This window comes from Nicotiana tomentosiformis, chromosome 6, assembly GCF_000390325.3.
Source record: "Nicotiana tomentosiformis chromosome 6, ASM39032v3, whole genome shotgun sequence".
NCBI classification, from domain to species: domain Eukaryota; kingdom Viridiplantae; phylum Streptophyta; class Magnoliopsida; order Solanales; family Solanaceae; genus Nicotiana; species Nicotiana tomentosiformis.
In genome coordinates this window covers 22,403,467-22,475,555 of record NC_090817.1, presented here as the reverse complement: position 1 = coordinate 22,475,555, position 72,089 = coordinate 22,403,467, and the positions used below count along the sequence as shown (strand labels likewise).

At 38.3% G+C, this 72,089-nt stretch overlaps 5 protein-coding genes and 2 long non-coding RNA genes across 8 annotated transcripts in view; 2 read left to right on the top strand and 5 right to left on the bottom strand.

The window, feature by feature from the left end:
* Positions 1–10,655: 10,655 nt before the first annotated feature.
* On the bottom strand, positions 10,656–11,151 carry LOC138893675 (uncharacterized mitochondrial protein AtMg00810-like). Its single transcript, XM_070178326.1, has 2 exons — positions 11,061–11,151; positions 10,656–10,909 (listed from the first exon to the last, which is right to left on the bottom strand). Exons 1-2 carry the CDS (start codon positions 11,149–11,151, stop codon positions 10,656–10,658), a joined length of 345 nt encoding a protein of 114 aa, XP_070034427.1.
* A 650-nt stretch (positions 11,152–11,801) lies between these two features.
* On the bottom strand, positions 11,802–13,795 carry LOC138893674 (uncharacterized). The gene is made up of 4 exons (XM_070178325.1): positions 13,666–13,795; positions 13,013–13,497; positions 12,643–12,899; positions 11,802–12,174 (listed from the first exon to the last, which is right to left on the bottom strand). Exons 1-4 carry the CDS (start codon positions 13,793–13,795, stop codon positions 11,802–11,804), a joined length of 1,245 nt encoding a protein of 414 aa, XP_070034426.1.
* A 9,606-nt stretch (positions 13,796–23,401) lies between these two features.
* On the bottom strand, positions 23,402–29,946 carry LOC138893673 (uncharacterized). The gene is made up of 4 exons (XM_070178324.1): positions 29,838–29,946; positions 24,608–25,002; positions 24,062–24,253; positions 23,402–23,989 (listed from the first exon to the last, which is right to left on the bottom strand). The coding sequence occupies exons 1-4, from the start codon at positions 29,944–29,946 to the stop codon at positions 23,402–23,404; spliced, it is 1,284 nt and encodes a 427-aa protein (XP_070034425.1).
* A 7,187-nt stretch (positions 29,947–37,133) lies between these two features.
* Positions 37,134–37,730, top strand: LOC104088652 (uncharacterized). Its single transcript, XR_684623.3, has 2 exons — positions 37,134–37,386; positions 37,480–37,730. It is a non-coding gene; the product is annotated as an uncharacterized lncRNA (long non-coding RNA).
* Positions 37,731–41,372: 3,642 nt separating this feature from the next.
* Positions 41,373–42,209, top strand: LOC104088651 (uncharacterized). The gene is made up of 2 exons (XR_011409082.1): positions 41,373–41,621; positions 41,738–42,209. It is a non-coding gene; the product is annotated as an uncharacterized lncRNA (long non-coding RNA).
* Positions 42,210–63,189: 20,980 nt separating this feature from the next.
* On the bottom strand, positions 63,190–69,117 carry LOC104088650 (ras-related protein RABB1c). Of its 2 annotated transcripts, XM_009593369.4 has the most exons (7): positions 69,056–69,117; positions 68,812–68,888; positions 66,374–66,513; positions 66,050–66,132; positions 65,199–65,403; positions 65,041–65,109; positions 63,190–63,484 (listed from the first exon to the last, which is right to left on the bottom strand). In XM_009593369.4, exons 2-7 carry the CDS (start codon positions 68,855–68,857, stop codon positions 63,392–63,394), a joined length of 636 nt encoding a protein of 211 aa, XP_009591664.1. In that variant the 5' UTR covers positions 68,858–68,888; positions 69,056–69,117; the 3' UTR covers positions 63,190–63,391. The 2 variants fall into 2 exon arrangements, with proteins under 2 accessions (XP_009591664.1, XP_009591663.1); XM_009593368.4 differs by lacking the exon at positions 69,056–69,117 and having other exon boundaries at positions 68,812–68,995.
* A 2,641-nt stretch (positions 69,118–71,758) lies between these two features.
* The window catches only part of LOC138893672 (uncharacterized), a 2,365-nt gene continuing 2,034 nt past the window's right edge, over positions 71,759–72,089 (bottom strand). The window contains exon 3 of the mRNA XM_070178323.1: positions 71,759–71,982. Coding sequence (XP_070034424.1) covers positions 71,759–71,982 — 224 coding nt within the window. The remainder of the gene's footprint in view (positions 71,983–72,089) is intronic.

Here is a 72,089-nt window from a genome sequence, read left to right as displayed (position 1 = left end):
TGATAACTTGTATATCGTATAACAACAATAATATATTCAGTAGAATTTCATAAGTGGGATCTGAAGAGCGTAATATGGATGCAGGCCATACCCCTACCTTAGAGAGATAGAGAGGCTATTGCAAAAGACCCTTGGTTCGAGACTAGTGAAAAGAAGCAACAAACAGATAATAGCAACAACAAAGTAATAACACATGAAAACAAAGGGCTCGGTGTGCATAAACAATAACTTGTATGCCGTCAAAATTAAAAATTAAATGATATTGTAAAAATCTTTAGGTATATATAACTTAAATTTTCTATACTAATACAAATTAGGTATAGATAACTTGCTGCCCTATGTTTGTTGGTATTTATTTAGAAGGTAATTCAAAATTTAGAAATGCATTTTGGACAAGACACAATATTTTGTGAAAGGATGTTACTCGTTCTTTAAAGGATAGACCTATTTTTTGTGAAAAGGTGCCATCCAAATTTTAACCGTGCATCCATTTTTAAAAGGCATGTTGGTTACCTTGTTGAATCTCTATAAATACCTGTTCTATTTGTAGAAATTACACAGACCACATCTACACTGTAAATTGCAAGCTGATCTATTTCATTTTTATTTTTTCGCTTTCCTTGATTTGGTTGATAGAAAATGGATAAAATTGATAATTAAAATGAAAAAAGTTCCAGCAGTTTTCTACAAGTAGCAAGTAAAGTGGATTAAGGTTTCAAATCATTTCTTATTATTTATTAAAATAGATCTAAGGGAGTACACAGTTAGGAGGGTTTCTGGGCGAGTACACCGAAGGAAAAAACCAACAAAAATATTTATTCATAAAATAAATGATATTAACTAAACAATTTAATCAACTGGACATAAAAATTACAAGCTTCAAATAATATCCATACATACTTTGGAAACAAATTTCCCGCGAGGCTTATCAAATCATCTGACCATTTGTTTCAAAAAATTGAATTTACACATTTTGAAACTAAAAAGCACGGCAGCATAGTGCATTAAGCTCCCACTATGCACGGGGTCCGGGGAAGGGCCGGATCTATTATATGCAGTCTTAGCCTGTATTTCTTCGTGAGGCTAAAACTTGTTATTTCATGATGGGTGGGGGACTGAATCCGATCTGATGCTTACGAGCATTTGGCATAGGCGAAGGATTAGGTTTGAGCAGCTGCCTGTTATTTCGACCTCGGACATGACTCATATTCTCTTTGAATTTGACAGGGGACAAGTACTCTAACTCTAAGATTCTGGATTCACTTCGCAGACACAATGCATCCATTGATAAGATAAGAAAAATTACCAGAAAGTGTAAAGCAGCAATAATCTTCATTTCTTGTCCTGTCACAATGCTTGTGTTAAGTTTAAGTTTGTTATATGCTTGTAGTTGTGAAGAAGAAACTCATACATCTCTTAAAATACACATTTTCATTACGCGTTGCTCCCACTTCCCACTTGCCACCCGTAACTTGAGTCAAATCAACTTCTTTTATATATATATTGAATGGAGATCTCCCGTCAAAGAATTGAAATGTGAACATAGAACTAAAAACGTTTCCCAAATGTGGTAGGCAGACTTAACAACTTTCGACATCCGAATCCAATGTTTAAACAATTGAAAAGAAATCCAAGTTTCACCATGTAGATTGTGGACTATGGATTTATTCTTAGGCGCAAAAGAATTTAACTTGAAAAATGTTACCCCTTCTAGTTCATTTTAATTGATTTTTTCGCATTTTGTATGTGGTTCATAGTATTTAATTTTTTCAAATATCAAGAAAGAATAATTTTTTTTTTAAAAGTTGTCCTTGGAGTAAAAGAACCTTGGAGTATTTGTTGTATTTCCAATGAATAAATTAATGTTAATATGATCAATTTCATTGCTAATTAATGTTAAAAAGGTGAATTCCTTAATATGTGTGAAAATAACCAAAAAATCAATTAAATTGTACTAGAGGGAGTAAGTTTTGTGAGTGAAAATCATTATTTCGATTGAAATACTCTTCGAATTAGCTAATTCGTAAATGAGTTTTTCTTCTTATATTTTGTAAATAAAGCCAACTTTTTTTTAGGAGAAATGAATTCATGTATGGCTATGTATTTTATAAGGTTTTTATCTCTAAGAAAATGTCAGAAAATAAATTGCACAAAAGATCAATTAAGAGTGTATAAAAGAGAAGCTACGAACAAACAATGAAAATTTTACTTCAGATGACAACATTAATATATTTGAAAGTTAAGGTTACTCTTTAAATGCCAAAAGATTAAGGTAAGCATATATATATATATATATATATATATATATATATATATATATATATATATATATATATATATATATATATATATATATATATATATATATATCTAAATCGGATGAGTAGCATTATTTTCTATTAAATAAAAGGGACTTTTTCGTATATATACGATATTTTAAACTTATTTACTCGGTTTTGTCTAAGTTTTCAAATTTACAGAAAGTAGCTAAAGTTTTTTTACAAAATATATACAAATCCAATCACAGTCTACAATTTATCTATAACTTAAATACACATTTTTTACATAGAATTCGGTTAAAAACTATAATTTACATATATTTTATATACAACTTGTATACAATTATGTAAGTTGTAGATATTTTGTATATTGTTTCTACACTCGACATACAAAATATATACAATTTGTTTATGTATTCTTTTTTCGAGGTTCAATATGAAATTCCAACCAAGATCACCTCGAATCTTCACCAAATTCTCTCAAAGTTGAGATATAAACTCCAAATAGTATTCTCAATCATTTGCAACAACACCCAATCCAAACAAATAACAATTGAATCGAACCCAGATTTCGAAGTAAAAGCTTTGAAGTTTCTTAATAGTTGTCAATGGAGTTTAAATTCAAATCTTTATGCTTAGTTTAATCAATGCATAAAAATCTTTATGCTCAGTTTAATCAATATCTGTGCCACGCCAAATGCATGTGCCAATTGTTTAATCTCTTCATTAGTCAATATAATGCAAACTTTTGGACCATTTTTATCGATGGGAGAGTAATAAAATTGTGCCATCTGTGTTCTTAGTTATTTTTTGTTACTGGTTGTAGGATTTTCATGTCTTCTCTTCATTCATGACTTTTTAAGATCGAAACTTGTTGTTGTATATATTTTGGGTGATTGGTTGTATAGGGGTGGGGGTGGGATAAAGTGTATTGCTGAGAGACGTACAGTGGGGGTGGGTAGAAACCTGAAGGCTTAGGATCAGTTGCCAATTAAAGCCTTATAACTGAGGGATATTAACTTATTAATAAAATGTATATAATTTGTAATTGTATATCATTTTCATAACCTATAGCTCTTGCGAATACTTTAATAATCTCCTTGCCATCTAGGCAACTATTTTGTAAATAAATTCAAAGGTTAGGGCATTCCCCCATTTAGGCCACTTTCTCACACCACGACTTGTGGTCGGAATTCTTTTAATCTCGTAATTATTTCTACCTTCTATCATGCAGTCTGTACGACTTTGTCCTTGTATGTGTGCCTATGCGACTCTTCTCTCATTTTTCATTTAAGTCGGTCATACTATACCATAACTCTTTCTTCGGTTTATTGTTACGAAGATCTTCTATCGAACTCCAGGTTACTCTCGTTGCTTATCCTATATGTATAAATCTAAGTCCTTTAATGCTTCCTCATTACTGCTTATCTTAAGAATGACGGCGTAATCTCATCCCATACTTTGTAACTTTTATCCATCCATTGTTTATTCACTTTAATGTTGATCTACAATCTACCACTGATAACTTGAAACCTCTTACGTAATACATTGTCACTAGGTCTCACGTCGCATCGAGGAACATTTGAAGTGATTTGCCTTATCCACCTAGGGATGATACTATACTTCAACAACTGTATTTCATAGCATTCCAATGTGATTCATCTTATGGGGGTATTTTAATCCCTTGCAATTCATGAAATCCCTTTTCTTTAGATCATTACTCAATCACATGTCTAAATGTCGTCCTCTTTTCTTTCACAATTATACCCTTATTCTACTACCAAGGCAGCATTCCATCTCTTTTAAATGCTCCTAGTCTTAGACTCCTCTGAATTCACTCATGTTATACTGAGCTTTCTATAACTTACGGAAACCATCAGCTCTCTTGTTTTGATGGGATTAATCCCGAGGACTTACCTATTCTCACTCGTCTTTTCTTATCCTTACTCCTGTCTTCCTAAAACCTTGTCTATCTACCATACTTTAGCTTGCGACCTACACATATCTATTTATACTACTCGCAACCTTACTCTAACTTGCTTGCACTATACTAGAACCTCACGCGAGACATCACATTGTCTCTAACTCTTATTTACTCTCTTAACTAGACCTCTCGGTACCTGAAAACCATAAGCTGGTAGATATGTTACTGACGACACCGCTATCATTTCTTGATACTGAATCTCAGTGCTTCTAACCCTCTATCCGAAGTACAGACTATTAACAACCTTCTGCACGTGAGTATCCCGTACCTTCTTCACCTTTACCTTACATACTTAAAATCCCATATTGTATCTTCCATCTCTTTCATAACCTCCCTTCCACATAGGTATAATTCACATCCATAACTTGAAGCTCTACTATAATACTTGTACCTCTGGTGCATACACAATTCGATGAAAGCTTCATACTGACTTCCTATGAGGCCGGTACTCTTCTAATTGGCTTTAACCGTTATAGAATATGGCTAATGTACTATCTCTCTTGTACGACTGATATTAAGAGTGATTCTGTAATGGTTTCAAACACGATTTCTATAATTATCTAGGTCCAATAATCAAACTCTTGATTTACTTAGCTAATGTAACTCTTTAGTTTTCTCTTCTCTCTTAGCCTTTATGTAGGCTTAAGCTATCTTCCGATCTGTGGCTCAGGGTATTAGTTATTACTTTAGCCTTTCATGGACGCTATGAAATATCCATGATATACTCTTCTTACAATTCAATCCTTTGTCTATGACCCCGGGCTCAATTCTTTTTTTTAACTTACATCGGAGTCTTCTACGGCTGTATGAATGCCAACATATATACTGCATTGATAATACTCCGAAATCTTAGATGCGTTTATAACATAACTAACTCTGGCTCATTTATCAAATAATTCCTTTCGTTCTTTCTCAGTTTTCTTTAAACGTAAGCAATTACTTTTTCTGGTCATTTTGCTACCTGCTGCATGAATAATTGGCTTATCTTGGTGCCCACAAATACTAGAATTTCCTGTAATTCAAATTTCACTTTTGGATTTTTTTTCACTTCCCATTCATTAGCCACGATAGGTGCCACTTTCTTATGGAGTACATAGAATGTTGTAGTGAGACTGTTTTTACATGACCATTTCTTCTTCAAGTTACTATTCTTAAGTTAAAGCCTTCTTCCTTATTTCCTCAGCTAGTCTTTCATTGTCATACTTAGAGGGGACCCTCTGACTCTTGTAAAGCTGCGAGCTTATTACATCATATACTCGATGGAATTTTTGATGTTCTTCCTCGCCTATAATTATCCTTTGTTACTTACCTCCATGCCCTTGTGCTTGTAGGGTTGCTTCTGAACTGATATTTTAACTGTCTTCCCAGTGGCACTCTCTTTTATTTCCATAACACCAATATGGTACCTTTAACTACCCCAACTCCTATCTGAATATTTCTCAAGGATTACAATGTCATAACTGCGAGACTGAATTCACCATATTGGGTTTCACTATGCTTATCTTGTACGATCTGCCGATTTATCTGTATCCTCTTGTCTAGCCATAACTAGGCTTTCCCTGAATCAACTACTAACTACTCGTTGGTCCATTCTCATATCTATATTCCGTGTAATCTCTCATGGGATATGTCCTTTGTCTTAACTTACCTCTCGCACTGGCTCCTTATGTATCAAGTATTCACTCGTACTTATTTATCAATAACATCCTGATCGGGAACCCTTACTTCCCCCTCCCCCCTGACATCGTGCTTGCGTAATGTTCTGGAGCCGTAACCTATCTGTGGGATTTGAATAAGTGCAACCTCATCCCTTTCTCATTTTTATCGCATTATTCCTTTACTATTTCATAGTTCCCTGAACCATATAACTCCTACTTAATACCATATCACACCATCTTTCCCCCTCTCTTCATCTTTGGCGTCTTTTCACATATTCACTAACTCTTACTCGCCTTGCGGAAATCCTTCTATATCACGGATAACGAAACTTCTTACTCACGAGGGTGACACCTAGTGTAAGTGGCACACTTAGTCCCTTAAGCTTAACTCTGCTCACAGTGCTTACTTTAGGAAAACATCTTCTTGAATGAACTTTAAAGGTTATTCTTTTGTTGTCCCTTCTATTATTGCCGGAACGCTATCTCTGAAGTTCTCACGATGCCAACTATTATAAAATCCTTTAGTCCCTAATTCATGTTCAGTTTATCTTATTCACTGGCCTACTGATTTCTATTACTCTGGGGGTCTAACTTGTCCTTCTGGTAATCATGTTGGAGTCACTAACTCATTTCTCGAAATGGGGATATGACTTTATGGATTATGCTCTTTTATTGCCTCAAGGTCTGTCACCTCTTATCTTTTCCTTCACTGGAATATAGACTCTGTCATCCTGTCATATTTTGATTTGTTGTTATTACTCACTTATCACATCACGCTCATGATGCTTCATTTACTCTCTTCTTATCTTCATGCTAAAATTTATGTCTATCACTTTATTCTGAAAGCTTTAACAAAATATTCTTTTGCTTTTAGCTCCCCTTGCTCCATCCACTAGCTCTTCGGGTCACCTAACATTCTCTCTTTACTGGGGACGGGAGTCATACTAAGGTAAATATTTATCCCTTCTAGGATTCAAGTACCTATCTTTGTAGTTTTTTGAACATTCTAGTATTCATATCTAGCTGTACTATTCTAGAATACACCATCTGGTGTCTCACAAAAAGAATTATTACCACGTTTGCAATATCCTTCAGAAATGTCAGCTAACACTACCAATCTATCCACAATTTTTGGTTACTCTAACCCCAGTTGGATCCTGATATCATGTCCTTCTCTTAAACTATATCTGTTGGCTCCCACGGAGCATAACTAAGATGGGTGTGGCCAATTGTACATACCTCTAATACAATTGAAGGTAACTCAAAATGCTTATATTTCTCTGCCTGAATTGTAATACTGATAATCTTCATTAATTGGGTACCTCGTACCCTTCTTTACCTTGCTTCTTTTACTTGTGAAAACTTGTATCTACCTTCTGATTCTTTCGTTGCTGCTTACCATGTGGGTGGATATATATTCACGCCTTAGGGCTCCTTATCAAGAAGCTTACATGTCTTAGTACACACATGATCTGCTGAAGACCTCATATTTACTCATGATAAGCATGATGTAAAATCGAGTTCCTCTGACCCAACTCTTCTACATCTACATCTCGTACCAACTATCTTTTTGGATATAGGTATCATTATATTATGAATGAAATAGAAGTTAGGAGTTTGAATTCTTACAACTAAGCTCTACCACATGATCTAGAGTAAGAAGAAAGAGTGACAATCCTAAATACCTTGTAGCCTCCTGCTTATAAGTATGGTGCACAATACACTCATAAACAAGACTCTACTAGACACGGCTTGTAGACTCCCTAGGACAGAACTACTCTGATACCACTTTTGTCACAACCCAAACCGAAGGGATGTGATAGGCACCTGATGCCTTACTCAATCGAATACCAGCATAACATTCGTATCATACTATCATAGTTAATGAGTCGTAAAGGCCATCATGAGATAACCAGAGTAAACATAAAAGAATGCTAGACATAGGACAACCCAACATGATATGAAAACTTATACACGTGACATACGGGCCTATAAGGCCGACATGATCATTTGTACACTCAAAATATAGGCTGATAAATCCATACAAGTATCCATATACATGACATCTATCTACAAGCCTCTAAGAGTACATAAACGTCATAAAGGTCGGGACAAGGCCCCATCATACCAAACAATACATGTCTAAATTATACTGACTGAATAGGCAATACCAGAGTAAGTGGAATGCACCAACACCTTTCGCTGAGCTGATAGCCTACTAGGAGAACTGTCAACATGTCTATCGGGACCTGCAGGCATAAAACGCAGCGTCCCCGGGAAAAGGGGATGTCAGAACAAATAAAGTACCGAGTATGTAAGGCATGAAAGAAACATGGTGTAAAGAACTCAATATGTAAGTCTGAATATCTTTGTGAATCGTAAAATATTTATAATGTCATGCATATGCATTTAAATGTCCTACCATGCATAGGTATATGAGTACATAACATAATCAAGCCTCTGAGGGCATCCCATCATATCATCTCGGCACGCATATATAACACCATCTGGTCATGGGTCAATGTACATGTATAAATGAATGCAATGCATGAGAAGTAAGTCAATAAGATCTCTCGGAATGTCATAAGATCAATATGTCTTTGGATAAACTTTATCAACTTACGTATTTTCTAAGACCCATGAATAAATGATATAATAATAGGACACATGGGGAATCAAGAACATATGCACCCTTAGTACTTCTATGAATAGAGTCATTTATGAAAGTTGCGCGTTTGCTCGTTTCGTTTTTATCATATGAATCATGCCAAAAGGAAAGAAGGAATAACCTTAACATACCTTTGTCGTTTACCTAACCACACGACGTCGGTTCAGCCCGTTAGTATTTTAATCTACAAAAAACAATAAGGAACCATTGTTAAGCTTACGGAAGCTAAAACTCAACACAAATGAGCGACTAGTTCATCTACGAAATTTTGGACAACACCTCCCCTTCTTCTTTTTATTTTTCTCAAATCCACAAACAAGACCAACATGTCAAGAATGTCAACAAGAATATATATATATATATATATATATATATATATATATATATATATATATATATATATATCTAACCTTATATTCATTACAATACATCACTACAGTCTACACCATCTCAACCAACAACCAAGTTTTAACTTGCACTTTCCAAGCCTTTTCTTCTTCCAGACACGTCAACCACAATAGCAATAGTATTCTTAAGTTATTTCTACTGATTTCCAGTAATAAAATATCAAGAATTCAAATTCAAAATAGTCCAGCAACTACAACACTTCAACATGAAGTTCAACTTACTTCACAAGTTTCCTTTATCAAATAAACTAGATATACATAGATGATCTTAAATACATATAGGAGAAGTTAAACCTTACCTTGGCAGAAAGAATACTCATCCAACTAAGCTTTACTTCAAGCTCAAATAAGCTTTTTACCCCAAACAACAAAGTAGAGAGATAACTAGGTGATCTTGATCTTCCAAGAGAGAAATCACCTTACCAACTTGTGGATTTGGTCTTGAACCCTAGGATAACTTTGAGAGAGATCTTGGGCTGATATTTTGGAGCTCCTTCACGTTGCAATAGATAGAGAAGGATTATGAATTATTTTCTAAGTGAAATTGATATATATATATATATATATATATATATATATATATATATATATATATATATATATATATATATATCAACGGGTTTGGGAATAGATAGAGAGGAATTATATTCTTTGTTTAATTAATATTAATTGATATATATATATATATATATATATATATATATATATATATATATATATATATATATATATATATATATATATATATATATATATCAACGGGTTTGGGAATAGATAGAGAGGGATTATATGGCCCTACTAATGGGTTTGGAAAGATGGGTCTTGGGATGCCCCAAGACTTGCCCATCTCTATCCTTTTACATTAGGAAATTTAATTTGATCCACAAGTTCTAAGTAGGTGATGCACCTACTTGTCACTTACTTAATTAAATAGGTGATTCATGTTAGTCCTTTTTCCATTTTGAACATGTGTCTCATCCTCATTAAATAATTTAGATATGTGTCGAGTAGCTCAAGCAAGTAGGACGGAAAGTAAGTTGGTGAAGCAGGCACATCGAGTAAGCAAGCAGCTCGTTTTTATTTGTCCAAAATATCCTTTCTCACGTTTAAGTTCATTCATCCTAAACCTAGTCATTTGTATGTTGAACAAAGATACGAGATGTAATATCATTAGATCACTTTATATACTTTCAAAGAGAATGTCATTTCCGAGCTTACATCAATTGACTTACGGCATACTTTCACGTACAAATATATGGGGTGTAACAAGTCTGTTGTTTCTTTGATTTCCAGGACAGCAAGGACCTTCCAAACTTTATCTCATAGCCATTGACTAATATCCTTGTGTTAAGACAAGTTGCCCAGTTTAAATTACACCAACATGTTAGTTCTTTTGTGTGACCAGAGGCCACTAATACTCCATGTCCTAGTGCACCTTTTAAGTACCTTACCACTCGTAGTGCAACATACCAATGAGGCCTCTTAGTCCTTTGCATGAACTGTCTTGAGGTTTGCACATCATAGTTGATGCCAGGTCTTGTAATGGTGACATACAATAATTTACCGACCAATCTTTGATATGAACTGATGTCCTGCAATAAGGGATCATTCTTGATTGTATTTGCCTGATCATATTCCATTGAGGTGAGTTGCATTTGCCTATAAAGGTGCACAAGCATGTTTAGCCCCATCTCTGAAATAAGATGGAGCATATATTTTGTTCTGATTTAGTAAGATTCTAGATTTGGATCTCAACACCTCAATTCCAAGGAAGTACTTTAGTTCCCCCAAGTCCTTGACCTTGAACTTCTGGTGCAGGATGTCTTTGGCCTGATTAATCAAACTTGTACTAGTTCTTTTGATGAGGAGATCATCCACATAGACTAGGATAATCACCACCTCATCATGTCTCCCTAAAGTAAATATATAATAATCATAAGTAAACAAAGTATAATCATAATTACTTTGAACAAAACCTGCACTTAACAGTGCCTCAGTCAGCTTAATATTCCATTGTTTTGAGGCTTGTTTAAGCCCATACAGGGATTTCATCAACTTACAAACCTTCATGGCACCTTGCTGTTTGAATCTCGCTAGCAATTATATAAATCTCCTCATACACGTCACCTTGTAAGAAGGCATTGTACACATCCATTTGAAATAAGTTCTAGCCCTTTGAGGAAGCAAGTGCTATGATGGACCTTACAGTGACTATTTTTGTCACTGGTGAAAAGGTGGCATGATAGTCCAATCCTTCTCTTTGACTATACCCTTTTAAAACTAATCTCTCCTTATACCTCTCAATGTTCCCATTTGCTTTATACTTGATCTTGTACATCCATTTTGAACCTACTGTGTTTTTACTTTCTCGTAGATCAACTATGCTCCATATTTTGTTGTCTTCGAAAGCCTTTATCTTCTGCTTCATAGCCTCAATTCACCTACTTTCCTTGACAGTTTTTTTGAAGGTTTGTGGCTCAACTAGCTGAGAAAATTTAGCCAAATACACTGGTAACCGGGAGATGTTTTTTCATAAGACAAGTAGTTAGAAATTGTATAACTGCAACTGGTAGCCTTTTTTGTAGTGATGTAGTCCTTCATACAAATTGGTTCTTTAGTCCGCCTTGAAGATTTCCTACCTATATCTTGTGGTGTATCTTCATTTACCAACTCAGGTGGCTCTTGCATTTCATTCTGCAGCGCATCCTGAGCTTCTGCATCCTAGAAGTCTGCATCAGAACATCCCCCCTAAACTTCATTTTGCATATCACTATGACCATCTTTGTGGTATGCATCTTCTATTGCTTATAATGAATTTGTATTACTAGAAATATTTCTGTATTCTAATTCTTCCATATGCAAAGGAGAGGACATAGGAAAATTAGGCTCCTTGCTCACATTACTATTTTCTTTGGGAAAAGGAAATTCAGATTCTTTAAAGACAACATCCCTACTAGTAAAAAAGTGTTTGGTATGCAGATCCAGAAGTATATATCCCTTTTGTGTCTCAGAGTATCCCATCATAACTGTTGTTGTTGCTCTCTCAGCAAACTTGTATTCTTTTGGCAAGTTTGTTATACAACACAAATATCCTAGAACCCTTAGATGGAGGAGGGATGCCTTTATGTTATGTAGTAATCTAAAAGGTACCTTTCCCATAAGAACGCTGGAAGGTAACCTGTTAATCAGATATATTACAGCTTTAGCACACATGCCCCAATATTTCATAGGAATAGATCCCTAAAATTTTAAGGCTCTGACAATATCAAGAATGTGTCTATGTTTTCTTTCTACTATACCATTATGTTGAGGACTATAGGGGTAACTACTCTGATAAATTATGATAAGATTGGTCAACAATGATGTACATTATGAATTAAAGAATTGAGACCCATTACTTGGTCTTAGCATTTTTGCCATGACTCTAAATTAATTTTGTACTACACTAAGAAATTGTTTTATTGATATTATCACTTCAGACTTTAGTTGTAAAACGTGTATCCATGTGTATCTAGAGTGATCATCTATAATTATTAGAAAATAGTACTTTCTGTCAAATATAGGAACCTTATAGGGTCCCTAAAGATCCATATGTACAAGATGAAACAGCCCATCAACTCTAGAATAGCTAAGTGGAAATTCCAACCTAGTCTTCTTTGCTAAGGGGCACACAAAACAATTGTTCTCTGCTATACTAATAACATGACTGTGTAGTTCCTTTATGTTCTTCATAGTTGACAGTGAAGGATGTCCCAGACTCATGTGCCATAGGCTGCTGGTTCCTCCACATAGCCTGCTCATTCCACTAATATTCTTTAGCTTGCTAGCCAATCTTCTATCTCTAAGCACATAAAATCTACCATTCTTTTTACCAATCTCCTTCACCATGCCATTGCAAAGGTCCTGAAATACATAGAAATCAGAGAATTATTGACATTGCAAGATAGTTCCCTAGTTATATTTGAAACTGATAATAGGTTAAACCTAAAATTAGGGACATAAAGAACATTTTTTACTATTTCTTTATCCAGAAAATTTGCACTACCAGTATGTGTAATGTTTCTTCCCCCAATAGGTAAGTGTACTCTATCTCTGTTAGACTTGTATGTGGCTCTAGTGTTAGTCAATAGCTCTAAGATAGAAGCAATGTGATGAGTGGCTCTTGAGTCAATAATCCACTCATCTTCTTTATGGTAGGAACTGGACATTAGACAAGTAATCTTATCTGCCATGTTAGCCTGATGTTCCCCAGAATCCTTATTCAGTAGACTCAAGATCTTATTGTACTGTGCATCAGTGAAGTAGTATCCCTTGTTTTCAGTTGTTGCATGTCCATCCCCAGCCACTTGAGAAGATGATCCCACGTCTGCTTGGTTCACAACTGCTAGAGGTTCTCTGTTCCAATTACCAGGTCTTCCTCCACCATGATTTGAGTTCCCAACACCAGAGTTTCTCCAACTATCAAAGTTCCATGTACCATGCTTCTTCTTTGGGACAAAGTCTGACGGATAGCCAATGATCTTATATCAATTCTCCTTAGTGTGACCTTTCATCCGGCAATGCTCATGTTGCAAAAATTATTTTTTGCCTCTAAACCCCTGTCCCCTGACTGCTTGCATGGCCGGGGGAGGTGGGGGGGTCTCTCATTTGTCAGTCACTACATTAGCACCCATGGTTTGCTGACTTTCATCTTGCACAATCATTGCATAAGTTTGATTGAGTGTAGGTGCAGTGGTCTTCATGAGAATCTGCCTTCTCGCCTGATCATAGGAATTGTTCAATCCACTAAGGAACTGCATAACTCGCTGCAGATGTAATTATTCCACATTCTCCTTTGACTTAGGGCATCCACAGTTAGAGAAGAAAACTAGCACATACATGTGCGACTGAAACAGAGCTAGTTCCTTGTGATAAGGTTGCAATTTCACGATGTAATTGAAAAATTCTTACTCGATTGACCTTATCGAATCTCTCAGTAAGTCTTCCCAAACGAGATGGGCATCCGATGCATGGGAATAATTGCTAACTGTAACTTCATGTGCACGCAGCGGATGTGGTGACAATTGCTTTTAGGGCATGGGAAATACTTCTGGAAATTTGGGACGAGATGGATCAAAATGGCATCTACAGGCTGTTTGGGTTGTGTGTTCATATGGTACTGAACTTTATGTTATTGTTATTTTAAACAAGATATTTTACGAATGTTACTTAAAATATATTGTGTTGTATAGTTAAATCTATTGCTATTTAAAATTTAAAAAAAAACTACTTTTTATGTGAGCGTCTATTTGGTGTGGTGGAATTGTTATGTTATTTTTCTTTTCCATTGTGCACTTACTATTAGTTGGTAATTTCATTCGATAGCAATTTATTCTATTTTTATTTTTAACTCCTCCCTTTACCTTAATTTGTCTTCTTCCTTTTTTATATCACTCCTTTCGTTTAAACCACTCTGTCCTCTATCTCTAATTGTTCACTATCTCATTCTTAAATAGCTCTTCCTCTTTCGTTGTTAACACTAAATAACAACAAACACTACAGTTTAATTACCCAAACGTTATTTCAACAAATCAACTCTATGTTTATGATACGGTATAAAATTACAAACGATGAGAGAGCAATCCAAACATAATATTAAAGTCTGAATTGCTTGTTTAGCCCTTTAATTACTTTTCACTCACTAAGTTGGGTTGTGTTTTTATAACGCGTCCATTGTTCTATAAGCTCGGTAGATTCCTGCTGTCCCAGTTTGTGAGCTATAAACGATATCTGAGAATGTAACAGTGTGGCATACATTGAAATTGGAATAAACAGTCAAAGCGGGAGGCAGCTAAAGCAATTTCTTTAGGCCGCCCTAATTGAAGGCCCAAATTTTCATTATTAGTTAAATAATTATTATAAAAAAGATACTAGATTTATGTTTTTTCTTTTTGGATATAGAAGTTATTTAGAAAAAATAGAGGTTATTTAGATAAATACTTGAATTTCATAATAAACATACAATATCGCAAAATAACAGTTTGATGGTGACATTGATAATAAAAAAATAAAAATAAAATCTCTTGTAATATCTTTTTAAGTAAATTATTTCTTATAAAGAGTATATCAAATCTTTTTTTTTAATTCAAATAAACTTGAACTCTTACAAATGTATAAAATTATTTTAAAATCTACTTTAGTAGTATAAAATTATGATCATTAGATGTTAGAACTTATAAAAACGTTTTCTTAACTACAGATATTTCTTATTAAAAAAATTTTAAATCTTGGTGAGTAGAGTTACTAGATATCTTCGATGGTGGAATCTAGCAGGTAACCGAGTTAAGGGGCAAAATACATACAAGACGGTCCATAAAACTATTATTAATAACAAAAAAGAAAAAAAAATCAAAAATATATACAATTTTATTAAATAAATTTTGGGTCTCTTCTTAACGTTCGGCTTTACGCTACCAATTTCGTTGAGCCACCCATTGAAACCAACAAACTATTAGTTTGAATTGCAAATCCACAATTGTAGATAAACCCAAGATGTACGGACCATAAAAGATAGTGAGGAGGAAGGGGGCAACATGAAGAGACTGTAGAAGCGGTCAGGGGCGGAGCTAGAGCTTAAAGTACGGGTTTGGCTGAACACAATAACTTTGGTCAAAATCTATATCTATCTTAAAAAATTTATTTAATATATACATATTTATTAATAATTTAGAACCAGTAATTCTAAAATAATTAGAATATTGAACTCATAAACTACAAATTGTGCCTCATCAGAGTAACCGGGAAAGAAAGTGCTAAACTAGGAGAGTTTTCATTAATGTTATTTTGGGTCTCAATACTCGTACTACTATTAAAATAGACGGGTTCATCAAAAGGCAGCCCATAACGTAAAGTCTTTTGCCCAATAATTCCATAGTCCACATGGATTGTTTTTTCAATTGTTGGAACACTGGGTTCAGACGTCGGTTGTGAGGTTTGCCTACTATATTTGATTATTTGGGAACTATCGAATTTCAGATTTAAAGTTCTCTGCTCTTCTTTTAATTCTTTGACTGGAGATTTCCATTCAAAATAAGTTGCAGAGGTTTGACTCTAGGCAAGTGGGAACAACGCGTAATGAAAATGGGTATTGTATACGGTCAAAATCGGTTTCGACCTTCGTACGATTGGTGAAGATGGACCGAAGAGCGTCTTCATAATATCGAGGTGAGATTTGAAGAAGGCACGAACGAGTTTCGAGTTTTGGGGTCAGATTAAATACCGAACTCGATGTCATTATCGAGCTCGAGCCCAAATCAAGCTATAATGAGAAGTGATGGTATCAAGCTTCAGAGCCAGAGACCAACCGACACCGAGCCCGAGTCAATACCGGACCCCGAGTTAATATCGAGCTCGAGCCCACATCGAGCTCTAAGCCTGAAAACCGACCGATAGCGAGTCCGATCAAGATCAAGCCAAGAGACAAAAGCCGTTACAGCCGCACTAAGAAAGGGAATCTCGGCGGAAATTAGGGAAAAACTAATTTATCATGGGTTCCCCACTATGTATTTTTTATTATGTCCAGTTATACCACATACCCTTAGAACTACGTGCAAATTCAACTCTATCCGTTTTTCGAGTAAACAGTTTGGCGTCCACCGTGGTGCTAAGGATAACAGTGGTTATTTGATACGAATCTGAAAAACACACAATTTTACGCTTGTTTTCGGAAGTGTCTTTGATTTCGGATTAGCAACAGCGAGCTCTCAATTAAATAGCCTTACCTATCGACAACGAAGCTGGCCTTCAAGGTGAGAACAACAACTTGACGCCCAGGGCCGAAATGCCTCTTGTCGACGCCGTTGGAGCTCGAGTCAAAGTTCCATCAGACGTTAATTCGCATGTGGCCATTGAGGCAAACCTACGTTCTGAACCTGAAAATAACATTCGTGGTGGTACTCGATCTGCAGCTCGAGATACCCATAACGTTGAGGAAAACGGAATCAGCTTGCGTATGATTTTCGAAATGTTGCAAGCTCAACAGGCAACAGTAGCTCAGTTGCAGAGTCAAACACAGATACCGAGCAGGCCGGAGCCCAGTCCACCCCAAAAAGTCACCCACAGAGCGAAACTAGCTATAGTAAGGTCAAACGAGTGAGTGTCGGGGATTAATCCCGAAATTGCTAAGATGTTCGAAGAGCTGACCAAACAAATAGAACTAGGAGAAAGAAGAATCGAGGCAAACGACAAAAAAGTTGGAAACATATAACTCCAGGGTTGATCAGATCCCGGGGACACCACCGATATTGAAGGGCTTAGATTCCAAAAAAATCGTACAAAAGCCTTTCCCCCCAAGCACGGCTCCTAAACCGATCCTAAATATAACAGAACTACCGACCCCAACGAACATGTCACCTCTTACACATGTGCCATTAAAGGGAACGATCTAGAGGACGATGAAATCGAATCCGTATTATTGAAGAAATTCGGTGAATCCCTGTCAAAGGGAGTAATGATATGGTATCATAATTTACCATCTAATTCTATCGATTATTTTGCTATGCTTGCATATTCTTTTGCTATGCTTGCAGATTCTTTCGTAAAAGCATATGCTGGGGCCATAAAAGTCGAGACCAGGAAGTCGGACCTGTTCAAGGTAAGACAAAAGGATAACGAGATGCTAAGGGAGTTCGTATCTCGTTTTCAAATGAAACGAATGGATCTACCACCAGTCACAGACAATTGGGTTATTCAGGCTTTCACTCAAGGTTTGAACGAACGAAGTTCGATGGCTTCACGACGGTTAAAGCATAACCTGATCGAATACCCACCTATTACTTAGGCCGACGTGCATAATCGGTATCAATCAAAAATTAGAGTCGAAGACGATCAGTTAGGTCCTTTAATGATGAAGATGCAGAAGGAGTCATGTAACCTTACAACGATGTACTGGTAATATCTGTACTTATGAATAAAACTAAAGTTAAGCGTGTGTTAATTAATTCAGGTAGCTCAGCCAACATTATTAGATTGAAGGTCATAGAACATCTCGGTCTACAGGACCAGGTCGTACCCGCAACACTGGTTCTAAATGAATTCAATATGGCATGTGAAACTACCAAAGGCGAGATAATTCTGCCGGGACCGTCCAAGAAACGAAGTTCCACGTAATTGAAGGCGATATAAGGTACAACGCCCTTTTTGGAAGGCCATGAATCTACAATATGAGAGTTATACCTTCGATAAGTCGGAGGGAGCCAAACAAGTGTACAGGGAAAAACCGTCCGCAAGAGAAATGTTTGCCATCGAAGAAGCAATTCCAATATCCTAGCCTTCATCAACAAAGGGGTCGGACTCGAAGGGGGAACGTGATGCCAAATAGCAATCACAGACGTCAGCTTCGACCCAACTAGAAAATCAAAAGATTGACGAAAATGATGAGCGAGGGATCCCTCGATCCTTCGTGGTCCCCGATGATTCCGACGCTACCCAATCAATGGTTGAAGAGCTGGAGCAAGTCATACTAATCGAATATCTACCCGAACGAAAGGTATACCTGAGAACGGGATTAACCCCCGAACTCAGGAAAAAGCTTATTCGATTCCTTATTGATTACATAGATTGTTTCGTTTGGTACCATTTAGACATGACAGGGATCCCACCGGAGATAACGACGCAGCGGCTAAGCCTGGACCCTAGGTTCAAACTGGTGAAGCAAAAGAGAAGATCCCAGTCCGAGGTAAAACACGCATTCATAAAAGTCGAGGTAACTAAACTTCTCAAAATAGGGTCTATTCAGGAGGTGAAATATCCCCAATGGTTAGCCAATGTAGTTGTAGTCCCTAAAAAAGGGAACAAACTTAGAATGTGTGTAGATTATAAGAATTTAAACAAGGCATGACCCAAGGATTCTTTTCCACTTCCTAACATCGATCACATGATCGATGCCACGGCCGTCCACGAGATTCTTACTTTTCTCGATGCCTATTCCGGGTACTATCAAATCCAAATGAACCCGGATGACCGAGAAAAGACTTCATTTATCACCAAGTGTGGAACATATTGTTACAATGTAATGCCCTTCGGGCTAAAGAATGCAGGAGCTACTTACTAACGTCTAGTAAACAAAATGTTCGAACAACAAATAGGTAAATCAATGGAAGTTTATATTGATGACATGTTGGTTAAGTCCCTGCGCGCAGAGACCATTTGGCTCATTTGCAGGGAACGTTCGAGATTTTAAGGAAATACAACATGAAACTCAACCCCGAGAAATGTGCTTTCGGGGTCGGTTCAGGCAAGTTCCTTGGCTTCATGGTATCGAATCGAGGTAACTGGATGGATAGCCATCAAAGACATCACCGTCATGGACAGTGTAAAAGCCATGCAGAGGCTAACTGGATGGATAGCCACCTTAGGCCGATTCATTTCGAGGTCGTCGGATCGAAGCCACAGGTTTTTCTCTCTGCTAAAAAAGAAGAACGATTTCGCCTAGACCCCGGAATGCCAACAGGCATTAGAGGAATTGAAGCGATACCTATCGATCCCACCACTACTTCACACTCCAAAATCAGATGAGAAACTTTACTTGTACGTGGCAGTATCGAAAATCGCGGTACGTGGTGTCCTAGTTCGAGAAGAGCAAGCTACGAATTTCCTATTTATTATGTAAGTCGAACCTTAGGAGAAGCAGAAACTAGACATCCACATTTGGAGAAATTGGCACTTGCATTGATAAGCGCCTCTAGAAAGTTAAGACCATACTTTCAACGTCACCCCATATGCGTATTAACCACTTACCCACTTCGTAATATTTTGCACAAGCCCTAACTATCCGGTCGATTGGCCAAGTGGGCCGTCGAACTCAGTGGATACGATATCGAATATCAACCCCGGACGGCCATCAAGTCTCAAATTTTAGCGAACTTCGTGGCCGACTTCACGCCAACCCTCGTACCTGAAGTCAAAAAGGAACTCTTGTTAAAATCAGGTACATCATCGGGGGTATGGACCCTTTTCACAGACGGTGCTTCGAATGTGAAGGGGTCCGGGCTAGGCATCGTTTTGAAGCCGCCCACGGGTAGCACTATTAGGCAATCTATCAAAGCTTCTAAGTTGACTAACAATGAGGCCGAGTACGAGGCCATGATTGCAGGTCTCGAGCTAGCTAAAAGCTTGGGAGCATAAGTCATTGAAGCCAAGTGCGACTCTTTACTGGTAGTGAACCAAGTAAACAAAACCTTCGAAGTTCGAGAGGATAGAATGCAAAGGTATTTGGACAAGTTGCAGGTAACCTTGCACTGTTTCAAGGAATGGACTTTACAGCATGTACCTCGAGAACAAAACAGTGAGGCCGATGCACTTGCAAATCTAGGGTCATTGGTTGAGGAAGATTAGATCAGCTCGGGGACTGTTGTTCAACTCTCGAGATCCGTGATCGAGGAAGGTCATGTCGAGATAAACTCTACAAGCTTAACCTGGGATTGGAGGAATAAATATATTGAATACTTGAAGAACGGAAAGCTCCCATTGGACACTAAAGAGTCGAGGGCCCTACGAACCAAAGATGCTCGATTCACATTGGCTGAAGATGGAACATTATACAGAAGGACATTCGATGGACCATTGGCAGTATGCTTAGGACCAGGAGACACCAATTATGTTTTACGAGAGGTCCATGAAGGAACTTGTGGGAACCACTCCGGCGCCGAATCACTGATTCACAAAATCATTAGAGCAGGATACTACTGGGATAGCATGGAAAAAGACAATAAGGAGTTTGTTCGAAAATGTGATAAATGTCAAAGGTTTGCACCGATGATCCATCAGCCCGGAGAACAACTTCATTCAGTCCTATCCCCATGGACATTCATGAAATAGGGGATGGATATTGTCGACCCTCTGCCATCGACCCCAGGTAAAGCTAAGTTTATTTTATTTATGACTGACTATTTCTTTAAATGGGTTGAAGTACAAGCGTTCGAGAAAGTGAGAGAGAAAGAGGTTATAGACTTCATCTGGGATCACATCGTATGTCAATTTGGGATACCCGCCGAAATAGTGTGTGACAATCGAAAATAATTTATCGGCAGCAAAGTGACGGAATTCCTCGAAAACCATAAAATTAAAAAGATATTAACAACGTCGTATCACCCTAGTGGGAACGGATATGCCGAATCGACGAACAAAACTATCATTCAAAATATAAAGAAAAGGTTGAACGGCGCTAAGGGGAAATGGTGAGAAATTCTACCCGAAGTCCTTTGGGAATATCGAACAACTTCAAAGTCCAGTACAGGGGAAACCCCGTTCTCCTTAGTATATGGCTCCGAAGCCTTGATTCCAGTCGAAGTCGGGGAACCTAGTGCTAGGTTTCGACATACAACAGAAGAGTCAAATCTCGAGGCTATGAATACTAGCCTCGAATTATTGGATTAAAAACGAGAAGCCGCTCTCGTCCGATTGACCGCCCAAAAGCAGCAGATCGAAAGATACTATAATCGAAGAACCAATCTTTGCCATTTTAAAATTGGGGACTTAGTGCTAAGGAAAGTCATGCTCGGCACCCGAAATCCAAATGAAGGAAAACTAGGTCCAAACTGGGAAGGACCGTATCAGGTACTTGAAATCGTCGGTAAAGGATCTTACAAGCTCGGTGTTATAAACGGCAAATAACTACCAAGCAATTGAAATGCGTCGTACGTAAAACGATACTACTGCTAAGGTATGACCCTCCCATGTTCGTTTATATTTCGAAACTAACCCTTGCAGGAGTTCGACCAGGAACAGGGACAAATTATTCAACACAAAGCCTTAGGCCTGAGAGCACGCGTTGCACTCCTTTTCCCTTAGACCAGTTTTATCCCAAATAGGTTTTTCGGTAAGGTTTGTAATGAGGCAACCATTGATCATGGTAACTTAGAACAATTCAACGGTATCTGAGGCCTCTTTACAATCAACCTCGAATACTGGGGGGCATTACTATCGAATAAATCAAGTTCGATACAAGAAAGTTACTTCATGTCAAATATGGTCTCGATAGGGAAAAGTGTAAGGGCCAAATGGTCAAAACGAACCATGCCCGCATAGTTTTGCTCGAACCTTGGCACAAAACAAGAACACATATATAATGACTTATGAAGAGAAACCTCTTTACCGATATCTCATATTTTGGAAAGTTCGTTGGACTTCATGATTCAAATAGGTTTAAGGGCCGATCACGACCGAAGGAGTTTGAAAAACTTACCCCATAAATCGGGGACTGGCAATTAAAATACCGAAGAAATCAAGATCCATAAAGCCTACGGGCTAATCATACTTCGAGTTCGAGCAATCACTCACTCGACCACTAAGCCTACGGGCTACTATTACTTCGAGTTCGAGCAATCACTCACTCGACCACTAAGCCTAAGGGCTACATTAACTCGAGCTCGAGCAAACACTTACTCGACTACTAAGCCTATGGGCTACATTAATTCGAGCTCGAGCAAACACTCACTCGACTACTAAGCCTACGGGATACATTACTTCGAGTTCGAGCAAACACACTCGACTACTAAGCCTACGAGCTACATTACCTCGAGTTCAAGCAAACACTCATTCGACTACTAAGCCTAAGGGCTACTCTTACCTCGAGTTTGAGCAAACACTCACTCGACTACTAAGCCTAAGGGCTACTCTTACCTCGAGTTCGAGTAAACACTCACTCGACTACTAAGTCTACGGGCTACATTACTTCGAGTTCGAGCAAAAACACTCGACTACTAAGCCTACGGGCTACATTACCTCGAGTTCGAGCAAAGACTCACTCGACTACTAAACCTAAGGGATACTCTTACCTCGAGTTCGAGCAAACACTCACTTGACTACTAAGCCTACGGGCTACATTACTTAGAGTTCGAGCAAACACACTCGACTACTAAGCCTACGGGATACATTACCTCGCATTCGAGCAAATACTCACTCGACTACTAAGCCTAAGAGCTACTCTTACCTCGAGTTCGAGTAAACACTCACTCGACTACTAAGCCTACGGGCTATATTACTTCGAGTTTGAGCAATCACTCACTCGGCCACTAAGCCTAAGGGCTACTCTTACTTTGAGTTTGAGCAATCACTCGACCATAATGCCTAAGGGTTACCTTACTTCGAGCCTGAGCAATACCTCAACCATAAAGCCTAAGGGCTACTCTTACTTCGAGTCCGAGCGAGCACTCACTCGGTTACAAAGACCACAAAGTATAAATTCGATCAAATTTCCCACAGCCTCGAACTTATGAAAACTTTCATAAGGCATGAATGAAACAAAATCCTCACAAGGCAGAAAATAAAACAGAGACAAGTCGGGGAAAGAAAAGATCTTTATATATACAAAAGTATTTACAACTCCCAAACAGGACCCTACACAAGAATCCAAAATGGAAAAAACCTTAAGTTTCCTGGTTATCTTCGGGGATGGTCTCTTCTCCATCGGGCTCCTCCCCGCTCTCGAATCCACTCTTACTCCCATCATCATCATCATCATCATCATCATCGGAAGCCAAGGCTCCAGCATCGTCTTCAAGCTCTTTAGCCCTTTTTATCTCTTCGGAAAGATCAAAAACTCGAGCATGGATATCCTCGAGGGTTTCCCTCCGAGATTGGCATCGGGCGAGTTCAGCAATCCAATGTGCTCGAGTTTGAGCGGTCTCGACTGCCTCTCTCGCTTGAATCTGAGCGGATTCAGCGTTGGCCCGATAGATGGCCATGAATGCATCCGTATCGGCCTTTGCTTTTTCTTCTTCGGCTTTGGCCTTAGCAAGTTCGGAAGCCAACCGAGCCTCGAGCTCCTTTATTTTTCTTGCTTGAACCGAGCTCCTCTCCTTTATGCCTTGAAGTTGACTTTCGGCCGATAATAATTGGGCTCGAGCAGTTTCGTTTTCTGCAGCAAGGCGGTCCATGCCATTTTTCCACCCCAAGGTCTCCGCCCATATCGTATCATCCTCCTTACGAAGTAGCCCAATCACCTCAAGCTTCTGCTACAACTGTGAGATCGAAATATTAGCCATCGTTCCAGAATCGAGCCGGTGAGTTTTAAAGATTATCATTACTTGCTCAGTCAGGTCGGTCTGGTCTTGATGAGCCTTGGCCAACTCGGCTCGGAGCTCCCTGATTTCCTCTTCCCTTTGCCCGCAGAGGAGTCTAAGGGCATTTCTCTCTTCAGTGACCCTTCGGAGGTTGGCCTCATACCGACTCAGCTCAGCTCGAGATCGGGAACATGCTTCTCGATGAACCACTAAGGCCTACGAAGAAATAAGAAAAGAAGTTATAAAAGAAAAACAAACATAAAGGTGGTACCAACAAAGGGAGTTAGAGCTTACCCGATTCAGAGCTTGTTGCACTTCATAGAAAAGGCCCGACATATCACTAGAGCCAGCAACCTCCTCGCCACCAGTAAACAAATCACGGAAGGGGTCCTTCCCTTCGTGAGACCGGCCTACCTCGAGGGTCCCCAAAGCTTGGGCTTCCCGAATCGCCCCTTCGAAAAATGCGGGGAGAGTAGGCGAGTCTCCGATTACTATTGCCCCAAATGAGTCTCTTGGGGCATTCTCTTCGGTTCAGAGATGTTCCGGGCCAGGCCATTCAGATATATCCACCGTTTGTTGACTTCGGTGGGAGGCATCCTCGATCTCTAGCAACTCGGGGACTTTTCCTGAACCCTTCTCCGATATCCCCCAAGTTTGAGGCAGAGGCTCATAAACCACCATCGATCCAGTTGCCTTTGGGGCATCGATGGTTTTCTTCACTCGGGGCACCAGTATAGACCCGTCATCTTTTTCTTCTTCCTCGTCTTCATCCCTTAGACGATGAACTGATTCTTCGGTCAAAGGGATGGTATTCTTCCTCGGCTTACGAGCCGCCCTTGTCTTAGGTTGTGGATCCTCGGAAGTAGAGGCCCTTTTTCTCTTATGGTCCTTCGCCAGTTTCGGGACCGGGGCCGGCGTCTCTTCCTCACCAGACAGGGGCCTCAAAACTGCATCTTTGCCCAGGCCTACACATAAGAAAATTGGTTTAAGTATATGGAAAACATTTCATTCGAACTATCAAAGACATGAGAAAAAAACTTACCATGAATTTTGGCCTCCCATCGACCCTTTGACAAATCACGCCACGAGCGCTCGGCGTATGTAGAGGTCGAAGACAGGTCCCGTACCCAGCTCTTAAGGTTAGGAACTACGTCGGGCATCCAAGGAACCGCTGCATCGCAAAAGGGGATATCGGTGAGAAAGAAAATGAAGGGGCAAAACAATAGGAGATAACAGCTGAATTACACTTACGCTTCATGTTCCATTCCTCGAGAAATGGATTCTTCTCGTCTGGAATTAGGTCCGAAGTCTTCACTCGAACGAACCTTCCCATCCAGCCTCAATCTTTGTCCTTGTCTATGCTGGAGAACATCACCTTGGTAGCCCAGTGTTGGAGTTTTATCAACCCACCTCGAAAGAGGCGGGGGCTGTGCAATCTAATAAGGCGGTCGAGGGTGAAAGGCATCCCCTCGATTTTGTTCACAAAAAAACGGATCAGAATAATGATCCGCTAAAAGGAAGGATGGATTTGACCTAGGGTTATTTGGTATTGACGGCAAAAATCGATGACAACAGGGTCGAGGGGGCCTAACATGAAAGGGTAGGTATACACACTTAAAAATCATTTCACGTGAGTAGTAATATCTTCCTCGGGAGCCGGGATTACCACTTCTTTGTTCTCCCAGTTGTAATCTTTCCTTATCTGTTCAAGATGCCCCTCGGTTATCGAGCACATATACCTCGATACTGGCTCGCATCGATCGGGAACCGACGAGCCTTTGTCGATCTTAAAATATGAGGTAAGAACACACGCCCCGGGAACACACTCTTCAGGTCATGGCTCCACCGGTATTTTGTCGGCAGCAGGTTGTGAAGAAGAAGCTTTTTCTTTTTGAGGAACAATTTTGGATGTTTTCGCCATTTTGGATTTAGAGATTGAAGATAGAAGGAGATGACAAGGATGTGGTGTTTTAAAGAAAGATTTTGCAGTGAAAATCACAGAAGAAAGATTTTTGCAATAAAAATCACAGACTTACAGATGAACTCAGAAGATATGAGAAAGAGCTTAGAAAAATTTGGAGGTTGAATACGTAAAAGTGATAAATGGTAAAAAAAAAGGGGGGGGGGGGTAAAGAAAGGGGCTATTTATAGATTGAGCAACGTCGGTTCAATATCAACTGTGGCCGACCACCGTCTGAAACGCATTAAATGCCTTGGTAAAATGAACCGACGGGACAGCTATCACGTACGTTATGGTCGGGCTCGATGCAAACGCTAGTGTATATCTAATCGAGTCGTTGGGAAATTATATCATTTCTCACCACATCCTTCCCGAAAAATGAGGGGACTATCTCTATACGGTCAAAATCGGTTTCGACCTTCGTATGATTGGTGAAGATGGACCGAAGAACGTCTTCATAATATTGAGGTGAGATTGAAGAAGGCACGAACGAGCTTCGAGTTTCGGGGTCAGATTAAATATCGAGCTCGATGTCATTATCGAGCTCGAGCCCAGATTGAGCTATAATGAGAAGCGATGGTGTCAATCTTCAGAGCCAGAGACCAACCGACATCGAGCCTGAGTTAATATCGGACCCCGAGTTAAAATCGAGCTCGAGCCCATATCGAGCTCTAAGCCTGAAAACTGACCGATAGCGAGTCCGATCAAGATCGAGCCAAGAGACAAGAGCCGTTACAGCCGCACTAAGAAAGGGAATCTCGGCGGAAATTAGGAAAAAATTGATTTATCATGGGGTCCCCACTATGTATTTTTTTATTATGTCCAAAGTAGGATCCCTCCACTATAAGAAGGGTGACTATTATTCCATCAAGTCATTAATAAACTGTAACTCAAATACTGTTGAGATATTCCCATATTAAGAGATTATTCTTTTTAGCTTCATACATAATTCCATTTTGTTTGTTCATAAATCATCTCCTTTCAACTCGGTTTGTATCATTTCTTTATAGTCAATATTCGATATTTTTACTTACTCTTACGATTTGTGTCAAATTATATCACATACCATTATAACTACGTATAAAATCAACTTTATCTGTTTTTCGGGTTAACATGTATTTTAAGAGATGTATGAGTTTCTTCTTCACAACTACAAGCATATAACAAACTTAACCTTAACACAAGCATTGTGACAGGACAAGAAATGAGTATTATTGCTGCTTTACACTTTCTGGTATTTTTTCTTATCTTATCAATGGATGCATTGTGTCTGCGAAGTGAATCCATAATCTTAGAGTTAGAGTACTTGTCCCCTGTCAAATTCAAAGAGAATATGAGTCATCCGTGGTCGAAATAAGAGGCAGCTGCTCAAACCTAATCCTTCGCCTATGCCAAATGCTCGTAAGCATCAGATCGGATTCAGTCCCCTACCCATCATGAAATAACAAGTTTTAGCCTCACGAAGAAATGCAGGCTAAGACTGCATATAATAGATCCGGCCATTTTCCGAACCCCGTGTATAGTGGGAGCTTAATGCACTATGCTGCCGTGCTTTTTAGTTTCAAAATGTGTAAATTCAACTTTTTGAAAAAAATTGTGAAAATTTGTACAATTGAAACAAATGGTCAGATGATTTGATAAGCCTCACGGGAAATTTGTTTCCAAAGTATGTATGGATATTATTTGAAGCTTGTAATTTTTATGGCCAGTTGATTAAATTGTTTAGTTAATAACATTTATTTTATGAATAAATATTTTTGTTGGTTTTTTCCTTCGGTGTACTCGCCCAGAAACCCTCCTAACTGTGTACTCCCTTAGATCTATTTTAATAAATAATAAGAAATGATTTGAAACCTTAATCCACTTTACTTGCTACTTGTAGAAAACTGCTGGAACTTTTTTCATTTTAATTATCAATTTTATCCATTTTCTATCAACCAAATCAAGGAAAGCGAAAAAATAATAATGAAATAGATCAGCTTGCAATTTACAGTGTAGATGTGGTCTGTGTAATTTCTACAAATAGAACAGGTATTTATAGAGATTCAACAAGGTAACCAACATGCCTTTTAAAAATGGATGCACGGTTAAAATTTGGATGGCACCTTTTCACAAAAAATAGGTCTATCCTTTAAAGAACGAGTAACATCCTTTAACAAAATATTGTGTCTTGTCCAATATTGTGTCTTGTCCATTTATGGGATATTACTAGATATGTTGTTGTTGTACGAAGGTTATCATACTTCATGATCTAGAAATTAATATTAAATTTAAAAAATTATATGTAAATATTTTATAAGCGATCTACTTGTCTAAATATTGGTATTCCATTAGTACATAGATATCACTAAAGGTGTTCATGGTTCGGTTTGGATCGATTTTTTCCTAAAAAGAAACCAAACCAAGTAAGTCGGTTTTTCAAATATTGAAACCAAACCAAACCAATTAAGTCAGTTTCTTATCGATTCGGTTTTTGTCGGTTTTGGTCAGTTTTTTGGTTTTTTCGGTTATTTATCGATTGTTTTCTTAAATATGAGACATACACTACCAAACATACATTCCTCAGACTACATTTTCAACGTAACACTATCAAATCAATTGCTCTTTGAGAAATATATCATTTGCCAAGATATATTGATGATAATTGAATCAACTAGTGATGAATAATTTAAGTACTCAATTAAAAATCGATTATTTTTAATATGAAATAAATTCTTGTACTTAGAAAAAGAAAACTACCAATCAAACTAAGATGTAAAGGCAAAGAATTAGATTATTATAATAGCAAAAAACTAGACTAAAAATATAAACGACTAATATGTACCATAAATTTTTAGAAATTATTTATATATATATATATATATATATATATATATATATATATATATATATATATATATATATATATATATATATATGTGTGTGTGTGTGTGTGTGTGTGTGTGTGTGTAATAATAAATTTAAATAGCTACTTCTATAGTCGGTTTGGTTTGATTTTTTCGGTTATTTTTTTATTAAAATCAAAACCAAACCAAATTTGATCGGTTTTTAAAATTTAAAACCAAAACCAAACCAAAGCTAAAAAGTATCAAATTTTTTGATCGATTTAATTCAATTTTCGATTTGGTTCGATTTTTTGGATTTTTATGAACACCCCTAGATATCACTCATTCCACCTCCTCATTCACTAAATTCTGAAGTCACTTTACTAATATCAAAAAAGCTAACGGGAGTGGTTGCATCAATCAGCAGAATCAAGGGCGTGGTAACTCCAATCAAAATCGCATTATTCTTGTCCCTCAACTAAATAAAATTCTGTTATCAATTCAAGGCTTAGCACCGACAATAATTGCTTTGCTCAAATCACTAACTCTTCTTCTTCCGTTAAAAAACCGTAAAACGGTACAATTAAATTTATACGTAATTTATAGACAAACAAATCGATTTAATTCTAAAATAAAAAATAAATTAAATAAGAATGTAAAACTTAACGTTGAAATCGAGATAAGACAGCAGAGAGCTTGGCTCCGGGAGCAGAGCATCAGAAGATAGTAATAACAATATTAAGAAGCAAGAAAGTAAAGTGTTATTAAACTTTGAACAGTATATAGTATAAGTTTGTCAGGAAATTCACCCCCCTACAATGGTTGTTGGAATCCTTATTTATAGTGGCACCTAGGTAATAAGGTCCTAGGATCAAACCCCTCTTAAATGATAATTATGGGGGTCATTGCGGAACGTGTAATGACAGGCTATGAATGTCATATTCTCTATAACGGATTATGTATTTAATACTGCAGAATATTTTTCATTGAATGTTATCGGGTGGTAGGCATTCACCTGTCTTCACGAGCAATGTTCCCTTCGGGGGCTTCCCAGTGCCAACCGAAACTGTTGTCTCCGGTCTTGACTTCCACCTGTCTTGCTTTTCATCTGTTTCAGGTTCCATGAGTCATTTTATTATATGAGCATTTAATATGAACCGATTTTATCCTAAACGGATAGTCCCCCTGCTTTTCGGTGGCACATCCTTGTGTCATCGGGAAGTTGGTAAAGATACCTTTCTTGGCGAAAACTTTACTGACTCCCTCTGAAAAATTTCTAACGCTTGATTAGACGCATGTCTCTCTGCATTTAATGCCCCGAACACGCGTCATCCCACGATTCAATAATACTTTTGCCGATTATCGAGGTAATCATGACCACAATTTTAGCCGCCTATTCCTTTACTTATACGCTTCAATCTTCTTCTTTTATACTTCATAATTTCTCAAACTCTCATTATTCAACTTACACTTGTTTTCAACTTCCTCTAATCTTCCTCTTCAGAGAAAAACCCTTACTTCTTTCTGATAATTATGGCCTCTTTTTCCAAAACTTTCAGTTCTTCAAAGAACAAAGAAAACACTGATGATGATGATGCTCCTACGGTAAGCCCCATTATCCACATAAGGCTTACTACAACTAAGGACTTCGAAGAGAAGTACCCTATTGTTAATCCCCGCACATGGGTTGTATGCGTATATCCCTCTTCCATCCGTCCTTCCAGCATACATGCTGTGAAGGAAGACTGTGGTTGTCAAGATTTGAACAGTATCGCTTCTGACCTAGCGGAGCGGGTAACCTTCTCCAAGAAGGATTATATGTAAGTTTACACGTATCCCTTCACTTTGGGCCCGTTCTCATTGAGCGGGAGCTTGATTTCGTTATCTTGGAGTTTTGCTTCAGTTACCAAGTCTGCTTAGCACATGTGAGTCTTTCTGTGTGGCGGACGGTCGCTTGTATTTGGCGTCTATGCCAAGAGACGGGGGAAGAGCTCTCTCTGGCTCGACAACTGAAACTTTATTCCGCGGAAGATCTTCTGTGGGAGAATGATAAACTTCAGCAAACGTGGTGATCATGCTTTGCTCAACAGCATAAACGATGACAACGATCGAAAATAGATGGAACGGTTGGTTGTAATTTCCACCAAGGACATCATCCCGACCACAACTCCATTCTTTTATGAATCATGGAACCGTACTCGTAAGTTCAAAGTATGTCTTTCCATTTGATTAAAGATTGTCCCATGCTACTACTGATCCTTCTTCTCTCATTATTTCAGCAACTCGATGGATACCACCAAGGGTTGAAGGTTTGGACCAGTGGGTCCAAAACACTTTGGACGTCACCACGCCTGAGACCCGTCGGTGGAAAGAACTAGCCCTTAAATACGGGTGGAAGGACAAAAACCATTGTAGGTTGAACTTATCTTGTTTTTACCTTATGTATAGGAAAACTAGCAAACTTTTATCTCTTGTTGAATTCAGGTCTTCCATAGGGCTCTGTTACCATCCCCGAGGAGGACGTTTTGGCCGATCCTGCTGATGCAGCAGGGTTGTTGCAGGAGGCTTTCACCCGAACGGGTATCATCAGGTCTGCGGTCTGCCTCAGGTGCAAGTGCTTTCTCTCGAAATCCCCGACCGGAGAACAAGCAACAAAAATGCGACGTTCATCCGCGATAGAGCGCAAAAATAAAAAGGCAAAGAGTGTCACGCTCGAGCTAGCCGTAGACACTGAGGTAATCGATAATTTTGGATGAGTCAGTGATGAGGGGGCTTCTCTATATAGAATACAATGACGTTCATTAGCTCAACAGAATGCTCAATCTGTTGAGCAAGTTACACTAACCGAGGATGATGTCCAAGTGCTCTGGGGATTGTGATATAGTGGAAGATGCCAACTCTCGCTTCTGATTCCCAGCCGCTGTTCCCAGTGCCGTGAGGCTGGGTATCGGGTCTCTTCCATCTTCGGCTTATGAGCAACCAACAACTAACATTATTTTTTCCACAGCTGCTTCACAACCTACAACGCTATCAGCCTCAGCTTATTCTTCGCCAATTTGCCTTTGCCACCAACAACTGCTATACCATCTCTACCGGTCGCAGTTATCCGAAAGGAGGATATCCCTCTTTCCCAGTCCCAGTTCATGGGAATTTGCGACATAACTATTCGGCCCCCTTCGATGATCCCTAAAGGAGGAGGAGTGTTTCCCTCTCAGTTTCTACCGGATTCTATCTGTTATCCTAGCCGGTGGAACTTGCTGATTATCTGAAGCCTCTAGCTTCAGAGAAGGACATGAATAAAATACAGTCTCTCTCTCTCGAGAGAGAGTGTTTGATGAACAATGCCATGCATAACGCAACAGCGGTACGATCTTTGTTTCTTCTGTTATTCCTTCTATCTTTGTTATGGCAGGATTTTTAATTTGTACTTCTGTTTTACATGCTAACTTCCTTGCTTCCGAGGGCCTTCAGAGGTTGATCCTTGACAAAGAGAAACTCATCTCCGAGCGGGATCAATTGTTGGTCGAGCAAGATCAAACTGTTGCTCGCCTCCTGAAACTGAAAGTACAAGCTGCTGAGGCCGTTGAATTGGAGGCTCCGTTGTAGAAAAGCGAGCAAGAGGTAGTGACCCTTAGCCAAGAGGCTGCCCTGTTAAGGGTATAATTTGAAGAAGCTAAGGCAAAGTGGGTTGAGGTGCAAAATGCCATTCTTGCTGCTGCCGTTCGCAAGGTTGCATCTACTGAAAGATTGAATAATTTGGAGGCAGTCTTGAACTCCAAAGCTGAAGACGTTGTTGTTGTTGTTGCAGAAAAGCATGCCCGGTTGGAAGAGAGGCATAAGAGGGTCATAGAGCATAACAAAGTTTTTAACTCCACTATCCGTGACCTTGATGTCACCCTCCAAGCAGCTAGATTAGAGCGGAATAACCTTTCGACCGAGGTTGACCATCTTAAGGAAGAACTTCAGCACCGAACGACTTCCCTCATTGTTGAAAAAATATATTTTATGTATATCATGAGGAGAAAAACCCCGGAAGAGGCCAAAGCGGGTGTCATTGACTTTGATGCCGAAATCGTCAAGTCCTGTAAGCTGGAGTCAACTGCCCGAAGAGGTCTCCCGGTCCAACCTAATAAAACTGACTCTTCTGGTTCCGGTTCCGAGTTCTCGGGAATTGAAGAAGAACCTGAAGGAGATGATGGTGAAGGCCAAGATCTTGAGTTGGCGGCATATCAGCCTACTTCTCTTGGGGGTGAAGATGCTTCTCTTCCCCCGGATTTCGGGGATGTAGTAGTTTAGCTTTTTTCTTTCTTTCTACTTTGTTTTTCCTTTCCATATTTTTGTACTTGTGCTGCTTGGCATGTTTGTTTTTATATTGAAGTGTTTTTTCGTTTAGGTATTGCACAAATTTTTCTCTTTGCATCGAATTATGCAAGGCTTCGGGTGCATTTGTCCCCGATAGCGTTTGGATTCCGGAGATAAATTCTTCCGGAATCAGCCTTTTACTGTGAGGGCTTCATAAGAGAGGGCACTCTTATGTTTACGGTGCTTTTGAAGATGACGTCTCTTGTTCATTCCGATATTATTATTTGAAATACTTGTTTAACTTTCAAATGATAAAATTAATTCATCGTTCAGACAAGAAACAAGATAAAAATAAAAGGACTTTACTTTATTCCATCCATTTTCAAAGTATATAAGCATTCGTTGTGCTAAAATATTGCCATTACTTGTGGCTAACTTGTGCCACTTATTTCTACGGGGCTGGCCATGTAGTCCCCCGGTCCCGATGATAAAACTTTATTCCCGGATGTCGTAGTCCCGGTATTCTTGTATCATTGCCTTGGAAAGATCTTATGTACAATTGACCTCCCTTGAAGTTGTATCGAGCTGATTTAGTACGCAGCGCCCGAGATGCCTTGGGATCTTTAGGTAGCTTCTCGTGCTCGAGATAGTCAATGATCTCATTTCTCCAGTCCCAGACCAAATTGGCCGCGTTTACTTAGTAGTAGCTGCCTACGTCCAATACCGAATGCATAAAGTTGCATGACCGTACAGGGGTCTGTTACCTTCATTTTCGTGGACGATCCCAGATTGGCTAGCGCGTCTGTTTCCGCATTTTCTTCCCTCGGATATGTGTAATTGACCATTCTCTAAACCGCGCGAATAGAGCTTGGACGTTCACTACATATTGTTGCATGCGTTCCTCTTTGCTTCTAGAAACTGAGATCGTGTTCATCTCCCTTGCCGTCGGTTGGTCACCCCTTATCTGTTTAACCCCCTCCGGCGTTGGGAATTTTAAGAGTTGATGGTATGTTGACAGTACAACCTTCATCTCGTGTATCCATGGTCTCCCAAGAATGATATTATAATCCATATCGCTATCTACTACTTCGAAAAGGGTTGTCTTAATTACCCCTTCAGCATTTGTGGGCAGTAGGATTTCCCCTCGAGTTGTTACACTGGCTATATTGAACCCGGCGAGGAGCTTCGTGGCTGAAATTATGCTTCTGGTTAATTTAGCTTGTTCTAGAACTCTCCATTGGGTAATGTTAGCCGAACTCCCTGGGTCCACCAAAATGCGTTTGATCTTAAAATCTAAGACATTAGGAGAGATTACCAGGGCATAGATTTGTGGAAGTAGGAGTCCATCTGCATCCTCCTCCGTGAAGGTGATGTCGTCTTCAGCGACTTCCCAAAATCTCTTGCTATGAGTCACTAATACCTTCGTCTTATTCGCTGCCGAGAAAGTTACACCATTAATTTCGTTCCCCCCCAAAATCATGTTGATCGTCAGACGGGGGGATCTTTTCCTGCTTTTGAGGATTTCGCGTTATCCCGGTTGCGACCGTAGTTGTTCTTGGCTCGGTTTCTTAAGAAATCTCTGAGATGGCCGCTTTTCAGTAACGTCGCCACCTCCTCGCGCAGATGCCAGTAGTCCCTCAGTCTGGTGGCAGTTGGTCCCATGGTACTCGCATCATAAATTAGGATCCCTTTGACTGGGGTAGGATTTCATTGGCTTCGAGAACCATGCTTCCTTAATGTTCCTCATAACCGACACTAATTCCACCACACTGACGTTGAAGTTGTATTAGGATAGCCTGGGGTAAGCGGAGTCTCGAGAGCATGATACCTCTTTGTCCTGTAATGATCTACTATTCCAGCCGCGATCAGCTCTCCCATCGGTAGAGAATCTATCCGTCGACTGAAAACCTCTACCGTGTCCTTCGGCCCTGTCATAGGGCAAAACTGACCTCTAGAAGACCGTCGATCTGTGTCGAAATCTTCCTTCGATTTCTCTTTATTCTTCTCTCGGTCCCGACCCTTGGTTGATGCCGGGAAACCGATCTGGTCGTCCTCAAATCTTATCTTTGACCCGTACCGATTGTGAATATCCGCTCATGTTGTTGCATGAAATTCGAGCAGACTTTTCTTCAATTTTCGGGAAGCGTCGGAGCTTCTTGGATTCGACCCTTTAGTAAATACTTCAGCTTCCCATTCGTCTGGTACGGCCGGTAACCGCATCCTTTCTTTCTAGAATCTGGTCACGAACTCCCATAGCAATTCAGATTCTCCTTGTGCAATACTGAATATGTCGGCCTTTTGGGCATGTACCTTTCTAGGCTCGCCATGGGCCTTGATAAAAGAATCAGCGAGCATTTCAAAGGAATTTATTAAATGCTTGGGTAAAAGCGAATACCATGTTAGGGACCCTTTCGTGAGGGTCTCCCCAAATTTATTCAGTAAGACTGACTCGATCTCGTGTGGAGCTAAGTCGTTCCCCTTACTGCCATTGTGCAGATGGTGATGTGCTCCTGAGGATCCGAAGTCTCATCATATTTTGGCACGTCCGACATCTTGAATAGCTTCGGGATCAACTCTGGTGTCATGCTTGGTTTGAATGACAACTGGGTGTATTTATTTGAATCTCGTCCTTTTAATACTGGCAGTGCACCCGGAATTTGATCTATTCGGGCATTTATTTCCCTCATGAATCGGATCCTATACCGTTCCCCCTGGCCCTATAGAAGGCAACTTTTCCCCTCGGGGTATTGTTGTCAACCCTCGGAGTTGCTTGGTTTGCGGGAGCACCGGGAGGAATGGGACCCCGTCCATTCGCATTGTTGGAAGCACCCGATAATGCCTGCTTCAATTCCGTCATGACATGATCCTGTCGTGAGAGGTGGCCTATAATAGCCTTCTCCTGATCCCTCAGGATTCTTACTGTTTCAGCGACATGCTCGTTCTCAGTATCATCAGGTGTTGCCTCTCGTACATGTCGTGGATATTGCCATGGACCGGCATGGCCTCATCCCCCTCGTTGCGGGTATCACTGATCGAGTCTTCGTGCTAAGGCTGATTTTTTTGAGCCTCAATATTGTGTGTGACGTTGACATTGTTATCTGTCATTTTAATAATTTTTTTGCTTTGAACAAAGAATCAAACAGGCTAGTAATAGATGCAAGGATTAACTCAATGACGCAACTGTCTAAGCCCCACAATGAGCGCCAAACTGTAACCGTAAAATGGTACAGTTGAATTTATACGTGGTTTATAGACAGCGAATCGATTTAATCCCAAATGATAAATAAATTAAATAAAGAATGTAAAACTTAGCGTTGAAATCGAGATAAGACAGCAGAGAGCTTGGCTCCGGGAATAGAGCTTCCGAAGATAGTAATATTAAGAAGCAAGAAAGTAAAGTAAAATTAAACTTTGAACAGTATATAGTATAAGTTTATCAGAAAATTCGTCCCCCTCCAATGGTTGTTGGAATCATTATTTATAGTGGCACCTAGGTAATAAGGTCCTAGGATCAAACCCCTCTTAAATGATAATTATGGAGGGCATTGAAAAACGTGTAACGACTGGCTATAAATGTCATATATATTCTCTATAACGAATTATGTATTTAATACTGAATAATATTCTTCATTGAATGCTATCGGGTGGTAGGCATTCACCTGTCTTCACGAGCAACGTTTCCTTCGGGGGCTTCCCGGTGCCAACCGAGACTGCTGCCCTCGGTCTTGACTTCCACTTGTCTTGTTTTTCATTTGTTTCTGGTTTCACATGTCATTCTATTATTTGAGCATTTAATAGGAAAATATTTTGTCATCAATTCTCTGCTCTCTTTTTTTCCCCTTTCTTTGACCGGAAATTTCCATTCAAACATGATTTTTTTTTATTCAATATTGAGTTGTAGAGGTTTGACTCTTAAGTTATGGTTGGCAAGTGCAAACGCGTAACTAAATGAGTATTTTAAAAGATCAATTCCCTGTGTGGGTTTCTTCATCTCAACTAGAAGCTTATATGACAAAGACACATTTCAGAACTTAACACACAAACATTGTGACAAGTCAAGAAATGAAGAATATTTCTGCTTTCTACATTCTCGTTATTTTTCTTATTTTATCAATGGATACATTGTGTGTAGAAAGCGAATCTAGGATCTTAAACATATCCCCTTTTAAATTCAAAGAGATGAGTTTTATCAGAGGTCGCAGAAACAGGCAGATTCTCGTCAAACCCAATCCTTCGCCAGCCGCAAATCCTCCTGGTCGTTTGTACGGACCTAAGAGACTTTAACTGACTTTTTTCTGTCTTTTTTAACTGTTTTCTGAAAGATTTCTTACAGTAATTTTTTTTGTTGCACGCAGAGTCTATAGTCCACCACCGATGAGCAAGAAATAAGGAAACTCTCGATGATGGAGACAAATCTAGAAATATTTGTTATAATTTTATTAAATTTCACATATAAATTTATACTTTTTTGATTTCCACTCGACCAAGATGTATTTAGGCAACTCTTTGGAGGCGCAGTATAAAAAGTATTGATTTGCAATGCTTTTATGCAATATCAAAATATGTTACTTCAATTATTGAAAAATTAGTGAAATTGACACTTCAATTGAAATAAAAAGTCAAATGCTTTGACTTTGTTATTCTAAACTTTACTGTTCCTTTTTAGAACAAAAAGAGTGTTACTATCAGAAAATAAATAGGAGTAGATTATTATTACCGAAGCTAGTATCACAAGCTGGTTATGTGAATGTGTCCAATTGGCAGTCTACTATTGGTGGTGAACTGGTCTTGTATAACAGTCTGATTCCAGTCAGATGCTTTGACTTTGTTATTCTGAATTTTACCACTCCTTTTTAGAACAAAAAGAGTGTTATTATAAGAAAATAAATAGGAGTAGATTATAATTACCGAAGCTAGTATCACAGGCTGGTTATGTGGAGGTTCCATGTGGCAGTCTACTATTGTTGGTGTGAACTGGTCTTGTATAACAGTCTGGTGTCCGCAAAACTTCTCAGTGAAATCGTTTGCGAACACTCATCTTATTTGGGAAGACTTGAGCAGGCTGTTTTTAGCTTCTTCTTTTTTTTTTCTTTTTTTTTTTTCTGGGGTCTAATATGAGATGTATAACGTGCTCATACTCATCCATTAGGTAACGTGCTCATACTCATTCATTAGGATGTTCCCCTTCAAGAGCTCCGCTAGGAAGAGCGGTTTTATAAAGTTAATCGTGTGTGAATTTTTCAAATTATGTTGAATTCTAATATGAATATACCTTCTCTAAACCAAACTTATGTTATGATAAGAGGATGAATCTCGACATTGCTCTTGTCTAACTGTTATAGTTGACAAATCTGATCCATTAGCTATTCAAGTTGGTAAAGGTTAGGGTACAAAGACAAGCAGCATTTTTTGTAACTTGAAAGGGCATACAAAGGAAAATTATTACAAACTTATTGGATGTCCTACTTACTTTGGAAAGTCCGGCCTTTTCATCTTTTGAGAATCCAAGAAACAACACACTATGTCTAGAAGTTCAACTGAAGAAGAATAAAAAAGTATAGCATCAGCTGTTGCAGAGATCGATTACATGGTTGGTTTGCTTGTTTAAGGAGTTAGCTGTTGAGTTACAAAGTGTTGTTACAGTGATGAGCGATAGCAAATTAAAGCTGCTATACAAATACTAGTCAAACTAAATATATCGAAATTGATTGTCACTTCTTCATATATATATATAAGATCAAAGATGGAATGGTGAAGACCATGTATATATATATATATATATGTGCCTACTCAAAATCAACTCGGCTGATTTGTTAACCAAAGGCTTGGGGCAATGCCAACATATGCATCTTTTGGGCAAGCTGGGTGTGCTCGATCAATATATTGCACCCTCCAGCTTGAGGGCGAGTGAGTATTATCGGAGCTAAGCTAGTATACAAGTTGGTTATGTGAAGGTGTCCAGGTGGCAGTCTACTGTTAGTCGTGAACTGGTCTTGCATAACAGCCTAGTTCCGGCTTAGCTAAGCTTAATTACAGGCTTAGCTATTACTCCATCCGTTCATTTTTACTTAGCACGTTTTGACTTTTCACACCTCTTAAGAAATAATAAATGAAGTGCATAATTTATCATGATACTCATATTAATTGATGCATATTTTATTGGATTAGAGAAAATGATTTGAAATGATTAATAAATACTGTGGGTATAACAGGAAAAAAAATTTGTCTTCTCTTAATATGCGTAAAGTGACAAGTAAAAATAAAAATCTATTTTTAGTATACCTGCCAAGTAAAAGTGAATGGAGGGAGTAATTTGTTAGCATACTCACTTGTATATATTGGCATACACAAGTAATGAAATGTGAGCGGTTATTATAAGTTTATAGCATTCCCTTCTTTTCTTCTTCTGCAGGTACCTCCATTGGAGAGCTTTGAATTCTCCATTTTTATTCTCTGATTAGTTTATATTTTGCCAATTATTTATGATTGATAAAGATTACATTGGTAGGTAAAATTTGGAATTATGTTCCAATTATTTAATTTTGAACGACTGCAAAATCTGCAAGATTGTATCACTAAACCATGTATTTCGAGTAGGCAAGTTAAATGTGGGTTTAGTGGGAAACAAATCCTTAAAATACGTGACTTATGGACACTTTTGGTATTTACTAAACGGGTAAACACGTAAGTACATCAAAAGATATTTATAAATTGATTTGAGTATACCAAAATGCCTTCATAATCTTGTCCCTTCAGAAACATATGATGAATAAGAAATAATCTCCTATTATTTTCCTAAAAAAAGAAATCCTTATCACAATTCGACAAAGCGATCGGATATTACTCCTCTTTCTTTGAAGTCACACGGTCGACTCGGTCCGCAATTTTGTGGTGGAGTTGTTTGCTCTAAATTTCAACCTTCATATTGAAATTTCCCACAATGTTTATAAAAATCAACATTGTCCATGTTTTCCCCTTCCTTTTTCACCCCTTTTTCCTTTTATGAGCGAGGGGAGGTTAGTTTGAAATAAATGCATGGTGATATCGACATAAGTAAGAGATATTGAAGACCTTAAAACACTTGTAGTAGATGTAAAATTAATTAAAATAAAAGTCCCTCATTTCTAAAATTTAAAATTTTAAATGAAGTGGTTCATAAAATTCAATATGAAGTCTACTGCCAACTACTAACAAAATATTTCGCATGTTTGACCCAAAAATAAATATTTTGAGGTAATTGTACTTTACTGAATCTTTTTCCATATAAAAGGATGCGTTAAGACGTTAAACAAACTATATAAAGAATGGTCCCTCTTTAAAAGTCTAATCTTTAGATAAGGTAGCTTCCATAATTCAATAGCTTCTTTTGACTTCTTCTTTAAGAACGGCTGAATTTGTTGAAAATCTATTTAACGAATGGGATTAGCAACAGCAATGGTACAGTTATGTTTAATTAGTATTTAATTCTAGGATACATGCTTGGCAGCATTTTCTGTCTTGTCATATCAGTTTTTTACACATTAAAAATTAATAATAAGAATTATTTGACTAATTCTTCGTTATTTATTCTTTGATCTTTCACTATCGCTTCTTCATCAATTGGGTAGAGTGAAAAGGAAATTGATTGGAGAAAAATAAGTGTTACATTTTAACTTAAAAATTAGACGCTCTTTTAAATAAATAAATAAAAATTAATATCTCCTCCTTTCCGTGCTTATTCATTCAAACCAATCAACCCCTCAATAAACTTAGAATGAACCTTTAATTTTAGCTTCTAGAATTTTATTTTTTTCACATGTCGAATAGTATCTTTTTTTAATCTACCGTTAAGCAGGGAGGTATCTTCTTTTTCTTTTAATTTGGTATAGCATTTTCGGGAAACAAGGGAACTAAAAATAACATTCTGTAGCATAAGTTAGTAGACTTTTCTTATACTGATCAATAATATTTTCTGATCCAATAGGGTTGAAAATTATACATTCTCTCCTCCAAAATAGAATATTCGGGATTTAAACTCTATGGGTTCAACTATTAAAGTTTTTAGCATTGAACTTATAATATTTTTAAAGTTATCGGTTCATATCTAATATTTTTACAATTTTAATAAATATTTACTCCGCATAAAAAATTATGGGTTCAACTGAACCCGTCGATAACACATTACATTCGCCCCTGATCCAAAAGTCAAAGACGACATATACGAAACATTTTTCTCAAATTCTGTCATACTGAACCCACACATAATTTATGGATAAGCTGATTCCACCCCTATTCTTCCACACTTTGGACTTGCTATAAAAAATCATATTTGGAGGCAAAGTGGAACAAGATATATAGTTTTAGAGAAGCCTAGGCGTGGAAATTAAAAATGTCTATCTACAAGAACACAGTTACATGGCCTCTGTTAATGCTGGTTTTCTTTGTACTGTGCATGAATTCGTGGTGTGAACATGGTGAAGCAGCAAGAATCTTCTCAGACTTCTCTGCAATTCCAGGTGTTGCATATCTTCCCTTTTACTCTTGATCTCTCCTTTTGTTTTTAGACAAAACAATGTGTGTGTGTTTAAAGTTTGTGTTTTAGACATTTGAATGTGTTGATATCGTTATTCGCAGTGACGCAAAGGCTTGGCGGACTAGACAGCAACCGCCGGAGCACCAGGGAGTCTCCCGGAGGGAGCTATCCTGCCCCGGCAGCTAATGTAAACGACCATGTACATCACTAGCTACTGCTTGATGTCAGTGGCGAAGTCAGAAAATTCAATAAGGATATTCAAATTTTGAACACTCTTTGCCCTGTGGGCTACGTAAAGGTGTTCAAAATCTATTTATTAATTAATAACAACTACTTAATATTTTACCTTATACGTAGTATAATTTTTTGGCGAAAGGTGTTCAGTTGATCACCCTCGGGCCAACATAGCTTCGCCCCTGCTTGATGTCATAGTATGTTGGATTATCTATGTAACTGGATCAAGATTTAGTGACCTCTATTTTGTTGTGGACTTCTCACTTATAATAAGAAGACTTTGTTTTGTGTGTGTTTAAGAGATTTTTCTATGAAAGCAATGAGAGTATATTTTACTTAGTTTGTATTCTTAATAACTACATCTTTTCCTGAATCTTTCCATGGAGGTCGAGTGAAAAAAAGTTACTTCCTTGACCTTTGAATCTTTGATGTGCCTAAAATTTAGACTTCATAAGATGAACACAAAAGGAAACGGTTGATAATTATAATAAAGAGAAGATAGAATCTTTGTTTCTACCTTTGAATCTTGCCCATGATTGCCATTCACATGAGTAAAATAATTGTAATTAGCCAAAAGGAGGTGTTTATGAAATGATCAGTTTCTATTTGGAGGAGTAGCTTTACACTAATATACACAACATTTAGATTTCTACAGCAGAGAGGACAACTAACACCTTTCTAACTCATGGTTGTTTGGCCAAAAATTTGGAGGAAATGCAAGTTTCACCCCCTTAGATGACAGTACCACTAGGAATCAGTGCATCCTTGATAATATTAACAATCCCGCTCTTAATGAAGTATCCATTAGTCTCCCTAGCTGCTTCTTGAACACTGCCAATATTAGTGATCTGACAATATAAAATTCCATGTTAGGGAATCAAACTTATTTAGCTCATTCATATTATGGAAAAAAAAAATTAAAAGGAAAAATCTATGAGATAATTAGAGAAGTCAGTCGGACTAAACACATAACTCGTCTTAGCTACTAGGTTCGCAATTAAATATCTATACATATTTTAAGAATTTTATTACAAATACAAAGTTTAAGCAAAAGCTATTAGGTTTGTCCGAATCCCTAACTAATGCTCTCCCTCCACCCCTGGCAGGACATATCATCATCATATGCTTCCTGGAGCACGCGGAACAAATTTTGTGTAAATGAGAATTTCAGACATAATAATAGCGGAATGACTTCAAAAAATTGATTAGGTTTCCAACCTTCACATTGTCCCGTACACGAGCATTCTTGTCGATAATAGCTCTCTTTATGTTTGACTTCTTGCCAATGCCGATTGGAACACTGCCCTTAGCAGAAAGAAACCTCCTGTCAGCATCCCTCTGAACCGAGAAAGGCGTGAAAGTGAGTTTAAAGGCGTGAAAAGAAGTTTTTTTATTTTTTGTTCTGTACTTTCAATTGATGCTACTTACTCCATGCTATCTCACATACAGAGCAAGTCTAATAACAGAGGAAATCCTTTTTTTTAAAAAAAATCAGTTAAATCAGATTTGGGATAGTTTGTGAATTATTAGCTAATTGCCTCATAATAATCTGCTCCCATCAATCGGGGAGCAGTTGCAAGATGTAAGGCCCCGTTTATATCTTCTGGGAACTCAGCCCATTTATATTCCACCATACTGTATGGCGCCACCGAAGTTGAAGGAATTGAAGGAGCAGTTGCAAGATATAAGGCCCCGTTAAAATTTCCTAATGATTTAAGATTTTAAAGTGCGCCAACGGTATTTGGGAATAACGTGTTCGAGTATTAAAGTAGACCCATGGAATAGAACCATATTATTTTGAAATGAAAATATATGTTTAAGGTGTGTTGGAAAATACTAAGGAGTTCTGTGAATGGCAAGAATTTGTGTGGAACCAATTGGATACATTAAGTGGAAAGGATATCTCAATTCGCATAACATCCTACATCAAACGTATGCTTCTACCAAACTATAAAGACTTAGGAGGTGATCTACCTATTAATTTAAAGCCCTTTGAGTCTAGTTTCCAACGCTTCAACCTGTTTTTCATTTATACATTCATACAAGAAGTTATGACCAAATTACCAAAGGCTGGCGGAGGAGTCTGCGGATGCGAAGCATCCGAGGCCACGTCCGAAAGAAAGGCTGGCAGTGAAGTATTTTCATAGCATCCAAGTCCGCATCCAAGCTTCAAAGAGGAGTGAAGTGGGGATGTGAAGTATCCAGGGCCACATCTGAAATCCAGAATTCTGGGCTTATAAATACAAAATCGAGGGAAGAGAGTATTTTGTGTATTGGGGGTTAGGGTTCTTGATGGTGAAGAGACGATTTTGAGCTCAAATCAAGTCCAATCAACAAAGGTAAGTTGTTAATGATATTTTGCGTTGATTATTACTCAATATACATAAGTTCTAACATCATTCTTACATCCAAATACTAGATTTCATCATCAAGTCCTCAAGAACACAAAAATCACCAAAGTTGTAATTTTTCAAGATTGATCTACTAGAGGTAATTTCAATGCTTCAAACTCATTTATTATGAGTAGTTAAAAGTATTTGAAGCATTTGTTACAAGTTTTAATGGTTGAAAGATTGAATTATAAAACTCTAGTTCATGACATGAATAGTACTTTTGAGAACATAAGAGAGAAGATGAATGGTAATCTTGGCGATGAAATTTATGAATACAATGAACCTATGAAATTTGTTACTAATATTGCTACCATTGGATGTTGTTATTGTAGATTGAAGTTGCTTAGTATAGTGGATCATTGTAATATCATTAAGGGACGAATTTGAGGTATGTTGGCTAAACTCCTCTCCTAGAATTGAATCCCACGGTATTCATATAATTTATCTAAGTCCCGAATTATTCGTTATGAAAGTGGCTATTCCGAATAAGCTTGTGTTGAAATATACATGTTCAATATGTATTCCAAAATGATTTTATCATGTTATGTTATCAATTGAGAATATGTTCAAAGTGTGGGTTGTGCATTAATAATGTTGCGACTTCAAGTCAAGTTCAAATGAAGGTTATTATGCCAAATTTTGTGAAACATCTCTATGTGCCTAAGAATCTTAATTACTCACATGTGCACTACAAACGTTGAATTGAATTGTTGTTGTTGTTGTTGTTGATGATGATGATGATGATGACTATGATGTTTGAAAGTGAAAAAGGTGAGCATGAATTACTAAATACGGCCGACGTGCCAAGAATAATTTTTGTTATAATTGTTGCCACTGGTGCCAATGAAATGAAAAGATGGGAAATAAGTATGAAATGAGATGATTGGTATAAAAAGGTTGATGTCTCGAATAAGATGACCTAGCTGATCGGGTCGTGATCGGATACCATACCGCACACATGGTGGTGATTGTGCTGGAAATTATGATTTTGGTTGATGTCTCAAAATGAAATGGCCTAGCCGATTGGGTCGTGATCGAACTCCGTACTAAAAAAATGGTGGTATTGGTATTGTGAATATTGGTATCGTGAATGGTGGCATATTGGTACTAAAGACCTCCCAACTTAAGATATGGAAATTTATTTGAACATTGTCTTGATCCTAATTTGAGGTTTGTTGTTGTTTGAGACTTCCACTATTATTATGATTGTTCTTACTTGTATTATTAATTGTTCTATTGAGAGGGTGTTTTGTCATTCGTACTAGTACTATTTCACAGGTACTAACGTCCCTTTTTGCCGGGGGCGGTGCATCTTCAATGGATGCAGGTGGTTCAACAGCAGGAGACACTGATCAGTGATATCGGTACACCCTCTTCCCAGCAGACTAGGTGAGCCCCACTTCATTTCGGGATCATGTATCTTTTGTTCCTTGTGTATTGTGTTTGAGGTATAGCCGTGGCCTTGTTGCCAGCATTATCATAATACTCTTTTGTATCTATTAGAGGCTCCGTAGACATAGTGTGGATTGTATATTGGTGCTGGGAAAGTCAAACTAGTTATGTTGTGCTTGGATTGCTTGTTCCACCACAGACTATGAAAAACGTGTATGAAAGTTGAGATTTTAAAATGATGAAACTATTGGAAATGAATTGGTATTGTAGACATGCGCACCTTATTGTCTAATTAACGAGAATATGTATTCTCTTTATTCAAGGATGAGTTTGGGTAGAAGGAATCTAATAGGCTTGCTCGGCCGGGTTCACTTGGTTGAGCATCGGTCGCGCTCCCCGAGTTCGGGGCGTGACAAACTTGGTATCAGATCCTAAGGTTAAAAGTGTCCTAGGATATCTCGGAGCCATGTCTAGTAGAGTCTTTCTTATCGATGTGTTGTCAACCACATCTATAATTAGGAGGCTACATGGAAATTTAGGAATAATACTCTTCTTTCATATTCTCGATTGTGCGATAGAGCTGATTGTAAGATTGTTCCTCCTTTAACTCGTTCTTTACTCTAACTTTCAGTATATGGAGCCTAAGAAAAAGGAAGAACTGGCCAAAGAGCCAATGTCACCCCAAGAGTAGCAGTTGATTCTATATTTAGTGATGCGGGTGAGCACCCAATGAGTGAGAATATTCCTCGAGTTACTAAACTGCCTGATTCTGCTACAACTGATCAGACCGCACCTGTCCCTACACCTACTGAGGGTCTAACGGTCCCTCCAACAGATATTTCAATTCCACCTCCAGTTCCAGCTTCCAATTCTGCTGTTTCTGATGTTGATCTTAGGGGAGCCATACAGATGTTGGCTTAGATAGTGGCTTCCCAGGCCCAGAGATCAAATGTTGCACCCACTTCTTCTAGTCAGCCAGGGGATTCTGCTAGTTCCAGGGTGAACAGGTTTCTCCAGTTGGATTCTCCAGTGTTCACAGGTGCTAACCCAAATGAGGACCCCCAGGAATTCATTGATGAGATGCATAAGACTCTCTGAGTTATGCATGCTACTGAGACACAGGCAGTGGAGTTAGCCTCCTACCGCCTGAAAGAGGTGGCATATTCTTAGTTTGAGCTATGGGAGGAGTCCCATGAGGAGGGGAGCTCTCCGGCGAGGTGGGGTGAGTTTGCCGATGCCTTTATTGATTATTTCTTGCCTGTTGAGATTAAGGCAACCCGTGATGTTAAGTTTGAGAACTTGAGGCAAGGTAGCTTGAGTGTGTAGGATTACGATATGAGATTTGCGTACCTGTCCAAGTATGTTATTTACATGTTGCCCACTACGGAGGCTAGAGTGCGCTGGTTTGTGCAGGGACTTAGTTCCTTAGTAATTAATGAGGCCGCTATAACTTCCTTGAATTCTGATATGAATATGGTAAGATGGTGGCATTCGCTCAAGCCACAGAGACCCGCAAATTGAAGAACAGAATGGAGCGAGAAGGTAACAATAAGGCTCGGTCTACGGGCAACTTTGGTGGTTCTTCTGGTGGTGGCAAGTCAACATTCAGGGGAGGGTCGTCATGGCCATCTCATCCCTTTGCTCAGTCTTCGGCTAGTGCACCGTCATCAGGGCCCAGTCAGCAGCAGTAGTGGAGCCGTTTCAGGCCCAGTCAGGGCAAAAGGGGCTCCTATCAGCAGGGTCGTCATGTTGGTAGATTCCAGCAGCAGCGGAGGCCCTCATGCCCTAGGTGTGGAAAGATGCACTAAGGAATATGCTACATGGACTTACCCATATGCTACAGATGCGGATTATGGGGTCACATTTAGAGGGATTATCGTTCGTCCCGCCAGGGTGAGTGCAGGGGCCTAGCACAGCCAGCCAGTTCTACAAATACTAAATCTGCAGCACCTCCTCCAGCTCGAGGCACTCTACCACCCACAGGGCGTGGTGCAGCTAGGGGTAGAGCACAAAGTTCGGGAGGATCCAGCCGTTTCTATGCTATGAGGGGTCGCCAGAATTCAGAGGCTTCTCCAGATATTGTCACAAGTAAATTGACTGTCCAATATCATGATGTGTATGCTCTTATTGATCCAGGTTTCACTTTGTCATATGTCACTTCTTATGTTGTTATGGAATTTGGGATAGATCTGGAACAACTTCATGAGCCGTTCTCTGTATCTACCCCGGTTGGTGAGTCTATTTTGGCCGCGCGGATTTATAGCGATTGTGTTGTCACGTTGCGTGGTCGGAACACCGTGGCCGATCTTATAGAATTGGGAGTGGTCGATTTTGATGTGATAATGGGGATGGATTGGCTTTATTCTTGTTTTGCCAAGCTTGATTGCCGAATTGGGACTGTTAGGTTCGAATTTCCAAATGAGCCAGTTATTTAGTGGAAGGGTAAGATTGATTTTGGAATTGATGTGATGCCAGACACGCATCCTATATCTATTCCACCCTACAGAATGGCACCAGCAGAATTGAAGGAACTAAAGGAGCAGCTGAAGGACTAGTTAGAAAAGGGTTTCATCCGGCTGAGTGTGTCGCCTTAGGGTGCACCGGTTATTTTTGTAAGGAAGAAAGATGGGTCACTGAGAATGTGTATCGACTATCGGTAGCTTAACAAGGTCACAATCAAGAATAAGTACCCACTGCCAAGGATAGATGACTTGTTCGACCAATTGCAAGGTGCTAGGTACTTCTCCAAAATTAATTTACGATCTGGGTATCACCAATTGAAGATCATGGAGCAGGATGTTCCGAAAATAGCTTTTATAACCCGATATGGGCAATTTGAATTTTTGGTAATGTTTTTTGGGCTAACAAATGCCCTGACAACTTTCATGGATCTTCTTGTATATTTACAAAGTCGAGAGGACCATGTTCATCATCTCAGGGTAGTTCTGCAAACCCTGCATCAACACAAGTTATATGCAAAAATTTTAAAGTGTGAATTTTGGCTTGAATCTGTCACATTCTTGGGTCATGTAGTCTCTAGTGAAGGAATTAAGGTTGATCCTCAAACAATTGCAGGTGTGAAGAATCGGCTGAGGCCTACAACTCCAACAGAGATTTGCAGTTTCTTAGGCTTAGCTGGATATTACAAAAGGTTCATGGAGAGGTTCTCTACTCTTGCCTCTCCATTGACTAAATTGACGCAGAAGGAAATTAAGTTCCAATGGTCGCATGCTTGTGAAAGGAGCTTCGAGGAATTGAAAGCAAGATTGACTACGGCACCGGTGTTGACCCTACCAGAGGGTACAGATGGATTTGTGGTATATTGTGATGCTTCAAGAATCTGTCTTGGGTGTATATTAATGCAACATGGCCAGGTGATAACTTATGCCTCTAAGCAACTAAAGAATTATGAAAAGAACTATCCGACACATGATTTAAAGCTTGCTACGGTGGTCTTTGCATTGAAAATTTGGCATCATTATCTGTATGGGGTCCATGTGGATATATCCACGGACCATAAGAGTTTTCAATATATTTTCAAGCAGAACGAATTGAATCTAAGGCAGAGAAGATGGCTTGAATAACTTAAGGATTACGACATCAATATTCTGTATCATTCTGGGAAGGCTAATGTTGTAGCGGATGCTCTTAGCCGGAAATCTATGGGTAGTTTGGCTCACTTGGAGGCATATCAAAGGCCATTGGCCAAGGAAGTTCGTCGATTGGCTAGTTTAGGAGTTTGTCTTGCGGACTCTAGTGAAGGAGGGGTGATTGTGCAAAATAGGATTGAATCATCACTTGTTGTAGAAGTCAAGGAGAAACAATACAACGATCTATTGTTGGAACAATTGAAAGGGGGGATCCATAAACATAGGACCATGGCCTTTTCTCTTGGCATGGATGATGGTACACTAAGGTACCAAGGGCGACTATGTGTTCCAAATGTAGATGGTCTCAGGGAAAGAATCATGACTGAGGCTCACACTTCTAGGTATTCCATGCACCCAGGCTCTATAAAAATGTATCATGATCTTAAAGAAGTCTATTGGTGGAATGATATGAAGAGGAATATAGCGAACTTTGTGGCAAGATGTCCAAATTGTCAGAAAGTGAAGGCCGAACACCAAAGGCCCGGTGGGTTGGCACAGAACATAGAAATTCTAATGTGGAAGTAGGAAATGATTAATATGGACTTTGTGGTAGGACTACCTCGCACTCCTCGTAAGTTTGACTCGATTTGGGTGATTGTGGATCGACTCACGAAATTAGCACACTTCTTGCCGGTTAAGGCTACCTACACAATGGAACAATATGCTCAGTTGTATATAAATAGTGAGGTTGCGTGGCACTCCTGTTTCTATCATTTCTGATTGGGGGCACAGTTCACGACCAATATTTGGAAAATATTTCAGCAAGGTCTGGGTAATCAAGTGAATCTTAGTACAACCTTTCACCCGCAGACTGACGGGCAGGCAGAGCGGACTATTCAGATGCTTGAGGATATGTTGCATGCTTGTGTTCTAGATTTCAAAGGTAGCTGGGATGATCATTTTCCACTCATAGAATTTGCCTACAATAATAGTTATCATGCTAGCATTCAGATGGCACCGTTCGAGGCTTTATATGATAGGAGATGTAGATCTCCCATTGGGTGGTTCGAGATTAGGGAAGCATAGTTGATAGGGCCAAACATCGTGCATCAGGCTATGGAAAAAGTTAAGATCTTTAAGGAGCGGTTGAAGACCGCTCAGAGTCGTCATAAGTCCTATTCGAATATTCGTCGTAGGGATTTGGAGTTCAAAGAAGATGATTGAGTATTGTTGAAGGTTTCCCCCATGAAGGGTGTAACGCGATTTGGTAAGAAAGGGAAACAGAGTCCGAGGTATGTCGGACCATACAGAATCATTCAGAGGTTCAATGAGGTAGCGTACAAGCTTGAGCTACCACCTGAGATGTCATTAGTGCACCCGATATTTTATGTGTCTATATTGAAGAAAGTAGTTGGAGACCCGACACTCATTGTTCCGGTAGAGGCTATTGAGGTTAATGAGGAATTGACTTATGAAGAGATTCCAGTTTCTATTATTGATTGGCAAGTCCGAAAGTTGAGAAATAAAGAAATTACCTCCGTGAAAGTGTTATGGCAAAACCAACAGATTGAAGAAGCAACCTGGGAGGCCGAGGAAGAAATGAAAAAGAAGTATCCTTATTTGTTTGAATAGCCATGTATTTATAAAGTTGTGCTCTATGAAAATACTAAGAGTTACCTTGTATAAATTATGTATCATTTGTACCGTTAATGTTAAGGGTGTTCCTTTTCTGGTAATATATTGCTTATGAGGCCATGGTTAGTATTGTTTTTATATTATATTTCATCATTGGATTATGTATATGTTATTAGGATTGGTTTCTGGGGTTCTCTGTCAGGTGGATAGGCTTAGTTACAAGGGAGACTCTAACGAAATGTTTGGAAATTTAGGGAGTTAGTCAAACTTTTGGAGCTTTTGGTGTGTAGATAAAGCTTTAAGTCACATTAGGTGTCTATGGAAGACTCTAACCCTCATTCGAGGACGACTGATCCTAAGCGGGGGAGAATGTAAGGCCTTGTTAAAATTTCCTAATGATTTAAGATTTTAAAGTGCGCCAACGGTATTGGGGAATAACGTGTTCGAGTAATAAAGGAGACCCATGGGATAGAACCACATTATTTTGAAATGAAAATATATGTTTAAGGTGTGTTGGAAAATACTAAGGAGTTCTGTAAATGGCAAGAATTTGTGTGGAACAAGTTGGATACATTAAGTGGAAAGGATGTCTCAATTTGCAAAAACATCCTACTTCAAAAGTATGGTTATACCAAACTATAAAGTCTTAGATGGTGCTCTACCTATCAAATTAACGAACTTTGAGTCTAGTTTCCAACACTTCAAACCGTTTGTCATTTGGACATTCCTACAAGAAGTTATGACCAAATTATCAAAGGCTGGCGTAGGAGTCTGCGGATGCGAAGCATCCAAGGCCGCGTCCGAAAGAAAGGCTCGCAGTGAAGTGCTTCCATAGCATCCAGGTCCGTATCCGGGCTTCAAAGAGGAGTGAAGTGGGGATTCGAAGCATCCAGGGCCACAGTCAAAACCCAGAATTCTGGGCTTATAAATACAAAATCGGGGGAAGAGAGTATTTTGTGTATTGGGGGTTAGGGTTCTTGATGGTGAAGAGACAATTTTAAGCTCAAATCAAGTCCAATCAACTAAGGTAAGTTGTTAATAATATTTTGGGTTGATTATTACTCAATATACATGAGTTCTAACATCATTCTTATATCCAAATACTAGATTTCATCATCAAATCCTCAAGAACACAAAAATTACCAAAGTTGTGATTTTTCAAGATTGATCTACTAGAGGTAATTTCAATGCTTCAAAATCATTTATTATGAGTAGTTAGAAGTATTTGAAGCATTTGTTATAAGTTTAGCGGTTGAAATATTGAATTATAAAACTCTAGTTCATGGCATGAATAGTACTTTTGAGAAAATAAGAGAGGAGATGAATGGTAATCTTGGCGATAAAATTTATTAATACAATGAACCTATGGAATTTGTTACTAATATTTGTCCCATTGGATGTTGTTATTGTAGATTGAAGTTGCTTAGTGTAGTGGATCATTGTAGTATTATTAAGGGACAGATTTGAGGTATGTTGGCTAAACTCCTCTCCTAGAATTGAATTCCACAGTATTCATGTAATTTATGTAAGTCCCGAATTATTCGTTATGAAAGTGACTATTCCGAATAAGATTGTGTTGAAATATATATGTTCAATATGTATCCCAAAATGCTTTTATCATGTTATGTTATCAATTGAGAATATGTTCAAAGTATGGGTTGTGCATTAATAATGTTGCGACTTCAAGTCAAGTTCAAACGAAGGCTATTATGCCAAATTTTGTGAAACATCTCTATGTTCCTAAGACTCTTAATTTCTCACATGTGTACTACAAACCTCTAATTGATTGTTGTTGTTGATGATGATGATGATATTTGAAAGTGAAAAAGTTGAGCATGAATTACTAAATACGGCTGACGTGCCGAGAATGATTTTTTTATAATTGTTGCCACTAGTGCCAATGAAATGAAAAGATGGGAAAGAAGTATGAAATGAGATGATTGGTATAAAAAGGTTGATGTATCGAATGAGATGGCCTAGCCGATCGGGTTATGATCGGATACCATGTCACACACATAGTGGTGATTGTGCTGGAAAATTTGATTTTGGTTGATGTCTCAAAATGAAATGGCCTAGCTGATTGACTCGTGATCGGACTCCGTGCTAAAAGTACGGTGGTATTGGTATTATGAATATTGGTATCGTGAACGGTGGCATATTAGTACTAAATACATCCCAACTTAAGATATGAAAATTTATTTGAACATTGTCTTGATCCTAATTTTAGGTTTGATGTTGTTTAAGGCTTCCACTGATATTATGATTGTTCTTACTTGTATTATTATAGTTCTATTGAGAGGGTATTTTGTCATTCGTACTAGTACTATTCCACATGTACTAACGTCTTTTTTTGCCGGGGGCGCTGCATCTTCAATGGATACAGGTGGTTCCACAGTAGGAGACACTGATCAGTGATAGCGGTACACCCTCTTCCCAGAAGACTTGGTGAGCCCCACTTCATTTCGGGGTCATGTATCTTGTGTTCCTTGTGTATTGTGTTTGAGGTATAGCCGGAGTCTTATTACCGGCATTATCATAATACTCTTCTATATCTATTAGAGGCTCTGTAAAAACAGTATGGGTTGTATATTGGTGCTGGGAAAGTCAAACTAGTTATGTTATGCTTGGATTGCTTGTTCCACTAAAGACTATGAAAAACGTGTGTGAAAGTTAAGATTTTAAAATGATGAAACTATTAGAAATGAATTGATATTGTAGACATGATCACCTTATTGTCTAATTAACAAAAATATGTATTCTCTTTATTCAAGGATGAATTTGGGTAGAAGGAATCTAATAGGCTTGCTCGACCGGATTCACTCGGTTAAGCGTCGGTCGCGTTTCCCGAGTTCGGGGCGTGACACAAGATTTGCTTGATAAGGGGTTCATTAGACCTTGTGTCTCACCCAGGGATGCGCCCGTGTTGTTCGTGAAGAAGAAAGATGGATCGATGAGGGTGTATAGATTATTGGCAGTTGAAAAAGGTCACTATCAAGAACAAGTATCCATTACCGAGGATTGATGACTTATTTGATTAGCTTCAGGGTGCCAAGGTATTTTCGAAGATTGATTTGAGGTCTGGCTACCATCAGTTGAATATTAGGGCATCCGATGTCCCTAAGACAGCTTTTCGGACTCGGTATGGGCATTATGAGTTCCTAGTGAAGTCATTTGGGTTGACAAATGCCCCAGCAGCATTTATGGATTTGATGAACCGGGTTTTCAAGCCCTATTTGGATTCTTTTATGATTGTAATCATTGATGATATCTTGATCTACTCCCGCAGTCGAGAGGAGCATGGGCAGTATCTTCGGATTATACTTCAGACTCTGAGAGATAGCCAGTTATATACTAAGTTTTCAAAGTGTGAGTTTTGGTTAGACTCAGTCGCCTTTTTAGGGCATGTTGTATCGGCAGAGGGCATAAAGTTAGATCCTAAGAAGATTGAGTCAGTTCAGAACTGGCCTAGACCTAATTTAGCTACAGAGATCCGGAGTTTCCTGGGTTTGGCGGGTTATTATCGCCGGTTGTGGAGGGGTTTTCATCCATAGCCGCCCCATTGACCAGATTGACCAGAAGGGTGCCCTGTTCAGATGGTCAGATGAGTGTGAGTTAAGCTTTTAGAAGCTCAAGATTGCTTTGACTACGTCGCCAGTGTTGGTGTTTCCCACAGGTTCAGGATCCTACACGGTGTATTGTGATGTGTATCGTATTGGGCTTAGTGCAGTATTGACGCAGGATGGTAGGGTGATTGCATATGAGTCGCGTCAGTTAAAGGTTCATGAGAAGAATTATCATTTCCATGACTTAGAGTTGGCAGCCATTGTTCATGCGCTGAAGATTTGGAGGCACAATCTTTACGGCGTGTCATGCGAGGTATTCACGAATCATCGGAGTTTACAGTATTTGTTCAAGAAGAAGGATCTCAACTTGAGGCAGAGGAGGTGGTTGGAGCTATTGAAAGACTATGATATCTCTATTTTGTATCATCCTGGGAAGGCCAATATGGTGGTCGATGCCTTAAGTAGAAAGGATGTGAGTATGGGTAGCCTTGTGTATATTCCAGTTGGTGAGAGGCCGCTTGCAACATATGTTCAAGCTTTGGACAATAAGTTCGTAAGGTTAGATATTTCAGAGCAAAGTCGTATCCTAGATTGCACAGTCGCTCGGTCTTCCTTGTATGAGCGCATCAGAGAGCATCAGTATGATGATCCCCATTTGCTTGTCCTTAAGGACACGATGCGGCATGGTGGTGCCAAGCAGGTTACCGTGGGAGATGATGGGGTTTTGCGGATGCAGGGTCGTATTTGTGTGCCTGATGTGGATGGGCTTCGTGAGTTTATTCTTGAAGTGGCCCATAATTCCCGGTATTTTATTCACCCGGGTGCCGCCAAGATGTATCAGGACTTGCGGCAGCATTATTGGTGGAGGAGGATGAAGAAAGATATAGTTGCATATATAGCTCGGTGTCTAAATTACCAGCAAGTAAAGTACGAGCATCGGAGGCCTGGTGGTTTGCTTCAGAGGCTAGTGATTTCTGAGTGGAAGTGGGAGCGCATCACTATGGATTTTGTTGTTGGACTCCCATGGACTCGGAAGAAGTTCGACGCGGTATGGGTCATTGTGGACAGGTTGACCAAGTCGGCACATATCATTCCAGTGGCAGTTACCTATTCTTCAAAGCGGTTAGCTGAGATCTACTTTCGCAAAATCATTCGTCTTCACGATGTGCCCGTGTCTATCAATTCTGATCGAGGTACGCAGTTCACCTCGCACTTCTGGAGGGCCAGATAAGTGGGGGTTTTGACGGCTTATTAGCACCTTTTAGCTTTTATTTTAGTCTAAAAGCATTGAATTATGTTCTCGAAACTAATAAAATTATGCAAAATTACAGGAATACTGGAAGTTGGTCTCCCGAGATAAAATCCGACTCAAAAAGGAGTAATCCGAAGCACAAGGCAATTAAGGGCGCAGAAGCACAAATGTTCAGTCCGCAGAAGGAATTCTGCGACCGTAGAAGAAATTGCGGACAGCAGAATTTCATCTGCGGCGGCAAACCAAGAGAAAGAATTTAGCAGACATTTGCGCAAAGTGCGGACCGCACATGAATTGTGCAGCCGCAAAGCTGGGCTAAGAGTCGAAGATCAGAGAGTATGCAAAATGACCAAGTCCAGGAGCCTCTGTGAATTGCGGACCGCACAAGAATTATGCGGCCGCAGAAGAGTGCCTTGCGGCCGCAGTCCTAATTGTGCGGACCGCAGAAGATTTGCCTTGCAGCTGCAGTCCAGAAATGTGCGGTTGCAAAAGAATGCCTCGCGGCCGCAGTTCAGAAAAGTGCGGCCGCAGAACTCCAGTTCCTGCCATATGAAGAAATATGTGGACCGTACATGGAATTTGCTGCCGCAGAACTTTCCGAGGGGCATTTTTGTCCGAGATTTTTAGTCTTGTATAAATAGACGAGTTTCACAAAATTAGGTCAAGTTTGAACCTCTGAAGTTGTTGTAGCCGTTTTTCTTTACTACTTTAGGAAGTTTTACATTGCCTTGGTGTATTTACAATAGATTTAATCATTTTAAGCTGCCATTATGAGTTTAATTAATTTATCTTCTTTATTTTCTTTAAACTCCATTATGAGTAGCTAAACTTTTACTAGGATTATGACCCAACTCTAGTGTGTAAATCTTATGGGTATCCAATTTAATGCTTGTTTATGATTGGGTGTTAATTATTTAGCTTTGTTCATGCTTCAATTATAGAATTAATGGTTACAAACATTAATTCCTGCCTATTTGACTTAGTCTCTACTTGAGAAAGAGGGACCTAGTCTAGGATAACTATGCCAACAAGGAATTGAGTCAATTGAGGATTGATTAACCCTATTAAAGGGTTCAACCTAGAGATAGTAATAACCCGACTGGAGCTCTTATCAACTATTTTGGGTGATACCCATTTGGTCTTGAGAAAGCCAGATGGGGGCAAAACCACTCTCTTACCGAGAGGTATTGAGTGGATAATTTAGAGTTGAGAGCTATAATACACCCCAATCGACAAAACAAGCATTAAAGTCTTTAGCCCATTAGGCAAACACCTAGATCATGGTCACATCCATAGGCTTTTTATCCATTTGGAAAAACCTTAAAAATAATTATCTCTAGTCTTCTTTCTTTATTTTGCAATCATTAGAGTAACATTAGAAAAAGAAAACAAATCCTTGTTGTGGAAGTGGAATCTAGATAATCCAATTGCTCAAATTAAAATATATACCCGTAACTCCCATCTTAGCTCCTTGTGGATTCGATCCCGACTCTTAGTTGGGTTTCTATTATTGCATATGACCATTTTATATCTTTTTTGAGGTGTGCTTTGGATGTGATCAGGGTTGTACAACGTGAGTTGGTCACGCGGGTTGAGTTGAGTACAGTATTTCACCCCCAGACGGACGGACAGTCCGAGTGCACTATTCAGATATTGGAGGATGTGCTTTGCGCTTGCGTTATGGATTTCGGGGGTTCTTGGGATCAGTTCTTGCCGCTTGCAAAGTTTGCCTACAACAACAGCTATCAGTCAAGCATTCGGATGGCTCCCTATGAGGCATTATACGGGAAGTGGTGCCGTTCGCCAGTTGGATGGTTCGAGCCGGGGGGGGCTGGGGGGGCTCTATTTTTGGGTACATATTTGGTTCACGATGTCTTGGATAAGGTCAAGATTATTTAGGATCGACTTCGCACCGCTCAATCTAGGAAGAAGAGTTATGCCGACCGTAGAGTTCGTGATGTGGCATTCATGGTTGGAGAGAGGGTATTACTCCGGGTTTCACCCATGAAGGGTGTGATGAGGTTCGGGAAGAAGGTCAAGTTGAGCCCTAGGTATCCCTTTGAGATTCTTGAGAGAGTGGGTGAGGTGACCTATAGACTGCATTGCCACCTAGTTTATCAGCAGTCCATCCGGTGTTCCATGTGCCCATGCTCTGGAAGTATCATGGTGATCCGTCTTATGTGTTATATTTCAGCTCAATCTAATTGGACAAGGATTTGACTTATGAGGAGGACCCGTTGGCTATTCTAGCCCGGCAGGTCCGACAGTTGAGGTTTAAAAGTTATCCTTCAGTTCGAGTGCAGTGGAGAGGTCAGTCGATCGAGGCATCCACATGGGAGTCCGAGTCGGACATGCGGAGTAGATATCCACACCTATTCACCAGTTCAAGTACCTTTCTATGTGCATTCGAGGAGGAACGTTTGTTTTAGAGGTGGAGAATGTGATGACTCGATAGGTCAATTTTAGTTTTACCCTTCATTTCTGTGTTTTGAGACCTCAATTAGCTCCGTTTAGCCTTCCTTGATTTGCATACGCAATCCGTGTCCTCTTTTCGGAAAGTTTTTATGAGAATTTATGAAAATGTGAAATCATGCCTTAAAACTCATTTGAGTTGACTACGGTCAATATTTTATGTAAACGGACCCAGATCAGTATGTTGACAGTCCCTTTGGGCCTGTATCGTGATTTGAGACTTGGGCGTATGCCCGGAATCAAATTCGGAAGTCCCTAACTTGATTCAACGTAGTTTGTTGAAAACTAGCAATTTAAAGGTTTAAAGAATTCATGAGTTTGACAGTAGGTTGACTTTGTTGCTACCGATTTTGGATTTCAGTTCTGAAACTTGGTATAACTTAATTTCAGTATTTATGACTTATCTGTAAAATTTGGTACAAAACAGAGTTAAGTTGGCGTGATTCAGACGCCCGGTTGTAACATTTCATGTTCTTGAGTTTCTTTAAAAATTTTATTTGTTTTGGTGTTCGATTAGTATTTCTAGGCATTATTTTGATATTTTGGTTGCGCGAGCAAGTTCGTATGATGTTATTACGCTTGTGTGCATGGTTGGTTTGGAGCCCGAGAGGCTTGGGTGAGTTTCGGATAGGCTACAGACCATTTGAACTTAGAAGATTTTGCTGGTTTTTGTATTGTGCTGTCATCTGGTGTGTTCTTCGCGATCGCGAAGATACTCCCGCAATCGCGAAGATTAAATTGGGACTGAGAGGAATTGTTCGTCGCGAACGCGAGGAGATGGTCACGAGCACGGAGCAGTGGGGGGGGGGGGTCTGCCCTTCGCGAACGCGGCCATTCCTTCGCAAACGCGTAGTGATAAGAGGGGGGAAATTGGGAATGGAACCTTTACTCTACGCGAACGCGAGCCCAGACTCGCGAACGTGAAGGTGAGGTGGGCTAAGCCTACGTGAACGCGTAGAGTTTGTCATGATCGCGATGGCCATCTGGGCAGTGCTCTTCGCGAACGCGTCAGGTGTCTCGCGAACGCGATGAACACCTGACGCCCAGTCTATTAAATATCCCAAAGACGGGATTTCACCCATTTTTCACTATCTTTTCAGTAGAGCTCGGCCTAGAGGCGATTTTGAAGAGAAATTCCATCACCCTGTCATAGGTTAGTATACTTTAACTTGTTTTCTTCCATTTCCATCAACACCCATTAATTTCTAACCTTAATCTATGTTCTTTCATAGTAGAAAGTTAGGAATTTGGGAAGAATTAGGGGTTTTTGTAAAATTGAGATTTAGACCTCAAATTGAGGTCGAATTTCGAAACTAATTAGATAATCGAGCTCGGGGTGAATGGGTAATTGGATTTTGGTTCGAATCTCGGATTTTGACCAAGCAAGCCCGGGGTTGACTTTTTGGGAAAAGTGTAAAGAACTTAACTTTATGTATTGTAATTAATTTCTCTAGCATTGTTTGATATTATTGAGTCGATTTTGATTAGATTCTATTGGTTTGGAGGCGTATTTTAGAGGAAAGGCCTCGGTTGAGCTTTGATTTGTTTGCGGAGCGAGGTAAGTGTTGGATCTAACCTTGATTTGAGGGCATTAGGAACCCTTGAGCTATGTGCTATGTGAATTACACGGGTAGCGGCGTATATGTGAGGTGACGAGTGTATATTCACCGTCAAAATACTTGTTTCCATGCTTTCTCTTATTTCATTAATTATTTTATTCCATGTTTTAACTGTTACATGCTTTAATTTCTTCCTATGCCTTAACTTGTTACTTGCCACTTATTTCTCTCATACTAAAATATTTGTTTCTCCCATGCTTCCATGATTAATTACTACATGCCTTATTGTTTTACTTGTACACTTTAATTATCATATATTTGACTTGTTTTATTTCTTTGTATTAATTGTAGCATTCCTTGATTTGATACGAGATCCATTTATGGCTTTTTTATTTTCTTTACTCGTAGAGATTCATGTGAATTGAGTTGTTGAATTGCTTATATTTATTGATTTTATTTATGGATCGGGTTGCATGCCGCAACGGGTAAAATAAGGGAGGATTGATATTAATATAGTGGGATCGGGTTATACGCCGCAACGAATTTTACATGTGATTTTGATATGGTGAAATAAGGGGGAATGTGATATTGATTTTGATTATATAGTGGGATCGGGTTACACGCCGCAACGAATTTTACACGTGATTTTGATATGGTGAAATAAGGGAGGATTGTATTTGTACGGTGGGATTGGGTTGCGCACCGCAACAGGTTGTGTGTTTGGTATTCATTGTGGATTGTGTTAGCTTTCAGTGTTTTCGTACAAGATTCTGAGGATTAATATTTCTGGTTTTACTAATTTCGAGGATTGAGTTTATTTTCATAAGTTAACTACCTTATTTTTCCTGTGTTTATTTTCTGTTGTTATTATTATTATACTGCGTACAAGTTTTTATATGTGACCCGCCTTAGCCTCGTCACTACTTCGTCGAGGTTAGGCTCGGCACTTACAGAGTACATGGGTCGGTTGTAATCATACTACACTCTGCACTTCTTGTGTAGATTTTGGAGTCGGTCCTAGCAGCGGTCAGTAGATTGCTCGGATTAATTGCCTGAGGGAGATTTGAGGTACATTTGCTCGGCATTCGCAGCCCTGAAGTCTCGTTCTACCTTATTCTCGCTGTTTATTTTATTTCAGATAGTTTTACTTTCATTCATACTATTATCTATATTATTCTAGTCGCCCGTGCACTTGTGACACAAGTTCTGGGATTGTATCTAGATGTTGCAGTTATTATGATTTTTCTCACTCTATTTTATTTTATTTAGTTTACTCGGTATTAGATAATTTAAATTATTAAAAATGGCTAAAAACTATTCTAACGTTGGCTTGTCTAGCAAGTGAAATGTTAGGCGCCATCACGGTCCCGAGAGTGGGAATTACGGGTCGTGACAGAATTACTAATGCGTTCTTGTTTATCCTAATTCCATAAGAATTAGGAATATATGCGTTTAGTTAGCTTGAATATGCGAGTATTACTTCGGGAGAATGCTACGAGTAATATTAACTCTGTCAATGAATAAACCAGATAAATTAATTTTTTAATTTTAGTAAAAAACTCAACGGGATTGTTATTTGACTCATAGCCCTAGAATACTTTCTCTCATTGAATTCGACTCTAAGCTTACCGACTTATTTTCTTTAATTTCTTGCTGTACTACTCCAGATTAATTTTAATTAAATAATCACCCTTTAGAAAATCGCTTGAATAGATAAATTATTTTAGTTTAATTTAGTTGATAGTTAATCACAAGTACTCGGGGTAATGATATTCTATTTATCGTTTTCTTACTTTTCGACCATGTATACTTGCGTGTGCGGTTGGACGCAACAAGTTTTTAGTGCCATTGTCGGGGACCTATTATATTAAACTTTTACTTTTTATCTGTTCAAGTTTTTAATTTTAGCTTAGTTTAGTACTTCTTTAACTTTCTTGACATGATATTTTGGAATAAAAATCGGTCGTATGGTGGTTATTCTTATTCTGGTGATCTTGTCCATATTGTGGAGGATCGCACTTGTGACAAAATTGTCAAAACATTTTCGGGAGGGGGTTGTGTGCACCTTCCCAATCATAGAGTGAAAATTTTGTAATATGTGTGCTTGTCAAGGTGACCATTGGAATGGTTGTCCTAATTTCTTTTATCCTTTCTCGGACTCTTATTATGATGATTCTAATAATGTTACTTTGGAGGCAGAGAACGCAGACCACGTTTGGAGAAAGCTTTCAACGAGTTTTTCTTCCCTCCTCTCTTTTCTTTAATTTTATAGTTCCTTCGTTCTAGGGTTAGGGTGCTACATGAGCGTTGCGGTTTGAAACTTGGATTGTTCTTATTATTTCATCATATTGATTTCTTTATTCAATCATGCCCTTAATTATTTGATTGTTTGATCACCAATTGAATACTATCTATGATTGACCTCGAAAGTGGGAATTCTAAATTGCATATAGGATTGAGTAGAACAAGTTCTTGAACCTGGACATCGGGGAACGAATTCGCGATTACGATAGAAATATATCTAATCGTCTTGCTTGGTTATTATGGAAAAATTATTAATGCATTCTTGTTAATTCTAACTCCATATAAATATAAGTATTCAGTTAGCTTGAATAGGCACGTAGTACTTCGAAAGAATACTACGAGTAATATTAACCTTGTCATTCAATACACTAGATAAATTAATCCGTCAATTTCACACCAAATACTGAAGAGGTAGTCATACAGATTAAGAAAGAAGCTGTCGAAAAAATAGATTTACTTAACTATCAAAGAAGTCTTGTAGATCTAGAAGTTTTTTTCTTGCTGAAATTACTGCGTAATTAGCGTTTGCTTGGAGGCTTAATATTCATAGCACCCTTCCAAGAAGGTGATTGTGAAATTAAGTGCTCTTTAGATGTATTCTTCTTTTGTTGTCAATGGTAATATTCACAGTTATTACAACAACAACAACAACAACAACAACAATAAAAAAAAAAAAAAAACTCAGGTCGTTGCTCGATTAGCGAGTGAATTTATTTTAACCCGCTCAATATAAAACTGTGCGATTATCTACAATTCGAACTTTGCAATACAGTACACTTAGACGACCTTTACTACCTACTCGAGCCCTTTGCTTGGAGGGGAATTAACTTTTCCCAACTTTTGCACTTTAGCCCAACAGCAGGATATGCTTATTCCCAGTTACTCGGCCACGTTAAGCTGGTCAACCAGCAAAGCTAAAGGAAATAATCAATATGTCTCCAGTCATCCATAGCCAGCCAACAACATTTGCACCCGCGCAATCGCCTTAACGCTGGGGGCAATTTTTGCTTGCTTATGGCAAATCCATGCAAACAAAAATGATCTCTTCTCCCGTTGTTACGCCCAAGAAACCATTTCGACAACATGGGGTTGGCGGGGGGACAGGAAAAGGGGGAGGAGGGGTTGAGTGAATTTTTTAATCAAACAAACACAAAAGATCTATCAAACACTATACACATTTGGTAATGTCAATTATTACAAGGAGAAATCAAAGAAGAAAGACAAGTCCCATATTACTGATGTTTGATTATATTTGAGCAGATATTAACAGTAAAACAAACAAATTGAATAAACCTCTCAATGTTAAGACGCTAAACACAAATAAATAACAACAGGACAGAATCAAATTTGAAGAATAAAGTTTAGCTGCAACAACCTCCTCCTTGAGAAGCAGCTCCATCTCTTCCGCCTGATGGCCCAGGAATGCCTCCATACCCAACTTTTATTCCGTATGACTGCAAGACAATTAAAAATTTGAACTCTTTACATCAGGGATTTATACACAACAAAAATTCACCTTTGACCAGTGTTATCATTTGCGAAAACCGCAAAAAAGCTCTAACGTCCATTGGGGCTTTAAGCGCAAATAAAGCGTGGGCTTTAATAAAAAAAGACGCAACTAGAGAAAAGTACAAATATGTATATGCAGTCCAAGACTAATAATTATAAGCATGAATAACAAATATATGGACAAAGAAATTGGAAAAAATTTACGATAAAGTAAAATATCAATTGTTGAATATCGTCTTTTCATGATTGCACTCATTGGCAAGGAATAGTATACCTTGGAGCCTTGATGCTATACTAAAGCGCCCACAAAGCGAGGCGAAGTGCTCAACATGTTTTGAGCCTCGCTTTAGGGCTTAAGCGCGCCTTTGACAACAGTGCCTTTGACAAAACCAAGCATTAACAATCTCTCTCTGATTCTGAAATAACTTTCAACTCATTCACCTCCCTTCAAATTAACTCTGCCAACCCCCCCCCCCCCCCAAAAAAAAAAAAAACAACCCCAAGTAAAGAATAGCATTGTCACTATATCCTAACTTGTATGAATTGGAATCTGGTTTCTCATGTAGGGATCAAAATTCCTCTCCCCTCATAAATGGAACTTTTAGGGGTCAAACTTATATGAATTAAAGAGCCTAATTTTTACTCAAAACTTTAAACTGTTAATTTTGAAAATCCCAAAATTCAGATTAGTGGAAGCAAACTGGACATAGTTCTATATTCATGGTTTCACAAAAGTTGAAATCCTTTTTGAGATGAAAGGGCCCAAATCCAGATGAGTTCAATAAAATCGTATCTTAAAAATATATTTTTCTGCCTGTATGTCGGATATTAGGATATTCATCACTATGTTGTAGATGCCGTGCAAGTTTTCTAAAAAAGCAGTCAAGGTGCAAAAAACTTGCCAATCAACAGTTGAATACAATCTTTATGAAACATCTACTTTTTCTAACCAAATATTACCGGCAAATTGGATTGCACTACATATAAATGAACTTCACAGTAGATTACAAGATAGGCAAATTAGTAGTTCACTTCAAAAAGCTATAACAGCATTTAAGCTGTGCATAGCACAGATAGATACATCCTTGGAGGTTGGACAGGTCAAACATACACCTGGGAGGGGGTGTCCCTCAAACGTGGATATTGTTTTGTTTGAAGTATTGGCCCATTGAACTAATTAGTTCAATATAAAACTCTGTAATCTGTATTGTTTTCCAAAGGAACGAAGACACCCTAGATCTTTTTTATCATTTTCTTTAAATAAGCAAGGAAAGTACTATCTGGTAATAGGATCAAAAGGAACCATATAAGTCCTTCAACATGGTAACATGGGATGTGCCAATAGTATTTTTCTTTACTCCCAAAATGTCTTACTTACTTTGCTTTCATGCATTAATATATCTCCACAGAAGTTACTTCTTCTCTAACAAGTAACAACATTCAGTGCACAAAGCGATAAACATTAGGCAGATTATACAAATGTAGACAGGGTATGGGATACCTCATTTGATACATCAAACACTCCATCCTGTATTTTCTTATAGATAGTTGAGGCTGTTCTGATAAAAGCCTGAAAAGGTGCAATAGAATTTCTTAGCGAGGGTGGCCCTTGTGTACTGTCAAAGCTCAAGAGAAGCAGCAGAATATAGGATTTCTTACCTCTTCAACATTCTGAGCAGTTTTGGCAGAGGCCTCCATAAATATCAAGCCATTTTCCTTTGCGAACTGCTCGCCTTCTTCTGTGCTTACAGCCCTTCTGTGAGCCAGATCACACTTGTTTCCTATTAGCATTATAGTCATGTTTGCATTTGCATGCTGCCTTGCGTCTTCCAGCCAACTAGCAAGGTGATTGAACGTTTCCCTCCTATAACAGTTTTGGAAAAAAGAAAATCACTAAAACATTAATGTAGACAAATGTGCTTAGAGTTACAGCAGCAGGAATAGCGTATCAGCATTCAGGGATTGGAAGGATTGAAGGAGACAACAAAACAAAGATGTGTCAATTACAACTTACTCCCAGACGAAGTTTAATACAGAAGACAAGATAATTGATTCATTAATGTCCACTACAAGAGAAACATATGACGCAAGATGATAGTGTTATCACTAGCTTTAAAAACTTTTTAAATTCCTCTCTTTGACAGTCAAAGACATAGGTATCATCATCAGAACACCATTCGATATTGTTTTACTATCAAATAAGCCAAATCTGCTCTAGAAATGACATCTCCGGGCAACAAAGTTTGTGAAAAGAAACATCGGCTATTAACATATTGGGCTGATCAACTAAAAATAATTACAATAGCTAGCCAAATATATTATACATTCGCCGGCTATTATTTTTAGGAGCGGCTACACTTTGTAATTTTCCCAAGAAAGAAACATTTCTCGAATATGGATCCAAGTCAAAAAGACACATCAAGAAGTAATCCTAATATATGCAAGCAAAGCTATGCTGACTAACATGGATTCCATGCATATATGTGATAAAGATGTATGCAGGACAATACCTTGTAATATCATAAACAAGCAGTGCCCCAGCAGCACCTCTGTAGTATGACCTAGTGATAGATCTGAATGATTCTTGGCCAGCCTGAAATGGAGAACATTCATTAGAATCATGCTCTCAGCCATTAATGATAGCACATGCAAACAATATCAAAAACAGTAAGAATGACTCTGCTGCTTAGGACAAAATGTAAGGCATTTATGAGGATAGTCTCAAGCTCCTAATGACCAAAATAAGATGATCAGATGAACTGTGGTCTAATAAAGCACTTTTTCGACATCCGGCGTATTGCCAGTAAAAGAGAAAGAGACAAGATGTCACAAACCGTGTCCCAGATCTGTAGTTTTATTGGTTTGTTGTCTATTGTGATCATCCTAGCCCCAAATTCAACCCCAATGGTCAAGTCATGGACGGGTTGAAACCGTTTGTCCGTAAATTGCAACAGAAGGCAAGATTTTCCGACTCCTGTGCAACAAAATATTTAACGTTATGTATGATGTCTAATAAATGCATTCATCAATATCACACACAAAATATTAGAACCAAATGATTATAAGAAATGCTAGAGGGCAAAGTACACTGGTAAAGGGCAAAACAGAAACTGCAAGATGGCTTTCTGTGTATGTAGATACGACTAAAAAATACCAAATAATGAGGAATCACTCAGCATAATCACCATCACATAAATATTCAATAGTTTAGATTCTCATTACAGGGATTTTGAGTCCCCTAAGCGAGGAGTGTTTACATGGCAGTTCCTTGTAGTGATATAGTGGCAACAGTCCTGAGTATCCATCTTCACCATAAGCCATATGTAATTCATCAATTAAAGCATGTTTTTATTATTATGAGCTTTGACAGTTTTATCAATAATCACTTGACCATATGCAAAAGGCAGACATATTTTCGAACTATTTTCCTACTGTGTTTTCTCATGGTCAAATTCCTTTATATATTGATTCTATAATGTGCCTAGTCAGCAAATTCATGTCAAATTTATGCGAGTCAAAGGAGAAGAGGTGTTTTAGTTCTAGGAGAAAGCAATTATCTTTTTCAGGTTGAGGAATATAATACTAACCTAAGCCACAAAATAAAGAGAACTATGCAGGTGCAATTTCTTGCCTTACGACTTTTTAAACTTCAGCAACAAAGAATCAAAAATCTTAGAGATTAACTAGGAGAGATCAATCCTTCATGCCGAATATAACCTGAAGGAGGGTGGGCATGACTGTGCCTAGCACGGGACTGATAAGTTGGTTAAACTATGATGTTTTGCGGATGTGCAAAGGATAACCAGATTGCGAGAAATTGCAGAAAACGAAAAATTGATAAGTAGTGATGAGAGATAGAGGAGAAAAGAGAGGAGGGGAATGTCATCATACTTTCTTAGATTATCTTTCTAGTGAAACTTAGAATATATATCCTTTTATAAGGCCCTTACTGAAAAAGTAAATATGTGCTTCTGTAAGGGAATTTACTTTGGGAAGAAGCAAGGGTTGCAGTTAGAAAAAGTGACTATGCAGAAGGCTTTCAGCAGTTCCTTTCTGTTTTCCCTCAACAATTGTCAACTAAACCTGCAGTTTAACAATCCTAACTTGCTGCCCCGAGCCACGTAAGGACCTGCTACCCAAGTTTTAACTATTGTAGTAGCCAAAATGTAGCAGATAATTCAAAGTCGGATTCAATAAAAACTTAAGAAATAGACTGGCCAAACACCTGAACATATTAACATTAGAAAAACTTCTTAGTGGCATTTGTTAATGAAATTTTTTAAAATCTTGCAAAAGAAGTTTCCAGAAACATGTTTATTTAAGTTTTTGCTAAAAGTTTTTTCAAACAAACTGTTCCTCAAAGATATGGTTTATGGGTATTATTCAAAGAAAAGTTCTTCCACTCAAAAGAAAACTTGCATAACTTCTGAAAAACTATAACTAACATGTTAGATTCTGCACATACTCTTTTTTAATTACGAAATTCCAAAAAGCTTTTTCCAAAAGTTAGTGCAAGCAGCAACCTAAAAAACTTCTAGTGTTAGATCCTTCTAAAAGATAAATGAACTCTAGATTACGATTCACCTTGGATTTGTAATATTTCTAGAACCTGTTACTTTTTCAAAAACTTTTCTCCTCGAATATTTTACATAGAAAAGAGTAATCTGCAACTGTATCCACAAGACTTTGCATAGACACAAAAACTTACAGAGTAAACAGACTTCAAATATAACCAAATTGGCAGTTTAAGTACAGCCTCACGTACTGAACCTCTACTTATTTTTTCTGATGATATTGGCGTCCGGGCCAACTTGCGCACACCTCGCCTATTTCACTGAGCACCTCCTACCTCCCACCACATACATCGGGTAATTCTGCCCGCCTAGGATTAGGCTACTGAGCGTCTACTTTCTTTTACTTGATAACATAAATATCTAAATGACAAAAAGCATCAATTTGGCTTAACAAAATCCTTTCTATCAGAAACAATTAATTGTCAAATCATCATGAATATACCATTTTTCAATTAAGCTATGAAATGCGAAGACAAAACACAAAATCATAAAATCCAAAATTCAAAAACGAAAAGACAATTGAATAAATCATGGCAATTGCACATTCCAGATCCATAAAAATGAAAAAAAGCAAATAAATTAAATTAAAATCATTGATAATCAAACAGAAAACATTTTAAACGGATGCAATCAACGTAAATAAAATAAAAAAAGATAAGAGAGGTTTATCGAAATTGAAAATAAGGAAGGAAAATTACCGGTATCGCCGATGATGATATACTTGAAAAGATAGGCGTACGACATGGTTGACGAATTACGTAAGGAAGAAGGAGATCTGAAGAGAGAATAGTAGATGAATGTATTATGAGCTGGAAAAATACAATTTGTATATACAATTAAAGTATATTAGAGATTATATAATATAGAAAATCGCAGATATTTCAGAAAGAAGATGGAAAGAGGAGGGGGTATTGGTAATGGCTCTGTAAAAATTTCAAAAACCTCTCTTCTTTTTCCTTCTTCCCGTTGAGACGTGGCGAGAAAGAGAAAAAAGAAAGAAGTTAATGTACGGAAAGTTTTTTTTAAAATGTATGTTTTACATTTAATTTTAGGGGAAGTTACGACCATATAACTATGTACATGGCCTCTTTACACCATATATCCTAAAGTTAAAAATCCTTAAAATAATTACTTCATATAACCTTTTTATCCAACAGTCACAATTATGTAGGATAATATCCCTTAAATATAGCCCTAACCAGAGGTAATGAATTGAATATTGATATTTACCTCTCTCCTATCAAAGCCAATTACTCAAGTTTATCATATTCCTAAAAAATACGTTACCTTGCGCAATACAAACTCTTCAAAGTAAGAAAATCAAATATGCATTCCATAATAAATAGCAGTATTCAATTTAAACCATAGATATTATTTAGTTTATACATTCAACATACATTTACAATAATATTCTTAAAATAAAGAGGCATATTCGTTTTTTTATATTGATAACATTTACTTTATATATTATTTAATTTAAAACTTAGAGTATTCACTACATCTATGATAATATTCAATAACTACACAATGATATTCAATTTATATTATATTATTATTTCACTCACATATTCAACTTAGTTTTTGATTTACAACTCAAAAGTATTCTAATGTGTATCGTAATATTCAAAATATAATACTAGAATATTCTATTGAAGTATCCAATTAAAATCTAATATTACATCAACATTACTAGAATATACTATTAAAGAGCAGTAGTATTCCAAATAATTTCTAGCAATATACCAATATTTAATCATAAAATAGAATAAACTATTCTAATATTTTATTTTGGTTTGAATATTAAATCAGAATATTACGATATATATGATTTGAATATTGTATACCAATTTAAAATATTGTGGTATGCTTGATTTGAATATTGTATTCCAATTTAAAATATTGTGGTATGCTTGGTTTTTAACAATACTAAAAGCTTCTTTACGCCATTGTTGTCGCCAACATTTCGTCTTTTTAGACCCGGAACCCTAGTTTTTACCATGTCGTATTTTTTCCTACTAACTTTTATGCCATCATCCTTTTTGGATGCCCGAACTTTAGAATTTTGAGATCGTAGTTTCGCAAATCTAGCATTTTCATCCATTTTGGAAGCCGATTCATAGATTGCATGTGGAGTTTCATCCAATAATTTCACCTCCCCGTTGAATTTCAATGGGAGAAGAAACTTTATCGCTCTTTCCAAGTATTCTTTTCAGTGCTATTCTCTTCATCCTTTCCTATAACTTTTTGCTTGCTATTTGCTTGAGAGAAAAAACTTGAAAGAATTGATTGTGTGATTAGAATAGATGGGTACACAATGCTTACTACAATTTTGAGAAAGGTGTAATATTATCCCAATTAAATGTTGATTGAAGATATCCTAAAAGAATATGGGGGATAATCTAATCCTTTAAAATGTGTGATATGTTTAATGGCATATAATGATATTAAAGATTTAAGAAGTAAATAAAGTTTTATAAAGTAGGTATAGAATGTAAAATAAATATTTTAAAAGTATATGGAGTTAACTGGTATTTTTAATGGATAGACCACGTAGATTATCCTTAATTTTATGTGTTTTACTTGACCCGGTATAAGGTTTAAAAATATTTTTTTTCAATCTTGTGAACCTAAACTAAGTGTGCGTATAACATAATAAAAATTATTCCTACAATAGAGGTAAAATGTGAATGTTGAGATTAAAAACTTAAAAAAGTACAAGATGTGACATTGTTTTTAAACACACTATAGAAGAAATAATGTAAAACATATAAATTGAAATAGAGTATACAAGATACCACTTCTTTGCAAGGGGGTGTCTAGTGGTATAAGAGATATAATCATACAATTTTAGAAAGTAAGGTTAGATTCATTCGTATGCTAACACATGATTGTTAGGATCAAAACCATCAATACGAAATGTTAATAACAAAGGGTCATGTTTGATCATGACTCCTGACTGAGCCATCCCTGAGCCGCACATGAGCCTAGCGATAGAAAAGATGTTGACGTTACTCAACAATAGCAAGAGCTATTGCGGTGGAAAATGGTTCAAGTACATTGTCTAAAACCAAGAAGGAAAAAAGTTGTGTTTAGTTGGGGCAGCGATTGATATATTAGGACTCTTATTTACTCGTGTCTACTTTTTTTTTAGATTAATGCTCAAGTCCCTAGTTGGGTCCTTGAGATGATTTTCATATCACAAAAGAGATTACAAAGAGGAGGACCAGACCTTCATTACACATTTGAAAGGCATGTTGCCTTTAAAAAGCTGACTATACATACCTCCATAAAGGTATGTCGCTAGACAATAACAAAAATCGGAACCTCTACAACTGTTCCCTAACTAATGAATTCTTTGACATTACAGAAACCATTCCTAGGTTTAATTCTAAAGTTACATTTACCTTGTTGATCGTTCCTCAGTGCCGTTGTCACCTGTCTTAGAAGTGATATAACTTCAGTGAAGAAAGTTTTCCTCTTGGTACTTTCACCCCAGTTGGCCAACATATCCGCCATTGTATTTCCTTCCCTCCAGATATGTTTGAACTCTACTTCATAATTCCTCGAAATTTTCCTTATCTTATGAGTCGAGTACATAATCTGCCAATTCTGTTTCGATTTGTCGATAACAAGGGATCTAACAATCTAAGAGTCTGTCTCCACAATAAGGTTCCTTATATTGTTGGTCTTGCACCATTTAATCCCCATCAGCATGGTCTTTGCCTCGGCAACATTATTAGAGCATTTTCCAAAGTACGCCGAGAAGGCCATTATGAAGTTTCCATTATGGTCTCTCACAACACCTCCTCCTCCTGGTGCAGGTTTCAGCCAACTCACTGTTTTGATACTTAGGCATTGTTGCAATCTTTCTATCAAACACGTTACTTATTCAGTCATTATAATGAAAGTTGACTGAAGGGAAGGTAGTATGTAATAACATGTTCATTAGATAACAAGTATTCTGGATGACTTGCCC

Coding starts and splice junctions, on each gene's coding strand:
- LOC138893675 (XM_070178326.1), bottom strand. CDS start 11,151: ATGGATGTGTACAATGCCTTCTTACAAGGTGACGTGTATGAGGAGATT. Junction 10,910..11,060: donor AACAGCAAGGTGCCATGAAG/GTTTGTAAGTTG, acceptor TATTTACTTTAG/GGAGACATGATGAGGTGGTG.
- LOC138893674 (XM_070178325.1), bottom strand. CDS start 13,795: ATGCAGTTCCTTAGTGGATTGAACAATTCCTATGATCAGGCGAGAAGG. Junction 12,900..13,012: donor ATTTTCTGGATAAAGAAATA/GTAAAAAATGTT, acceptor TATGTATTTCAG/GACCTTTGCAATGGCATGGT. Junction 12,175..12,642: donor CCCTTAGCAAAGAAGACTAG/GTTGGAATTTCC, acceptor TCTGATTAACAG/GTTACCTTCCAGCGTTCTTA.
- LOC138893673 (XM_070178324.1), bottom strand. CDS start 29,946: ATGGAACCTGAAACAGATGAAAAGCAAGACAGGTGGAAGTCAAGACCG. Junction 24,254..24,607: donor CCCACCGAAGTCAACAAACG/GTGGATATATCT, acceptor ATTTCTTCGTAG/GCCTTAGTGGTTCATCGAGA. Junction 23,990..24,061: donor AGACCGACCTGACTGAGCAA/GTAATGATAATC, acceptor TCACAGTTGTAG/CAGAAGCTTGAGGTGATTGG.
- LOC104088650 (XM_009593369.4), bottom strand. CDS start 68,857: ATGTCGTACGCCTATCTTTTCAAGTATATCATCATCGGCGATACCG. Junction 66,514..68,811: donor TATCATCATCGGCGATACCG/GTAATTTTCCTT, acceptor TTTGTTGCACAG/GAGTCGGAAAATCTTGCCTT. Junction 65,404..66,049: donor CTTGTTTATGATATTACAAG/GTATTGTCCTGC, acceptor AAACTGTTATAG/GAGGGAAACGTTCAATCACC.